Source organism: Thunnus maccoyii, chromosome 1, assembly GCF_910596095.1.
Source record: "Thunnus maccoyii chromosome 1, fThuMac1.1, whole genome shotgun sequence".
In the NCBI taxonomy this organism is placed as follows: domain Eukaryota; kingdom Metazoa; phylum Chordata; class Actinopteri; order Scombriformes; family Scombridae; genus Thunnus; species Thunnus maccoyii.
In genome coordinates, this window is record NC_056533.1 from 38,648,399 (window position 1) to 38,720,487 (window position 72,089).

The 72,089-nt window shown below is 39.3% G+C and overlaps 2 long non-coding RNA genes and 4 other non-coding genes across 13 annotated transcripts; 5 read left to right on the forward strand and 1 right to left on the reverse strand.

Annotated features, from left to right (window-relative positions):
* Window positions 1-1,450: 1,450 nt before the first annotated feature.
* LOC121903860 lies at window positions 1,451-6,206 on the forward strand. The gene is made up of 3 exons (XR_006098112.1): window positions 1,451-2,004; window positions 3,950-4,030; window positions 5,907-6,206. It is a non-coding gene; the product is annotated as an uncharacterized LOC121903860 (long non-coding RNA).
* A 12,417-nt stretch (window positions 6,207-18,623) lies between these two features.
* LOC121903806 lies at window positions 18,624-37,355 on the reverse strand. Of its 8 annotated transcripts, none has more exons than XR_006098098.1 (5): window positions 36,287-37,355; window positions 35,620-35,810; window positions 29,103-29,148; window positions 19,960-20,021; window positions 18,624-19,129 (listed from the first exon to the last, which is right to left on the reverse strand). It is a non-coding gene; the product is annotated as an uncharacterized LOC121903806 (long non-coding RNA). The 8 variants fall into 8 exon arrangements; XR_006098102.1 differs by adding an exon at window positions 26,864-27,141 and having other exon boundaries at window positions 19,960-20,018; window positions 35,620-37,355; XR_006098103.1 differs by adding an exon at window positions 26,864-27,124 and having other exon boundaries at window positions 19,960-20,018; window positions 29,037-29,148; window positions 35,620-37,355.
* A 25,156-nt stretch (window positions 37,356-62,511) lies between these two features.
* trnav-uac lies at window positions 62,512-62,584 on the forward strand. Its single transcript has one exon. It is a non-coding gene; the product is annotated as a tRNA-Val (tRNA).
* A 558-nt stretch (window positions 62,585-63,142) lies between these two features.
* Window positions 63,143-63,215, forward strand: trnav-uac. The gene has a single exon. It is a non-coding gene; the product is annotated as a tRNA-Val (tRNA).
* Window positions 63,216-63,523: 308 nt separating this feature from the next.
* On the forward strand, window positions 63,524-63,596 carry trnav-uac. Its single transcript has one exon. It is a non-coding gene; the product is annotated as a tRNA-Val (tRNA).
* A 313-nt stretch (window positions 63,597-63,909) lies between these two features.
* On the forward strand, window positions 63,910-63,982 carry trnav-uac. The gene has a single exon. It is a non-coding gene; the product is annotated as a tRNA-Val (tRNA).
* The last annotated feature ends 8,107 nt before the right edge of the window (window positions 63,983-72,089 follow it).

Here is a 72,089-nt window from a genome sequence, read left to right on the forward strand (position 1 = left end):
ACTTCCTTGGTTTTTGTTGTTCTCCTTCTGATGCCATCAGACTTCTTCTGTTTTTAGTTGGACTTTTTGAGGGACTCTTTCATTTGTGTTGCTATTATGTTTCCTGCTTTTGGTTTTCTCTGTGTATTCCTCCTGTGTTTTTTGTGTCACTTGTTTGTTTATTTTAGTTCCTGTTTTATGTTGAAATATTTCCTCCTTGTGTCTGGTGACTTTACTTCCTGTGTTTGATTATTTCATGTGTCTCACCTGTGATTCATTTGCAATCACTCCCTGTGTATTTATAGTCCAGTTTTTAGTTCGGTCTTTGTCGAGTTGTCTGCTTTTGTTCGATGTTCCTGGTTAGTGTTCCTGTGTCTCCTGCGTTCTGGTTTGTTCCTGTGACTTTTTGCATTTTCATTAAATATTTCTGCATCGGATTTTCCCTGCCTACCGTCTCTGCACTGGGGTCTACCTGCTCCACTCACCCAGCTCTTTGACAAAATAATGAAATATTTACTGACAAGACAAAGACGTCGATCTGTAAGATGTCATAACATCAGCTAACGACATGAACGCTCATCTTCACCACTTCCAGACAGACGTGATGAATAAGAAAACACTGACAGAGAACCAAATAACACCGCTGACATGTGCGAGCTAAAGAAATAACAAAAACAATGAGAAACGTCATTGTGACCGAGTTACGGACGTTTTCTGCAGCTGAAGGAAGTCTTTAGAAAGTTGGTTCAGAAACAAAATCTGCTGTTTAGTGATTTTATTGGACAGAAGTGAGAGAACTGTTAATGTTCAACAGTTGTTTGCATATTTAAAGTGGAGGACTTTGATTTTAATTTTAGGTTTCTATTCTGAATTACAGATTATTTCTTTAACCTCACTTTTTCTTATTTTACTATTTATTTGTTTTATTTTGGGGAAATATTATTCTCCCTTAGCCGTATATAGAGTTGTTCTTTTGATTTTAACACTTGTCATTTAACCTTTAATTGTATTGAATCGTCCCATCTATAGTACACAGTATATGCTGTATACACACACACACACCTGAACGCGGGTTGAAGCGTCTCTGAGGCCTCTGCAGTAACTCGACAGTGACGGAGCTGTCGCGCCCGTCAGCGCAGGTCTTATCTGGACTGGTGGTTTCCAGGCCAACAGTGTGGGAGCTGCTGGCCAGAAACTGTGGCGTTTGAAATTGATTAACTCATTTATATTCATGCTGCTGCTTCTTTGAGCCAAGACAAAGAGGAAGTCCCTTCAGCAGAACAAGGAGGACAGCAGAAGAATAAATCACTGACAATGGCTTCTTTTAACACACCGATGCATGTGCAATGAAGTTCATTTTGTCAGCCTGTTATTACTTTTACAAAACCTGTAAAAATTTGGAAAAGAACAATGTGTCAGAGCCCACCTGGACTCATCAAATCCTGTTAGTGGCAACCGGAAATGACACAGCGGCACCGTCGTCTGCACTGAAGATCTCAGAGACAACAGCTAAGTGTTTCTGTTGTTCAAAATTAAAAGAATATAATTTAATAATTAACTTAACAGGTTCAATAACAGGATAAAAGCTGAGATAGTCGTGTTTTTAGCTTATTTGCATTGCAAACCTCGAAGTGAACATGGGAACGTTTGTAATATTCAAGCTTCAAAGCAAACAACGCAGTAATTAAACTAACACCTTTAAAAGCCGTATAGAAGCCAAAATAGTGTTGTAATTAATTTACACTCCCAACCTGAGGAGAGAACAAGTACACGTTAGTAATAATCAAACTTCAAAGCAAACAACAGAATAATTAAAGAAACAGCTTGTAAAACGGTATAAAAACCGACATAGTGATAGTCTGTAGTTTTACTTTTCAAAGTTAAAAGAAGAAACATAAAAATTGAAGAAAGTTGAAAAGTTTTAAAGCAGAGATTGTCTTTTATTTTCAGAGAAAAGTTCACAGTTCAGCATTCAAGATGGAGGAGAACGGAGGTGGAGGAGATGATACATCACCAGTATACAAGGTGGGTGAGTTCCTCCATGATGTGTTCATCCTGTTCCACTCCTCATGCATTGAAGACCTTCAGGTATTCTTCAACTTGGAGTACGACCTGGATGTCATCAATTTGTGATCCAAATTGATGACATCAAAGGGTTATGAAAGGGTTGCTCTACCTGCACCTGCCATTCCAGCAACTACAAGACGCTTAAAAAGCATTTCAGTCACATCAGTGCACAGGAAGAGTCAAATCTGCATCATATCCATGGAACTACGTTCTGGACATAATCACAATTCCCAGCCAGACCCCAGGATGAGTTTACAGCAGGGGTGTTACGTCCCCAGTCTAGGGGAAACCTGGACATAACATGTTTAGAGCCCCCGCTCTTCCCAGGTCCAAGAATGGTCAGCCCGACAACCATCAAAGTTCACTGTAGCAGTTTATTTTGCAGAACTGAGCGATGCCCAAAACAACAAACAAAACTAAACTAAACCCCCACCCTAAAACGTCCCTATCAAAAAACAAAATAGAAACAAAAGACAAAGCATAACCTAACTCCTAATGAAGAAAAACAGGAGAAAAAAGTTCACATACACAAAAAAAGGGCTTCTCGCTCCTACAAATTGAACTGCTACCTAAGTTTGTGCAAATATTTACAATGTACAAGAACTATCATCTAATGGAGAAGAGCATGCCTCGCAGACCTGGCTGACATTAAATCTGTAGCACTTTACCACTCCTGTACATGACTAACACCCACACACTACGACTAGCAGGATGGGCCTCCATTGTTGGACATGGGAGAGAGAGAGGGTGGGAGCCGGCATCAGCTGGTGTTTAAATCATCCGAGAGAGAGCAGTTATTGTAAAAATAGAAATACAGATGGCCCGCAGGAGCAAAAAAACACAAGGGTCATAACAGGAGGCAAAACCAAACTGCACCAACTGCCACCAGAAGATCGAAGAAGGGGGACGATGCCAAAAAAAAAACAATCCTCCACAGTGTCTCCAACATTAATGTCCCTGAACAGGACAAACTCTTCATCCTCAACATGCTAGACAGCTGCATGAAAGAGGTGAGTGTGACTCTACATGAAGAGCAAGGAGGACAATAAGCACAGTTGGTGCTCCCGCGGGCTGTCCGGAGGGTTCACGTGTACCTGAAGGACTCTGACATGCAGCTGCTGTGGGCGACAGTTGGGCTGCAGGAGTCGGTCGGCCTCCGTGGTTCAGTGTTCAGTGAGCTCGAGCTGGCAGGACGTTGTAGACTCACTGCAGGCTTGGATACAAAGCTTAAGGCTCAAGTTTTTCCCTGACATCAAGTACCTGGACATCAGGAAGAGGACTATGTGGAGATCCAGCAGCCTGACAGACTTATTTTATGTGTGTGTGTGGAAGAAAAGATGCAGGACGGTTCTGCAGAGCTCACTGAGAGCTGAAACTTTGGATGATCGATCTGGAGGTATCATTATGATAATTAAACCTTCGGATGCTCTTATTAAACGCTTTGTGATTTGACACAATGTGATGAAGTGGCGGCCGAACCATCCCCGGCTCTGTGTTGTGACATCACACCGACTCTCCTCGTTAGACTAATTGAGCAGCGCCGTCGAGCCAAAGGCGCCTCAGATCAGAAAAATGGTGAACAGCTTAGTGAGCAGTGTGGAGCATCAATAACATCCAGGCTGCTGATACACACTGCAGCTGCTGCCTGTGTGTGTGTGTGTGTGTGTGTGAATGTGTGTGTTGTGGCCAAACTTTTTGTTTATGAAGCTGATGTGTGCTTTAGTATTAAACTCGTGTTTACTGGTTAAAGTAGATTTTGTGTGTTTTTTCCAAAGTTTTAGTGACCTGAGGGCCTCCAACAGCTCGAGGGACATATGAGAAAACAAGACAAGTTTTATAGTGAGACTGTAACAAGTGCTGAATCCAGGATTCATTTAATTCTGTTTATCTGTTATTTTAATAGGAAGGAAACATTATTTGAAGAGGAACAGACTTTAACTTCAATACAAAGACAGAGAGGAAAGGAAACAAGTCTTCAAATCAGGTGAAACACTTCAGATATCTGAAATATGGTCAATTTTATTTATATCACCCAATATCACAGATCACACATGAGCCTCAGGGGGCTTTACAATCTGTACAGCAACACGACATCATCTATCTAAATAAGGAAAAACTATATGGACAGACAGGAAATAGATGTCGTGAGTGCAGAATAGATTGAGAAAGAAAAATGACAGAAATCGCTGCTAACAGCTGTTATTCACTGACTGAGTGATTAGCGACAGCTAAGGGTCCGATACAGTAACTTAGCTGTGATGCTAACAAGCAACCAGGATGCATCTGGTAATGTGTTTGGTTGCTATTAGTGGTAATTATGATAAAAATCAACCCAGTTATGTGAGACTGTAACAGGTAGTTTGTTGACTGGTAACTGAGAGGCTAAACTATAGTAGCAGGATTTCACTTCTTTTTCTCCTTCTTTACTCCAAATGTCAACTTCTCAAATCCATCCATACATGTTGGAGAGTGAACAACCCGACGTCATCACGAGGAGGAAGTAGAGGTTCAAGCCCTGACTTTTGACTTTCAGGGAGCATTTTAACACAAGTTTTTCACCCTGTTTAAACATCCGTCATCAGAACAGGATATAAATAACAGAAAATCACAAAAAGCAGAATACGTCGCCTTTAATCTTCCTGCCAGAACCTGAAACTTTCATGCTCACACTGTACAGATTCAACTGAGCATCCACAACATGGAGCACACACTGAATGTCAGCATGAAACTCCCTGTCAGTTTATTCAGTGACAATCCTAATAAAGTTTATTCAAACAAGACAATGTAGACGAAAAGAGAAAGAGAGGCAGCGTTACTTTTTGTGATTCTGCTATGAAAAAATATGAAGCTTCAGATGTTTGGAAGATGCAGAAATACGATCAGTTTAATATCACAGCGTTTCAGTCAGACAACCAATAATATTAAAACAAGTCGAACTGAGCTTTTGACAGCTGCATGTTGGGAAATCAGACTGTGAAACTGCTCAAACTGCAGACAAACACCCAACTAACCCTCATGACCTCAAACTGACCTCAAACTGCACATCATATGACTCAAGAGGCGACTAATTCAGAAGCTTTTTAGATCTGTGTGAAAGTTGCTGCAGTGAAAAACGCCTTCATCGACACTCATCACTGTTAAGTAGATCTAATAAAGTCTCCTCTGCTAACTACTGACAAACTAGATTTGCAGTCCAGTGAAACTAGACTTCCTCGTCCTCTTGTTCACAACAACTAAATCAGATTTGGTGAGCTTGTGTCGCCTCGGGTCTGCAGCAGTTACACTTCCCTCCCACTGACTTCTAAAGCATCAATACAACTTCCTGTTTCCTCCCTCCCCCCGCATCACTGTCCCTGACAGCCTAAACAAGGACTCATATGGAAAACATTTATAGATTTGAACACTCTTCATCGCTTATTCATATACTGAGCGAACATGACAGGGAGCGAGGTGACGATAGTGCCGATATCTCAGGAAAATAAATGTCACCGCCTCTTTCAGTCACAGCCGTCACCGCACACACGCCACCTCTCGCCTCCACGTCTTCTGCGTGTCATCTCAGATTAATGGCCCGTGGAGAGCTGCAGAGGAGGAACGTTTTCCACCGCGTTTCACAGAGTTAATCTCGGCGGCGGCGGCGGCGGCGGCGTGTTGTCAACACAGCAGATGTGGGGCGATTTCCCCCGGGGGCCGTCGTGTTTCTCTCTCTCTCTCTCTCAGTTTCTAGGAGGAAGGAAAAATGATAATAATTGTCATAAAATTGTTACTAAGCAGAGGTGATTTATACTATTTCTATTGATTTCTATGAAACCAATAAAAGCAAACAAATAGACGCAAACAAGAAGCTTTTTGTTTTGCAGAGGAAGTCTCATCAGTAATCTCAGGAGTCCCGTTAGATTCCTGCAGGACAACAAACAGAAGACAATTAAACTGTGTCATTAGGATCAAACAGCCTCAGCAGGGAGTGTGTGTGTGTGTGTGTGTGTGTGTGTGTGTGTGTGTGTGTGTGTGTGTGTGTGTGTGTGTGTGCGTGCGTGCGTGCAGGTTGTAATGTTTCATCATATTCACCAAAAACAAACCTAACTGATGGATGAACTTTTCTTTTTTAATGAGGTTAAATTTAAAGATCCCCTCCAGACATGTTTTAAGATGTATATAAAATGAAGTTTAATTATATAAAATGGTGTAATTCTTGTAACTTTGTGTAACATTAATCATGTCATGTTTTTTTGTAAGATGTATATTTTCATTGTCGTACCCTTTGTAAAATGTTCACTTTGAGAAAATGAAGACTGTGATAATTAGTCATGTGACTCGGATGTATTTATCACAGCTGTGAGTATTCAGCAGTCGTACTGAGCGAACCTGAAGAAGTTACTGGCGAAACGCGTTGTTCGTTCTTAATAAAGTCACAATAAAGTCGTTACAGTGTGCGGTGGTTCATTTTGATTTTCACCTTATATGTTCGTGCAAAAGACTGGCTGTGCATGAGGAGTTCTGTCCTATGTATATAAAATACTAATAATTTGTGTTTGATACGGTTTATTCACAAAAAAGTCCTTTAAAAACCCTTAAAATGACGTCATCTCCTGCTTCCTCATTGAAAAATCCAGAATATGTGAATCAGATGTTTCCTCCTTCGCTGTAAAGTTCATTCTCAGTGTTTGTTTCCACATCACACTTGTGTTAATTTCATACTGGACCACGACTGGCTTCAAACCAGTTCTGATGTCACAAATCAGCAGATGGATGTGAAAACAAACTCTGCAAAGAGACGAACAAACATCCAACCAAAGAAACAAGAAGAAAAAACACATCTTTGGATGGAGAGGGACTTTAAAGATCGTCCTGTTTGGAAACTAGGAAATGCATAAAGTTGTCAAATGAGTGAAACCAGTGAGACCAATAAGACCATTTCCTTTGTTTTGGTCCCCACCTGCTGTTTTCACATCTGTCCAAACTCATCTTGCCAAGGAGAGAAAAACAAGTCCAATTCAACCGGATTAAACAAAACAGAACAAACTGCCATTTTTTTTAATGACTCACAAAATACAAACAGAAAAAGACAAAAAAAATCCACAATTCTGACAAATAATCAACAAACAAGCCCCTTACGAAAAAAACACGTGAGTCATCACATGTGAAGTGCTGTTTCACATGTGATAACTCACATGTGTTTTAACATGTGAAATGTTCAGGGGCACATGTGGTTGTCGGACGTTTCACATGTGATGCATTCAAGGGCACATGTGGTTTTCGGACATTTCACATGTGAAACTTCAGGGGCACATGTGATACATTCAAGGGCTCATGTGGTTTTCGGACGTTTCACATGTGATGCATTCAAGGGCACATGTGATGCATTCAAGGGCACATGTGGTTTTCGGACATTTCACATGTGAAACTTCAGGGGCACATGTGATGCATTCAAGGGCACATGTGGTTTTCAGACATTTCACATGTGAAACTTCAGGGGCACAAATGTTTCACTTTACATGTGATATCCTTTTCACATGTAAAGTTTGTATTCACATGTAAAGCTAAAAACATGTCTTTTTTCACATGTGAATTTTAAGATACTTGTACATGTGAACTGAGACATTTCACATGTGAAAGACTGAGTTTCACATGTGCTTTTTTCGTAAGGGGTGAGTCCGTCCATTTCTAACGTCCTCCGAACCAATTTATAAATCTAAACCAACCTTTTAGCCACGCAGCCTTTAAACAGTATCAGTTATAAAAACTGTTACTATCCTTTAATTTTCTCTGTACTTTCATCTTACAGCTCAGGTCACATGCGGTATAAATACCACAGAAGAAGAAGAAAGTTATTAGCTTAAGTGAGAGAAGAGAAAATAAATAATTAAATGAGGCTCTTGGATTTTTCTTCCTTTCTTCCCCTGTAGTGACATTAAGTACTCTTCCGCTGGCGTCCATGTTTCAGCGTATTCTGTCTCATTATTTTGCAGTTTGAAAGCTTCTTTTTTCCAACTTAATCATTTCTGTAGCTTCAGTTGCTTCCACTCTGTCTGAGCTGCTGGTGTGTGTGTGTTTTAAAACCATCCAGTTATTCATGATTTCCTCTTTTTTTTTGTGACTGTACATAATGAGAGAAAAAGATATTTTTTATTCTTTGAAGATACTCTGCTGAAGTTATGCAAATCTTCCCAGTATACATACTGGTGGTGTGAATGGAGGTTTTTATGTGTTGCACCAAACCAAAGATTTTTAATTTTATTTACTCTCATCTCTTATGTCCGTTTCATCCTTAGTTTATTTTTTGTACAACAGAAAGACTATCTGGTGTTTTTCTTCATATCATTCGAGGAAATATCATCCTCTAGTTTATGAAGGTTCCCTGATATTTTATATATTTGACTTCCAACAACCTTGTTTAATACCTGAATGTAAAATGAGAGGTTTTGAAATGAGGTCGTTGGTTCTTATTGAAGCCAAAGGCATCGAATCCATCATCCTGATCCACAGCATGACGTTGTTACTAAACCCGTTTTTCTGCAGGGTATTAAGCAGAAAAGGCCGTTCAGGTCGATCAAAGGCTTTTTTAAGTACACAGTGCTGCCGGATGATACTGAATAATTTCATAGTGTTATCAGATGAATGTTTGGTGTCTGTCAGCTAATGAACTAATCTTACTGCAAGAATTTTATTATCTAAATTTGCTAAAGCTATTGGAAGATAGTTATTACACATTAAATAGTTTTTATCTTTTTTATGAATTAAAATAACATGAGAATAGTGAAACACAGGTGAAAAACTTCCAAATAATGTTCGATACGTCTGCAACTGTAGAGACAGATCTTCACTAAACACTTGGAGATTTATTTTTAGAAAATGTGTTAATAGTTTTATTTATTTCAAATATAGTTATTGGCTGTTCCAATGCATTTTTCTTCCTCTGATAAGCAGAGAAGATTAATATTATTAATCTTATTATTATGATCTTCATAAAAGTCTCATAAAAAGGTTTTATTTATTTGATCTGGATCAGTGGTAATTAAGTTATTTGGTAATATAATGCAAGCTATAATAGACTTATTAATTACATACTTCAGTCCATATTTCATCTTTATATTCATTTGACATTGAACTTTGTAACAACTTGATTTCTTCTTGTTGCTGCTTTTTATTCTTTATGCATCTGATCCTGATTAATTCCCCTCTAAAGCATTTTGAGGTTTCTCGTATCAGTGGAACGTCTGGAATAGAATTCTGGTTTTATGTCCATAAAAGTATGAAAGTATTCACTTATTTGCTTTTTAATTTCTGGATCTTCAAATAGGGAATTATTGACCTTCCTGTGGGCCATTGGTCCCCCGTTACCATCAAACTCTGTTGTGCAGAGGCAAAGAGTCATATTCAACTAATGCAGTAAAAACCAGTTCATCATTACTTTAAGACATGAAGAGTGAAGGAAGAGCCGCCAACAAGCATAAACTCCTTCGAGACGGTTGGAAAATCATCCAGGTGACGACATCATGAAGCTGGTTGAGATACGCCACCAGTCCGCAACGCCGTCATCAAACCTTTGACTGGTACTGATCTTTAAAAGCCACCGTCATCTGAATACAGAACATATAATCTTAAATATATATTTCAGCTTCACTGCATAACTGCCCAGTGTCCAGAGGAGAAAGGTTTACATGTAAAGCTCCGTGGCAATTGATGGAAAGTGCAGTAAAGTAAAAATTAAGTTTTTGTACATTTTACAGGTAATTTTAGGGATATTTCTTCATTTTGCAGGATTTGCATGGTAAATGTTGTCCAGGTGGGAACTTGGGAGTTTTACAAAAAAGGCAAAGCAGCTGCAGAAATAATCACCTACAATTAATTCACTTCAGACATTTTTATAGGACCTGATCAGACCTCCGGCTGTGATGCATTTCCTGGTAAATGAAACCAGCTGGAAAACAAAGGAGTTGAATTAAATGCAATGACTTGAAATTGAAGCACTCGAACACCTGAATACATATTATGAGACCCCTTGAAAGCTGATTGCTGTAAAATTATCGCTCACTGCCTGCGGTTCGCTCACCAGCAGGCGAAGGAGCCGCGACCCACTGGGTTTTCATGGGAACACAGGTGAAGGAAATCACAGGCTGCACTTCAATAAAAATGATGCTTAAAGTGTTTTATCACCTGTTGTGTTGAGACAATATTCTCTCCTTTTTTTTTTAAACAAATTTCATCGGTTATTCAACAGAATAACTGGTGAGAAGCAGGAACGGACACAAACGCAGGGACAGAAAGCAAAGTAGGTCTGAAGGACAACTCTTTATTAGACGTCAACAGCAAACTGGAGAGTAGCGTTATTCGGCAAAACACAAATGGTGGGTTTTTTTTTACAAATATTTGTTTCATACAAATATTTCAAAAATTATTTGTTTTCAGGAAGAAAAATAAACCATGTCAAACACCAGCATGCAGGTCGGTTACCTCAGTTATCTCAGTGTCTCTCCTCTCCTCCACTGTGACGTCTATCAGCAGGTCTCAGTGAGGGGAGTCACATCCACCTGCTACATGACGCACATTTCCTAATTTGGACATCACTCTCAGAGTTGGGAGTGTTCCCCAGAGATAAAGCTGAGCTCTACTGACACAAGCTTCATGAATACTTATTGTAACACTTCAAAAATTTCTAAAATTAAAAGTGTAATAAAAACAAAAACAGGATTTTTAAGCCTCTGTCCACTTTTATTCGAATACAAATACAAATAATTTTGCTGCCCCAACAAATACAGATACAAATACAAATACTGGGGTCTCTGCACATCTCTAGTCACTACAGTGGACAGCTGTTCCAAAGCTGTTTTCTTATATATGCATGGGGTTTTAATGGTATAGTTGCACATCAGCCAACACAGTGGACTCTAGTGTGTCTTCCCATATGCTGCCATCCACTGGCCGGCCTTTGTAAGTGCAATACAAATTTCTCAAAACCAAGATGGCCGCTTGCCAACCGGAAATGCTCAACAGCTCAGGAACATCTTGCCAATCCTTCTATAGTAACAGACCCTTGCAGGTAAATAAAATTTTGTAACATCAAGTAACAACTAAGGAGTAATACAATTGTTAAAATTTCCAAGTATTGATTTTATATTTGGAGAAAATGACGATTAATCATCTGTCCACTAAGTTGGACAAAGTCCTGGAAAAATGCGTGTTTAAAAAAAAAAAAGTTCAAAATGTTCAGATTTTTTTTTTCATGCCTAAAGAGGAATAAAAACACTGACTGATCATAATTCATGCATGAAAGGGTTAAATACAAACTAATAAAGGAATGGTTAACAGGTGACTGGACACAAGGGCAGGCTGTGAGTGATTGGCCGAGGGGAAACGCAGGAAAACCAGAAAAATCCAAATCCAGGCAACATAAGTGCAACACAGAAAACCCCAAAGAACAAAAACACAAAGAGTCAAATAAACAAACGAAGTCCAGGCAGGATGTGATGATATCTGAACGCTATATTCTAAGATTCAACAGGCTTTGAACATAGATGACTGGATGAATGAGTGTCATCCAGTGCATAAACACTCCATTGCTGCTTCACATTAAATATGCGCTCAACTGTCTTCCTCTACTATGAAATTCACAGGTGTAGATATTTGAAATCCAACTGAAATGAATAACGTACATATCTGCTCACTTGTCCCGTGTTCTCTCTGAGAAAAAAATCAGACACCAAAAGGGGAGAAATTATATTCCAGATTCTTTGATTTCATGATGACGCCCTCCAGTTTTACATTATGTTGATTAAATAACGTTCCATCATCAGCATCACGTAGCCGGAGTCTTTATTTACATACAGCAAATCAAATCTTTACATAAAGTGAGAACAGACGGTCACACTGAGACTGCAAACATGATTAAATCAGTCGGACTATAAGACAAAATTAAAATTCTGCACAAGACTTAAATAAAATTCAAAATAAATAAGATAAAGAGCTTATTGTTAGACCACATGGCAGGTGGCAGAAATACATCATCATCAGTCAACAAGATACATCTGGCAAAAATGTTTATATTAATATTACAAATTATAATTTTTCTTGCTTCAGTTCAGGTCTGGAAGTCGGTTTATATACAGATGAACTGGAGGAGGATTATTCATATTATTGGCTTATAAATGATTTATAAAATATTTATTAACTATGAATAAAACCATTAATCAATGTTTATAAAGGGTGACTCTCTATCTTATTATCTTGATCTTAATAAAACTGAAAAAGTCGACGTTGTGTGTCCATGTGCTGCTCTGAACGCATTAACTGCTGTTTCCTTTGTTATGGAAATTCACTGTTTTTCTCCTTTAAAGATAAAAATTGTTTTCTGCCACACGCACACACTCCTTGATGAATCTGAGACGATGACATCTCATGAGTGGATTGGGCGGATTGGAAGGATTTAGCAGTCGTTCTGTATCCGAGCCATGACTGGTAGATTACAAGATCATTTAACCCTGTAATCACCACCAATCCTGTTATCTGAGGATGAAAAGGAGGGATGTGATGCTGTTGTCTGAAACCTGCTGCTGCTGCTGCTGCTGCTGCTGCTGTGTTGGTGTCGTTTCACAAAGACTCAAAGACAACAAAGGCGACTTCAAACATCTCTGGCAGCTCGAATCAGTTTACATCAGAGCTTACATCACACATACATGTGCACTGTAGCATCTCCCGCTCTTTTCTTATCAGCAACAAATCTCATGTTCAGACCCAAACCAACAATGAACTGATCTACTAACAAGTATCATCTGATACATCAAGTCAAATCAATTTTATTTGTATAGCCCAGCATCACTAATCTCAGATTTGGCTCAGGGAGCTTTATGATCTGTACACCCTCGATTTGAATCAAGAAAAACTCCATAAAAAGCCCCTTAAATGGGGGAAAATATGGAAGAAACCTCAGGAAGAGCAACAGAGGAAGGATCTCTCTCCCAAGACGGACAGACAGGAAATAGATGTGCGTAGAGAATAGAACACAAATTACAGAAATACAACACGGACAAACTTATAATGGATTTAACATATATATGTATGTGATCAAGAGGACGCCGAGCAGCTTCCAAGTGCCGCCAAACGGAATAAGACCTGAGCAACGTGAGCTCCATCACCATATCTTACTCCTCTGTGCTGTAGACCTCCGTTTTTGTCCAAAAACTATTAAAAACCCGTCAGTGAGCCGCAACGCTGCACTGGATGAAATGTTCCTTCATCACCATGAACACACATCCCACACACACACACACACACACACACACACACACACACACACACACTTCTGCTGCCAAAAATACTCACCAGAGCACCGAATGTAGATTCATCCACCGCTGAAAATAGTCCCCAACAATCACACCATTTCCTCCTGTTTGTTGGAAATAATAATGTATATGTGAGGCTTTTTTATAAACGGGAAATCATGCACATGTTCAGGTCTATATTTATATTCTGGGGCTCTACTGGAATATCTTTGCATGATTTCCAGTTTGGTTTGTAGACTGCTGCCTCTCAGTCTGGGTTTATATTTTTAGTGTTTCTGTCGTCGTTTGACTGTTGTTTATGTAAGCGGTGGTTTCTTGCGTTGTGTTATAAGCAAGAGGCTCAGACCAGGTTTGTCTTTGGAGGCGATCATTTATTCCAGCAACTGAGGACAGAAGTAAATAAAAGAAATCCTCGGGTCAATTGTGATGCTAACTCAGGCTCCTACACAAATTAAATAACACAGAGATGTGTTAGCATACTGTACAAGAAGTCCGTCCAAGCTAATAAACAAACTTACACCCGTAATTCAAAGGAGGGGGGGGGGGGGCACACTTTTGTGGGTGCAATGAACTCAGTCTTAAATGTTCCACCTGTTGACCCTGGAGGATTAGCAAATCAAGATTTAACTATTTACAAATTTTGTGTAATTATAATACATATGCTGCACAGTTTACAGACTTTATTTAGTGTCTTGGTTGTTTTGGATGTCTTTATGTTAGATCTCATGGTTTGGGTATTTTTAAGTTTGTTAGAGTTTAACTTTCACTAAATGGTGTGTTGTTGTTTTCCCCACAGAGCCGACAAAGGGTGAGGCTTAACAAAATGGGACAACCTCCTGATGAGCCTGATTGGTCAGCTTCAGGAAGCTTCCTCCGGCTCCGGAGGCGACGTAAACAAACTATAGTAGCAGGATTTCACTTCTTTTTGTCAACTTCTCAAATACATCCTCCTTGTCGGAGCTGAATCAGATCCAAAATATGTGAATCTTTGGTCATGTGTGAACAGTCTGACGTCATCACGAGGAGGAAGTAGAGGTAACAGAGCAGGCTCAAGCCCTGACTTTCAAATTGAAGTTGGCATTTCTACATACATTCACCGCAAGTTTTGGAACTTTAATCATGTTTAACTCAGATATCTCACTTTAAAACAGTATATAACTAACAGGAAACCACAGTAGGAACCAATGAGTTTGGAGCTGAGAGCTGCAAACGGAGTGAATTTGAGCGACGGAAAAGAAATTGTTTGTCTTGGTTTTTTCATGACATTTGTCGACAACAACAAAAATACAAAATAAGACCAGATTTAAAAGAACACACCACAGATTTAACACTGCACTCCGATAACACTGTCAGACTCACAATATGCAGCAGAAGCAGAGACGTCGTCTTTTTTATTCCAAAAAATCTTCTTCCTTGACAAAACCTGATATATTAATACATCGGTAATGTTGCTTAAAATGAGGTGCAACAAAACAGAATGACACCACTTATTTGAATTTTAATTAAAACGTCAGTTAAGTATTTTGTTAACAGAGTTTGAACCAGTTTAACAAAAATAACTGAATGCAGCCTCTCTGGGATACATTCTGCATGTAGGACAGCGACTGAAAAAAGAAATTGAATTACTGCGAGACAGGAGGTGGAAAAAAAAATAAAACAAAACAAAACAAAAAGAAAACAGTGTAATAATAAAAGCGGAGACAATCATTGTCGGGTTGGAAAATGGATTCCATTTGTGTCGGCGGCACATTTCATTGTATCTCAGACAATGAGTGACACAGTTCATGGTACCGAATTCATCAATTAATCTGCATCCACCTCCATCCATTCACTCCCTCCCTCCTCTCTCTCTCCCTCCTTTCTATTCTCTTCTTCTTCTATTGTATCCAAGGCGGATCTCATTTTTTTCATGTTACCGCTGAGTGGCACCTTTCCATTTTTAATCAAGGACTTCAGACCTAAAGATAGCACAGCTCTGTTATTGAATCATTCTATCCGTTTTCTGTCTTCATCATAAAGAATACATCCCATTGTTAAAAAATAGGTTCTCATTTGGAGGATCTAAATTGTAGTGCGGGAGAAGAATGGCTCTGTCATGTTACCACCACCCTCATCTCCTGTGTTCATTGTTGCTTCGCCTGCGCTGAGATTGACTTTCAATAGACGCCGAGGATAACATCAGTGTCAGAGCCAAAGCAATTCAATTTAAGAGCTCTGTCAGGTTGAAATATGATGAACTGCATTTGTCCCCGAGATTAAAACTAAATGAGTTGCTATTAGTCCAAAGAAAGGCGCCATTATTATGATCTGAGGTGACCTGAAGTGAAACGACAAGAAGAAGCAAAGGGTCAGGACATGTGAGAACTCAACAGAGAGAGAAGATTATCTCCAAGAAAATTAAAATTCCACTTTGTGTTCAAGGAATGATGTAAAGACTGTGTACACACATTACATACACACACACACACACATATATATACACTGTATATACACTACCAGTCAAACGTTTTTCAAGTCCAGTGAATAACCTTAAATGGTACAAAGGTAAGTAATAAAAACTCCAACATCTACCATCTTTCAACATCTAACATCTTTTCTGCAGCAATGGAAATGAAGTCTTGAAAGTTGATGCAAAGAATTCCTACAGGTGTCCCAACTTCAGCTGAATACTTCCAAACCTTCTGTATTGGTCATCCTGGACCATTAAAGGTACCTCAGCATCCTGAGGAGCCATGCAGCATCGTCTGGTCTACGCCTAGTTGGTCATGAGTTCATCCTGCAGCGAGATAATGATCCAAAACAAACCTCAGGCTGTCAGAACTACCTTTGAAGAAAAGAACATGACCGTAGGCTTCAGATCATGGAACCACCACAGTGATCGAGCTGGTTTTGGGATGAACTGGACAGAAACATGAAAAGCAAAGCAGCCCGCGAGTTCCAAACAGCGTTGGAAGAACTTTCCAAACAGTATTTATCCTCCATTGTAGTAAGAATGTGTGTTCGTCGGCTGTTCTACAGAAGGTGTCACTTGATGAGTCAAAAACTTAGATTAAAGGGTCCATATCACGCTTTTTGTGATTCTCTGTCATTTATATACTATTATGATGTTAAACGTGGTCAAAGTTGAAAAACTTGAGGTTAATGTATGTAGAAACACGACCAGGATCTTCCCCCAACCTGAACCAGGTCCTGCTAGTGCCTAAACATAATCATAAAACTGTTGCCTAATACATTTATTAACATTTTCTCATTGTGTTGACAGAAAACAGCATCGTGTTTCCATCAAGACGTATTTGTTGTTGCAGTTCAGTCGTATCTATATCTGTAATTGCAGGGTTAGTGGTGTTGTGTCAGACATGTTGGTTAAGACTTTCATGTTGAAGATGCTGTTTTCTCGTCTTCTGAGTTAACGATCGAGATGTTTGACCCGAGTGATCTGAATATATGTTTAATTGCATCACTCATGTAAACACTGTCAGTTAAAGTAAAGAAACATCGGAGTCTTTAACCTCTGTGATTAACATCATTTGGTGGTTTGTTGTCAGTGTCGACACTCAGCAAGACTCACTGCAGGCTGTAGTTTATACACACTATATGGCCAAAAGTATATAGACACCCCTGTGCACATGTGCCCTTTATGATTTGAGCCCCTCATTGTTCCAGACTGACCAAAACTATCTTTAACTGGGACAGAGCACATGATTATCTTTGGTCAAGAGAGGTTGCTGCAATATTTTCTCTTTCTGATGTACATTATATTTTCAGGAATAAATTGTAGTATAATATAAATATAGTAAAACAAAACCTACTAAAGATCCATTAGGCACTATGGAAGGAGGAGATTTGGAAAATATTTAGAAACTTTGTTAAAATCAAAGATGACAACACAAAACCAAACAAAAATGTTATTTTCAGAGAGGACAGAGGTCCCTGTGAGCTCAATTTAAAAAAGAGGACGAATTATCTGATTATAAAAAAAATCATTAATTTTCATATTTTTGATTTCTTCTCTTCTAATTGGAAATATTAAAATACTGAGCAGATCTGCATTTCCCTTTACCAAGGTGATGTCACTGGAGCAATATTTTTTGACCTACGTAAGGCTTTCAATTACTCAGTAAATTAAACTCTTCGGTTTTCTCCCCGTTTTGAAATTGTTTTCTTCCTACTAATCAAACAGACCTCAAGTAGTTAAAATTGGTCAAGAAACTTCTTCCCCCTCTTTGTGTGATATCGGGGTACCTCAGGGTAGTATTCTTGGTCCTTTACTCTTTGTCCTGCACATTAATGACTTCTGTCTCTGTCTCTTTGTATGCAGACGATACTGTAATATTCGTTTCCAATTTCTGATTTTAATTCCTTAAATATAACTGATCCAAGGAACATAAAACAACTGAATGTATGTATTTCCATTCCTCTAGGAGACGTTTGTCTATGTCTCATCCCATAGTTCTGGCCAACCAGAGCTTTACTATAATGCAGAATTTTAAATACCTTGGTGTTTATCTCGACACCTACCTGACATTTGTAGATCATATCCAGAAACTAATAAAAGAGTTGAAACAGAAAATGTATGTTTACAGCCAGATCAGGCCACATCTTACACTTTCTGTTTCTAATACACAACTTAATGCTGTCATACTTTCAAAAATATTGTCTCCCAGTTTGGTCTCTTATTACCTCAAAACTTATTGAACCAATAGCCAGCTTATAAAATTCATTCATAAATGTTGTCCTTGGACACATCATTGTGTAGTATTTTTACAATCTAAATCATTAAATTATCATAATTATACAGAACTTAACGGTATACATTTGTACTACCAATTTATCACCCCCTCCCTTCTCCACTTTGTTCTATTTTGCCAAGATATATCTTCATAAGACTTGAAAGAATAACCAGAATTATTACAAATGAACTGAAATCTATATCTGCTTTTAATAACAGTTATGGTTTAAGATTATTTTTCTGCACATACACTAAAATTTGGAACAAAATCCCACATCACATTAGAAATTCTCCCTCCTATTCACAATTTAAATATTTACACAAATATTTCCTCCTTATGAATCTAAACTTTAACTCAATAATCGACCTTACAGTTCCCTCTGAATTCTAACTGGTCTGTAAACATGTAACATTTGTCTACTGTTGTTATTTGTGCTAAATGCTTTATTCTGTTTTAGCCCATATACATACACACACACACACACACATATATATATATATATATATATACACACACACACACATACATATATATATATATATATATATATATATATATATATATATATATATATATATGAAGGAAACCTGCTGGAAAACAGTTTCTAAACTGAGTCAGGCCCACAGCTGGTAATGGTTTCACATTACTTTGCTGTTTTTTTCATCCTGCTACAAGTAAAAATAAAAAATGCAAATGCAACAATAATAATAATTGCTGGCAGCACATCAGGGAGCTCCAGAACAGGTCAGCAGTATCGTTGTTACTTTATTATTTGACCTATTAATTAGTTACATCACTGCCTTGTTTCCAATACTGTTTTTGTTTATTGTGACTGATATTGATCCATTAGCACAGCACAAAACCCAGCCAGATGTTGGCAGCTCCTCATCATCGCTTCTCATCTCAGAGAGTTTTTCAGCAGCGATGTTTCGTTCCAGGTTTGGCTCGACTCTCCAGCAGCTCGTCTTCCTCCGAGTGATGAAACTGCTTCTTTTTCCTTTTAACTTCTTCCCAAGAAAGAAAAACAAGAGCCACCAGACAGCCGGAGGTGCAGATTTCATCAAGCTGGGATCACTGATCAATCAGAGAGCAACACAGAGCAAAAAACATTTGGACGTGAAATGTTGTAGATTATTTATTTTAACCTGTTTGAGTCTTTTCAGTTTACTGGATCAATCAATCGACAGAAAATCAATCTGACATTTGGTTTTTATTGGTTGTGTTTCATCTGGTAACAAACATGTGCTTGTTACATCATCATAAACTACAGCAGCATTATTCTGCCATCATGACAAAAACAGTGTTTGCTCAGTTTTTTCTCCTTATAAGGAGAAAATATCACGTTACAATAAAAAGGTGTTTCTCGTTATGAGAGTTTAATCATTATAACGAGACTCTTTTTCTAATAAAACAACTTGTTACAGTGAGATGCTTATTCAAAAGGAGAAATGTTTAAATTAATTGATCTTTCTTTTCTTTTGTTGGACTGAATATTTAATGAAATTCTGCTCTTACTAAGCAGCCTGGAACACGCAGACAATAAAAGCAAATACAATTATAAGAAAACTTCATCATGAGAAAAGCATTCTCATTAAAACAAAGATGTTTTCTGGTTATATCCAGATAGTTTTTTGTTATAAAGGAGAATGTTTTCTTGATAAAATGCGATATTTTACAAGTTTGTCTTAGACGTCACTTTGAGCTACTGTAACTTTTTCAGTATATTTGTCTTTAGTGAGACTCAGATACACTGGAAAATTGATTATTGGGGGAAAAATCTGTCCTACAGGAATAACACAGATACAGCTCCTCTCATCTCTGCGCTCTGTTATGTTTGTGTTTGTGTGTGTGTGTGTGTGTGTGTGTGTGTGTGTGTGTGTGTGTGTGTGTGTAAAACTGCTTACCTGGAGAAAATTGTCAGGTTGATGAGCCCACTGTGACCCCCATCTCCTCACTCTGTCACCTGCTGACATGCACAGGAAAGTGGGATGGGATTCAATGTGTATGTGTGTGTCTTTGTGTGTGTGTGTGTGTGTGTGTGTGTGTGTGTGTGTGTGTGTGTGTGTGTGTGTCTTTGTGTGTGTGTGTGTGTGTGTGTGTCTTTGTGTGTCTTTGTGTGTGTGTGTGCGCTGTCTCAGGTTTATCTTGTTGTGATTTCCTGAATGTTATGGCCTGATTTTGATGATAGCAGCCCTCTGTCAGCAGTCTGCAGAAAAACCTCCTATAAGCACTTCTGCCCCGTTAGTACCAGCAGAGCTTCAGTACTCCCCCAACACACACACACGTATATATAAACAGTGTGGGGGGGGGTATCAGACTTCCTACAGCTCTTCATTAGTTTGTTGTTCTCTGCATTTAAGCTTTTTTAAATGAAACTAAATTAAAAACGGATTTATTGCAGCTCCACAGCTGAACTCAATAAACTGTTGTTGTGAAATGTTATTCAGAGTTTGGAGGAAACACACACTCCTTTATGAAAAAAAAGGAGAATTAACAACAGTCAGGTGTCCATAGTAACAGTGAAAGAGGTTTTCCTCGCTGTAATCATTCCTCCTGTTCATACTGGATATTAAAAGATCCTTCAAATGTGCTTTCAATGGAAGTGATGGAGGATAAAATCCACAGTGTGTCCACACAGTCATTTAAAAGTTGATGTGAAGCTTCTATTCAGCTTCATCAGTCTGAGTTAGTCTTATCAAGTGGATATCTGACACATTTACAGTCTTTTGAGCATCAAATTCCCTCTTTGTGTTTCCTCGGACAGTGTTTCCCTGTTGAGCTGCAGGTGGAAGTATAGTAACAAAAAGAGGAACTTTGGCACTAAAAAGACTGTAACGTTGAAAGATATCTACTTGATTTGACTCATTTGGACGCTGAAGCTTCATATTAGCTTCAGATAAACTTTGAAATACATTTTTTAGCACAGAAGGAGGACTGTGGATTTTGTCCTCCATCACTTCCATTGTAAGGTCATTATGAAGGGATCTTCTAATGGTCAGTATGAACAGGAGGAATGATTACAGCAAGAAAAACAGCTTTCATGTTGATTTGGGCTCCTGACTGTTATGAAAAAGTGTGAACTCGTCCTTTAACACCTAGATGTACCTGCAGGATTTATGACATCAAAACCAGTTTGGAGCCAATCGTGGTCCAGTGTGCAACCTACACAAGTTGTTCACACCTGGTATTAACATGAGTGACCATCTCTGATCGGATCTCACTTCCCTCCTCTATGTGCAAATAAACACGTACGTCATGTCCATTGAGAGAAGTTGTGCGCATTTACTTACGAGGCACAGCAGCGTAACTTTATTGATTATTTAAATCTCCAACACGCCGACAGCAGCGGTCAGGATCTAATGTTTTAATTAATGTTCTGTGTTCTTCTACACATCCAAAAGGTCAGTTAGTCCAGGTTCATATTGTTTGGAGTAAAGCAGACGTCCTCCTGATAAATCCTGAGCTCATCATGTCGAGCAGCGCAGCAAAACTACAAACTGTAGTCATCACCTAGACACGTGGGAGGAAACTATCCAGCAACATTTAGCTTCTGAGATATTTTTTTTAGACAGACAGAAATGGAAAAACAAAATAATGCATTTCTTTATCCTGTTATCAGACAAGTTGAACAGCTTTGATGTGGCCCAGGATGCATTGTGTTTACTCTGCTAAATGAATGTGGTCACATGTGGCCCAGACCACCTCCCAATGTGGTCTGAGTGAGGAGGAGGAGATGTTGTTTTAAGGGTTTTAAGGCAGTACATCACATATAGTAAACCCCAAGGACTGCAGACTCTCCCACTTATCCCACCAACGTACCAGAATAACAGTAAACATAATATAGAGATAATCAATCTTCTAGTATCTAAACAAGCGCAGCAATGCATTCATAGTAATCAATACATGCACTCACACACACACAGCAGAGGCTCGTCTATTAGATAACAGAATAAGCTCCTTTAAGTCTGGACTGTGGACGAGAAGCTCAAACATTTTACTGCTCAGAATCAGGTTTGTTGTGTTGAATCTGATAATGTTAATAAAATCATCACTCCAGTGAATAATGATGTATTTTGACATTATTATCAGACCAACAGAAAACTCTGTTAACTCCAAGTTAGCGTCGTCTACTCACAGGATTAGAGCCTCGTAAAAATAGATTTTTAAGACAAACAGAGTTGAGACGTATTTGACATGTTTGTCATCATGTTGTGTTTTTTTTTATATGTGACAGCCTGTCAGCCTAATAAAGATCAAAATTATACATTTTGAGAACTAAACATGCTTGTTTTTTCCCCTTTTTTTGCCTCATCAGTAAGCAGCAGAAGCATTCAGATGTCTTTTTTTATTTTAAGATGAATATTTATCCGCATCAGCGTGTGTGTGTGTCATGTTGTCTGGACTTGCATCTCTTGTGGGGACAAGTCTATGTAACGTCCTCTGAAGTGATGGAAACATGATTGTGTGTGTGTGTGTGTGTGTGTTTGCTGTAGTAGCGCCCTGCTGCGCTGGCACACAGCTATTGATCTGGCAATCTGAGGAGCAGCAGTAAGTGGAAGGTAAACAAGCTGCTCGAGGCCTGATGGAAGTCTTGTTATCCAGATTGGAGGGTGAACAAGGCAACTCCGCCTCGAATTTTTTTTGTAAGTGTTTATGGTATCCCCTGTGTCTCATACCTCTTCAATCAATGCTCATGTATAATACTCAGCACCAGGTCTGATCAAAGAACAACTTGGCCCCCATACTCCTTTTTTTTTTCCCCTCCTCGCTCTCTCTCTCTCTCTCCTGCTGCCTCATTTGTTCTGGAGCTGCCTCAGTCACTCACTCAGCTGAACGTTCAATCCACCGAGGAAGCAGAAAATTGAAGGGAGTGAGGGAGAAATGATGGTGTGGAAAAAAACGCTTTGCAAACCAGAGAAACAGCTGAATGGATACGGAGCTGATTTGTTCCCACAGGCGGTCGAGATCCATAAGAAGACTGAGAAAGATAAGAGAAGGAGAAATAAGTAGAGGGATTGATTTTCACTTAACATTTAACCTCCGATAAGTGAGGCACATAAAAGGTTTTGATTTTTGAATGTGAAAACTCATCACGGATGCTTTTGAATGAAATATCGGATCATTTGAACATTTTATTGTGATTTATATGTTGTAACAAGCTAATCATCAATCCATCCAACACCTATTAGTGCCATGAAAAATCCTACTGCAGTAAAAGTACATAAGTATTATGAGCTTGATGTAGTTAAAGTATTGCAGTAAAAGTACATAAGTATTATGAGCTTGATGTAGTTAAAGTATTGCAGTAAAAGTACATAAGTATTATGAGCTTGATGTAGTTAAAGTATTGCAGTAAAAGTACATAAGTATTATGAGCTTGATGTAGTTAAAGTATTGCAGTAAAAGTAGTGGTTTGGTCCCTCTGACTGATATATTATTATATATGACATCATTAGATTATTAATAGTGAAGCATCAGTGTTAGAGCAGCATGTTACTGTTGTAGCTGCTGGAGGTGGAGCTAGTTTACACTACTTTATATACAGTTAGCTAGTTTAGTCCAGTGGTTCCCAACCTAGGGGTCGGGCCCCTCCAAAGGGTCAGCAGGTAAATCTGAGGGGTGGTGAGATGATTAATGGGAGAGGAAAGAAGAAAAAACAAAGTTCTGATACACAAATCTGTTTTCAGTTTTTGGACTTTTTCTCTAATCTTTGATTTTTGCTGAAATATTGGATCATTTGAACATTTATTGAAATGAAAGCATGTGAGAAGTTTAGAGGGAAAAATCACTATTTGGTGGAGCTGTTAACAACTCATAGACATGTGAAATGTGACCCCGACTACACACTGCTTTTTGTAAGACGTCAAAAGCCAAAAAGGTTGGAAACCACTGGTTTCATCTTTAACAATGTGTTGTATTTTAAAAGCTTGTTATATTATCCATTGTGTCAAATCTTCATCTGAAAAGTAACTAAAGCTGTCAAATAAATGTAGTGGAGTAGAAAGTACAATATTTCCCTCTGAAATGTAGAAAGTAGCATCACATGGAAATATTCAATAAAGTACAAGTACCTCAATATCAGCTACAAACATAAACTGCTTTCTGAACGACTGGCGGGGCGTCGAGTTTATGAAGCCTCGTTTCTTTGAGGTTTATTTCTCAGTGATGTTTGTTTGTTCATTTATCGGCTGTGTGTTTGTTTGTTTGTTTGTTTGTTGAGGGCCGTTAAGTCGTGTCCTCTCTCTACGAGCGGCTTCGTGCAGCGTGACATCATCCGTGCAGAGAGTCTGGACCAGTTGTATTTATAGATCAGCCTGTCTGAGGACGAGCCGGGAGCCGGAGAGTAATGATGCGCTACAAATGGGACTCATCCAAAACTCGTTCTCCTCTTGCCCCCACACACACACGGCCCTATTAACCTTCACACACACACACACACACACACACACACACACACACACACACACACACACACACACATATATATATATAAAACAGACAACACACTGGATGCATTTCTTATAGATTGAAAAGCTTCAAGCAACAATTTGCCAAGTTCTGCATTAAATCACTAGGAGCATAAAATAATCATATTATATTATACAACATTAAAAGTTTCACATTAAAACTCTTTACAGCTTCTGTAAGTGTTTTTAATTTCTCCAAATGCTGCAGGTTGCAGGATGATTTCACCACAACTCAGTGCTGGAAAGTAAATTCTTTACTGAAGTGTCGTTTTGAGATACTTCACTCGACTGTTGGAACGTTTTATGCAACTTTTTACTTCTACTTCATTACACTCGCTTAACAACTGTAATGACTTTACAGATTCAGATTTCAGAGACTCTGACTGAATCTAAATGTTCAGACTTTGCAGACTTGCCTGATAAAGCATGCAGGACATTCAGAGGCTTAAAATGACAATTCATGGTGATTTTTTGATGTTTTTCTTTCTCAGACACACATGATACTTGTTTGATCAGTTCATTGTTGGTTCGGCTCTGCACATGAGATTTGTTGACAGTAAGAAAAATATAGAAAACTAAAATAAACGCAGAATAAACACAGACGACTCGACAAAGACCAAACTGAAGACTGGACTATAAATACACAGAGTGTGATTGCAAACGAGACACAGGTGAAACACGAGATAATCAAACACAGGAAGTAAAGGTGAACCAGACACAAGGAGAAAATATTTCAAAATAAAACAGGAACTGAAGTAAACAGACAACAGGTGACACAACACACAGGCAGACTGGGAGCAGATAAACTGGGGAAGACACTGGGAGCAGGGCTGAGCGAACCAGCACATAAACACAGGAGGAATCAAGGAACACACAAGGGAAACACAGAAAAAACCAGGCAACATAAATGCAACACTGAAAACTCAAGAGAATAAAATAAAGTCCAGGCAGGACGTGACACTATACAGGCGAAGGTTTCTGTTGAGGGTTTAATGTGAGTGTGATGTTCGCCGTGTTTATCACTTCCTGTAAAGGGAAAATCTCACTGAGCTTTCTGACCAGATGTGCTGCAGCTGTGGTGTAAAGCGACAGATCCGCACTTATCAAAACCATTAAGAACCGTTCAGAAAAAACCCCTTTGAAACCAGTTACAGGATCAGTAGTTTCAGTTCATCTCCATGGAAACACTTAAGCTCCGTCTCACGGCGTATTTTATCCTCTGCGCCCTCGCTGACTTGATGTGTTGACGGCTGAACACATCAGCGTACGTACGGCTGTCCGGAGGCTGAGCGTTTAGATTCGGCCTTTGATGCTTTCTGCGACTGAAAGCACCGAGAGGAGCTAAAATGCGTTTGTTTGTTGTGAGGAGGAGGAGGAGGAGGAAGACGGCTCCTTCATCCTCACAGGTGGTCATGTGATGGATCCCAGACAGTCATTCATCTCCTTAATGGGATGTATCTGTGATGTCCTGAGGGCTCCCATCAGTGCCAGTTAGAGAGCAGAAAATTAGAGGCCCAATAACCGTCTTCTGCTTCCCTCCTCCTCCTCCTCCTCCTCCTCCTCCTCTCAACTTCAAATTCAAATGTGCTTCACTGGCATGACAGTAATTATGTAGAATAGGTCCTCATCCGGTGTGTGCAGGGTCCTCGATGTAAACACAGAGTAAACGAGAGAAGGGGACGCTCCCACACAGCCGTGAATCATCCGACAACTGCAGGATGCAACGTTTCCTTAACGTACACGACATCCTGGTGCGTTATGTTCTCCAGCAGTCACACAGAAGTTGCCACATTTCTAATATAGTTCAGAGTTGTTTTGCAGCTCATTTTGATAACTTCCTGTGTGATCACTCATTTTAAATGTCAACACAGCTGATCTCACAGCTCAGCTGATGTCATAATAAAATAATGATTTTACCTGCAGCGCACTATTTTGGCACTACGTTCAGCGTCTGACACAAGAAAGTGAGAAATATGTAAATAAGAACTATAATGTGAATTTGCTGCGTGTGTGATCACAGGCTGATCCCGTCATTCTCACCTTCTCTCTCTAGTTTTGCTGAATATATATGTAGACAAAGAAAGAAACAAATGAAAAGCATCATTAAAAAATAACTGTAAGATGACTGTCTATAAATACAGCTGATGTGTTGCCCATATGTGAAGCAACTACCTGTGTGCATATGTAACTTATTTCATGATAACTTGGCAAAAATAACATTATACTGTACTAAAAGGATTGAGGAGTATGGATGAGAGTGTCCTTAACATGCAGGAAGTCAGTGAGTGATGCAGGAGCAGAAGAGGAGTCACACTCTTCATATAAAACTACATTACATCACCTCATCGTCAGCAGCAGCAGCAGCAGTAGAGGATCCGCGGCTGGAGTTTGCTTTTAAACGCTGCCATCAAAGGCTGCAGTGCCTGTAGGAACGAGCGCCTGCTGCATCTCTGAGCTCATCATTAATGCAGCTGTTAATGTGTTTCACATTCACGCCGCTCTTCGTGTCCAACCCGCCGCGAGCTTCAGGCTCTCTCTCTCTCTCTCTCTGCCGTCCTCAGCTGGTCTTAACAGACTCTTTCTGAAGCTTCAGTTCAGCTTCCTGCAGCGAAGTAAACCCTGTTCAATATATGAGATGTTTTTCCCCCTCAATAAAATAACAAATCTTGTGTGTTCATGCTTTGCCTAAACTCTCCTCATATCAATCTATCTGCACATGATCGCCGCCTGAAGCCCTGGACGTTGGTTTAAACCTTATCTGATCACCTGCTGATCCCTCGAGGTGCATCATCGATTACAGCCGACTGAGAAGCTTAAAGGACGATTTAAACCAACAGTCAGGAGCCCAAATCAACATTAAACCTGTTTTTCTTGCTGTAATCATTCCTCCTGTTCATACTGACCATTAGAAGATCCCTTCATAATGACCTTACAATGGAAGTGATGGAGGACAAAATGTATTTCAAAGTTTATCTGAAGCTAATATGAAGCTTCAGCGTCCAAATGAGTCAAATCAAGTAGATATCTTTCAACGTTACAGTCTTTTTAGTGCCAAAGTTCCTCTTTTTGTTACTATACTTCCACCTGCAGCTCAACAGGGAAACACTGTCCGAGGAAACACAAAGAGGGAATTTGATGCTAAAAAGACTGTAAATGTGTCAGATATCCACTTGATATGACTAACTCAGACTGATGAAGACTCATAAACGCTTCACATCAACTTTTAAATGACTGTTTGGACACACTGTGGATTTTATCCTCCATCACTTCCATTGAAAACACATTTGAAGGATCTTTTAATATCCAGTATGAACAGGAGGAATGATTACAGCGAGGAAAACCTCTTTCACTGCTCATATGGACACCTGACTGTTGTTTTAAGATACACTAGAAGAATTGTGAAACTGTCTAATCTAGTAAATAATTGACAGATTAATCAATAATTAAAATAAATTGAAGCCCTAGTCGTCTCACACATATTTAAATCCTGAGAAATGAAACAAAAAGAAGCCAAAACTCACTGGGAAGCTCGTGTCACTATTCGCAATTATAACTTGTGCTTTTCCTACAAATGTCTGCTGTGAAAAAGGTGTATTAGATGGTTTCATGGTCTCATTCAGTCCTGTCTGCAGAAGTTGTCCACACATTTCCATCTCTGGTACAAGGAGCTCCAATATATCTAGAATAAACAGCAGAAACATGATATCTGTATTGTCTGTAAAAACTACTGTAGTTCCTTCACTTCCATTGAAAACACATCTGAAGGATCTTTTAATATCCAGTATGAACAGGAGGAATGATTCATGGAAATGAAAAGAAATGTATTATAAAACTGGGCTTAATTTAGTTTTAAAAAGTACAGCTTGTATGTATTTAGATTCCCTCCTTACAGAAACGTGTCTGAACTGTGATAAATACATAAACTTTCCTTTTTTGTTACTTTTGAAAAGACGGCAGCCAGCGTGACAGTGACTCATTGATTTAATCCACCGAAGAAAGATTTTACTGTCAGTTTGCGTTCTCGTAGGTGGTGGGCTGCGTTTGATTTGTATCATATGTTAAACTTTGAAACCTTCACAATTTATCACAGTACGGATTTCAAACTTCAGCAAAATCCAAGGATGTCAGCAGGTAAACAAACGAGGAACAGATTCTGTTGAATAAATACATCTGCTGACTGAAACGTTGCAGGTTTAGCAACATACATACAGCTCTTAACAGATTTTATATTCTAACAGTTTCACTTTTAAACAGGATATGGCTGGTTATTCAGTGAAAAGCATTAAAGTAGTTTAAAGTGATGCAAATGACAGGAAACGTCCCTTTATAGCTTTTGTCACTTGCTGAAATAATAGCAAATATATTTTGCCAGATGTGTGGATGACTGGTAATTTCCCCACTGGGCTGCGGAGAAAATAATGTAGCCAAACAACAACAAATATCATATTTTATCCCAACAGAACAGCAAAACATCAATAAAAAAAAAAAAGAGAGAGAGACAGAAGTTTGCATACAAACACAGTGAAGCGTGTCGACACCTTGTGAGCCAGATGGTCTGAGAGATGCTCATCAATACTCACTCATCTGCAGTGTCTCCCCGCCTCTTCCACACGATCAGTTTTAAATCTGTCAGAGAAAGAGAAAAAGCAGCAACAATCTTAGAATTAAATGCATAAGACAAAATACTTTAAAACAAAGATGTGAGAGGAGCTCCCCCGAGTTCTCGCGCACAGTCACGTCAGAATAAAACACCTCTGACAGCATCAACACTTCAAATACGTCCCTGGAGTCACGGTGTGTAACTACACCGCACATTTCAACACACAAAAAAAAAAACCCCCACACACACAGGCTGCAGATGGATATGTGTAAGTACTTCACCCACAGGCGCTCTCACACAAATACATACACATAAGCGTAGAGACGTACAGGCGCTGGGTGATGGAGGAGGCTGCTGGATTAGCTGAATTATTTCAGGCTCCTCGAGGGAAATCAGCAGCCGAGCACAAAATACACCTTCGGTATCTGCCGGCTATTAACATCAGACATGATGGAGTCTGTCGCCTGATTCCACGTTAATGCGACTCTCATTGTTATTCTAACTCTGGTACATCCACTAAAGTACATCACAGATCTCTAAACATTAACGTGTTTTACTGCTGCGGGCTGATGATGAAGGCGAGCGAGAGGCTTTAATTTGACACCGTTTATTACGCATTTTTATCACAGCCGGTGGAATGATGATGATGGTGATGATGATGGCGGTGATGATGATGGCGATGATGACGGCCGGTTGTAATGGCGCATCACTCCGAGTGACGGTTAAAGACGGTGAGAAGCTGTGACTTGTGGGTTATCGACGATGCGGATAAAGAGCCTGTATTCTCAGCGGAGGAGATAATACGACTTATTGACCGTGAGACGAGAGCCTGATTTAAAAAGGTTGTCATGGGGACGTTTCTGCGCCAAGGACCCGTGAAGGTCGATGTCTAACAAGGCCGGCCGATGAGCGTCATGTGGCGGCGAGGTGATCACACACACACACACACACGACTGGTGGCATGACAAAGCTCTGTGATGAATGGAGGGCCTTATTGTGAGTGATGTGATGATTACCATGATGTCCTCAGAGGCTTCAATCAACCTTTATTTACACAGAGCTGGGTGACACAAACAATGGGCCTCGAAAACAGTTTCCTTCATGAGTCAAGTAAAATTTATCTGTGTAGCCCGATATCACAAATCTTAAACTTGCCTCAGGGGGCTTTACAGTCGGTACAGCAATACAACATCCTGTCCTCAGACCCTTGATTCATTAAAAATGGAAGAAACCTCAGGAAGAGCGACAGAGGAGAGATCTCTCTCCCAGTACGGACAGACATAAAAATAGATGTGTGTAAAGTCGTGTGTGTATTTATGACATTCAACTATTTTCTTGTACTTTTCTGAGTCAAAGGTGATGTCCTCAAATGTCTTGTTTTGACAGTCCGAAATCCACAGATAATAGGTTTACTATCATTTATAACACATAAATGCTTCAAATCCTCACATTCAACAAGCTGCAACCAGCAAATATTTAGCATTTTCCCTTAAACAATAACCAAAATTCACTTATCAAAACAGTAAATTTGCTGTAGATTGATTAATTGTTTGACCTGAAATGATAATGTTTTAACCTGAATTTAAATATGATACAGAAATCATACAAAAACCCAAAACAAACTTGATGCAAAGTGAATATTATGTTCAACTGATCAGTGCTGCCAAGTTTTGACTCCAGCTTGGCGTGAGATTTGTTCCTGTGCTGCTCTCAGTCAGCAGGAGAGACGATGTGCTGCTGCCAGAAGAGCTGCTGACTGAGATTACTCTGAGCAGCATGCATGGGAATACATAACTATATAATAGATTTGTGTATATTTCTGGCTTTTCCCCCCTGACGGTCTGAATAACTCGCTGCTGCTGCTGCTGCTGTTGCGCTGTGCTGCTCTGTCTTGTCTGTCTGTGCGCTGTCAGTCCTCTTCTCGTGCCGTCATGTTATGAGTTATGAATTTGTTTTTCATTGTGTGGCATGAGAGCGTGTGAAATGTGTCAATTACGTGAGATTTGGCAGCACTGAACATATCATCATCATCATGGCTGCCAGTTTACTGAAAGGTTTTTTTTTTTAGATGTGATTATTATCATTGTCATATTTCAGCGCAGCAGCTTCTACGTTTCAGTAGTTGTTGTAAACTTATGTCTGCTGATTTCTAACTGGAAGCAGGACTTGAAATTCTTCTTTTAACTTTTTGGGAACATTTTTGTGAATGAAACTCACCCACCAATGGAGCAGAACACGTCGCCTTATATGGACATTTTCAGAGGTGTCAATAATCCTAATGATTAAACTTCAGGAACATTCACGTCAGGCTGAAACTAGAGATTTACATAGAGTTTGTCATGTTTAGGGAGTTTGTTGGATCACTCGAGAGGTTTAGGAGAAGAAAATGAAAATTAAAGCATTTCATCAGACTTGCAGGAGGAGATGCCTTGCTCAAGTGCACTGACAGTTTGAGATATCGTACTATCTAAAAGACGAGCTTCCTGCATGTGCTTCACAATAAATGCCTTTTAATGTGGAAGCAGTAGTAGGCCTTTACTGTGAAACTAAGTTTTGACAGTAACAGTAACATAAAATGACTGATAATATAGTTTTTAAGTTGTTTACTGGACAAAGTTAACATTAGATTTTACTACATAAAAGCAAGTTTATTTGTACAACACCTCTCAAGAAGGCAATTCAAACTTCTTTACATAAAATGTAAAATGTACTAAGAATCAAGATAATAAAAAATAGATAATAAGATTTAAAAGGAGTAAAATATGTGTATATATATGTATGTATATATATATATATATATGCGATATTAGTACATAGTCCAAATTGTAATGTGGTATAAAAGGCAGTGGCATGTAGACAGTGAAAAGAAGAGGCTCGAGAACGGAGCCTTGGGGAACTCCGCATCATGTTTGTACCCTCAGATGCGATCGATACAAAGTAGTTCTTGTCCTTTAAACCAGGTTGGCACTGTGCCCGACAGTCCGACCCAGTTTCTGGTCTAATATGTTGTGGTCGGCCGAGTCGAATGCAGCACTGAGATCCAATAATACCAAGACTGGAAACAAGGACTGACGTTACATATTTCCTGCTGTTTTTTTTATTCCAGCTGCCAAAATTTTGATGTAACGCTTAACTGGTATCTAAAGTGAAATAAAGGTGAAAGTTTCTGTCATCAGCACAACCCACAGACCATGTAATTATAAAGATTTAAATACCAGACAGCAAGTGGGATGAAAAAGGTGTCAGCTGTGCAGTCTTTTTCATCTTCAACCCCGGTAATGAATTAATCTTTTTAGTTATTTATTCAGAAAAAATGTCAAACATGTTCTGGATTCTTAAATATCAAGACTTTCTCTTTATATTATTAAATTATAGAATTAAATGTCTTTGGGTTTTAGACTGACAAAACGAGTTGTTTGAGGACGTCACCTTGGGCTCTGAAACCATAACTTTTATAGATTAAAGATTAATCTAAAACATTTTACCACATCATGACAATTTGAAAAAAAAGATAGTTTCAACTGCTTTCTTTTTAGTCCTTATTACCTCCTGTCAATGTTAATCTTTTCTTCTTGTCAGTGCTCTGGTTGGTGGTGGCTGTTTTTCCCTGATATGTTGTAATCACCTTCCTTCTTGTTCTTTTTGTTTTATGGTGGCTGGTAAACTATTAAGAGACGCACTATCACCAGCGACTATTATTAAGTCTATAATTGGTGTCTTTGCTTTTATGACAGAACCTTTGTTCACACCTTGTTGCTTGTGGACACGGATACGACGTACCACTTTGGAAAAAGTAGGATTTAGTGGCCAAAGTGAAAGTAATGGTGGGTTTGGTACATTATTTTTATTGTTTAGAAATCTAATGTTTTGTTTTGTATTTACTTTTTGGATATTAAAAAGTTACATACTTTTACTTTAAGACATTAAAAGAAACACAAAATCACTCCTATGTTGAGTTTTCATATAAAGAATCTACTTACATTCTGATAAATAGTCTTTGATTCACATCACGACCTTTATGTCGTTTATCTGTTGATGACACAAAACTAGTGTGCTGATAATGAAAGAAACTAATTTTAAGTACACAAGAAAAAGTTTTTCTGTAATTTTCTGTCTTTGAGGGTAATATTGATTTCATCCAGACTTCAGTCAGCTCTGACTCCAAAAGACCTTTCATGGTCCATTGTTTACTTCTGATTGACAGGAGGAGACGGCGGGCGAGTGCTGGTGAAAATAAATCATCAAGGTCTTTCAATGAGAACCTCAAAAGTTTCAGTCTGACGGAGAAGCACCTGTTCTGCTTATTATCTGGTTGAGCGCTGAAGAGTTCCGGCTTCTGTGATGTGAAAAGAGAATAATGATGAAGTTCTGCCTTCTTGTTGTACAGCTGATTCGCTGCATTTTGAAAAGGACATAACTTCATGGTTCTTGAAAAAAAAAAAAGAAAGGATCCTTTCATCTCTGTGGTGGAAACTCTTCAGCCCGCCCCGGCCTTCGCCTGTCTGATAACCACCTGAACCTCGACTCTGGTGTTTGCTTTCCACACAGTAAAATCAACTGCAACTTAATAGTATGAGCTGTTTAAATGAAAACGTCCTCTGAAGCTGCAGCCACGTCACGTTTTCTTCTCTCAGTCACCAATTCCGTACGTCAACATATCTCACCGATCGACTTGTGAAATCAAACCGTCATCCTCAGATTTTCAGAGGAGGTATGAGGAGGTAATAATGTCTCTTCACCATTATGAGCTTCAGGGCTCCTGTCTCCTACTCTGTTTTTTTTTGGTGAAGCAGTAGTGGTTAATGACTCAGGTGCAGTTAGAGGCAAGGGACTGTCGTTACACCAAGGAAGAGTTTAATTATCTTGCCAAAACGAAAAAATCCACTACAGCCAGCAAAACTAGTTGACTTGGACAAGAATCTACTGGGGTGGCAGCTGCCATCCATAAAAAATGCCTTGCCACCCCAAGCTGCTATGTCAGTTTTGGACACTCTAATTAAAAATTATATGTATGAAAAGTTGTGGCTGGCCAGAACTTTACAAGAGCGAAACTCCAATGTCTGAGTGAATGCAGCGAGAGATGCTGCTCCCCGTAGTCTCTTAGGTTCTAACCCTCCCCCGACAGGAGCAGTACGCGACTTTGCATGCATTCAGAGCAACTTCAACTTCGTCAACAGTAACAGCAGTCACAGAGGAAGAAGAACATAACAGCAGACCATACAGTGAAGGAATGAGGGAACACTTACTGTTCATCTATGAAGAAATTGGAATAATCAGAGCATGCAAAGCTAGTGGAGCCCACATACAGTGTTTGTGGTGTTTGCTAGCAAGAAAACATAGTTTGTCAGTTTGTCATGCATGCTCAAATATCTTATATTCAGCCATATATTATATGCATGATGTATATGACTGATGCAAATACTGTGAATTTAAGGCAAAGGCAGATTTGTGTTCACTTCGGAGAGATAGTAAGCAAACTAATTAACACAGTCTAGGCGAGAAGTTGTGAGGATGGCAGATAGATGTGAGATAGACAGAAGGTCAAAAACAGATTTTTATCCCCAGAAAATAAGAAACAAACAAACAGACTTGCCACAGTGTGGTGCCAGGAGCTGTGAGAAGACGCTGGGTTGGTAACAGACTGATCACCCACCAGCTCCGTTTTCTCCTGGTCCCACCATCACACGACGAATGCTGATGGGCTTTTTTTTTTCCTTAGCAGGGTTGCCAACTTCCACTAATAGAAATGCAGAACGGCCGCACATGGATAGCGGCGGGGCTGATTTGTTGAAGTCTGTGTTGTTTAATAACAGCAACTTATGTTTGATTCTGTGAGGGACGGAAATATTCAGTATCGCTTACGAGTGTCTCCGGATTGAATAAACACGTCCAAATTTCAGATCAGTTATACAAGTGCAACATACAAAAACACCCAGTTTAAAAAGCACTAAAAAACAACAAAAGCCTCATTAGTCAGCAATGCAGTGACAGCTCATTCCAAGCTTAGTACCTGCTGAGTTTGCACTTTCACCACATTTTCAAATTGAAGCTCAGAGAAAAGGACTTTTGCCGTTTAGTCGGCGTTACTGGATAAACACTGGATAAACTGGATCATTGGCAGCACCATTTTCTGTGGCTTCAAAAACTATAAGTGACACAGTTGGTGAATATTGTCTTTATATGTAGATCTCTACCTAGGAGCCAGTTTAAACCCTTGTGGAAGTTTGACTGTGGGGTCATTTGTCTTTATTCGTGAAACACAAACCACAAACACAACCCTTGAATAGTCGCCCTTCTCTTCTGGAAAAGCAGAGAGGAGGGGCTTACCTCATATAAATACCAACTTTTCTTTCCACCATTTCTTTCCGTCTTAATCCGTGACCGAAATAACCACCACTGCTGCCTTGTACCTGTAACGGAAGTCCCAAATAACGTCGGAAAACCAAACACCGCCGTGTCTGGGTTCATAACATCACACACAGCTTGGTGAATCTCACCTCCTTCTCCAGGAACTGCGTCTGGATCACTGCCACTTCCAGCGCTACTTAAAGCCGACCAGGGTCCAGTTCGATGACCTGTTAGTTAGGATCGGTGCCAGGATTTCTCGGATGGACACCAACCGTGTCGTCTCAGCTGCAGCTCGCCTGTCCATCTGTCTCTATGTCGTCTATGAGGGGCGGTTTCATAACTGGTGTGTCAAAATCAATAAATATTCACTGTATCTAGCAAGTCAAACGTTGGCTGAATTAATCTGGTTTATTACAGCAGTATGAGAAATTGTGTATAGATAAAGACGCGTTGTTTCCTGTGAACAACGTTACATTAACATGGCTAATTTACTGTTAAGTTGGTCTATTGCCAATTTTTTTTATCCACACATAACAAGTTAGTACATTCCTTCTAAGTTACTACACATTAAGTTAAAACCAGTATAACCAGTACAGAAGAAACTGTATTGTCTTTACTCTTGGTGTATTTTATGAATAATGGATTTATAAGTATTGAACTTTTCAAAGTGAAAGTAGCTCTTCTTTTATCTACCACAATAATGTAAACAGATTTCATGTAGAGTACCACCTACAAAATCTACAACTCAGTTAAATTAATTGTTTTCTATGCTACAGATACGTAACCACTGGTGACTCATTCAGGACCGTCACTAACAGCTTTCATATCGGGGTCTCCACTGTCTCCAAGATCGTCCCTGATGTTGGCAGTTGTGGATGCCCAGTATTGTTTCTGCGTGACTGGTGTCGTTACGGAAGAGCAAGCGATAGTAGGATTCTCGCCAACTCAGCTTTTGGTCAAGCGCTTCAATCTGGTACCTTCCAACTGCCTGCTGACCTGCCACCATCAGGAGCTGACCACCGACGACTCCACCCACATGTCTTTGTTGCTGATGAGGGCTTTGCACTCCGGAAAAAACCTCATGAAGCCGTTCTCCTGGCGCGTCCTTCTAAGAGAGTGTCAGGTTTTCAATTACCATCTGTCCCGAGCTCAGCTAGTTGTGGAGAATGTCTCTGGGATCCTTTACTCCCAGTGGAGGATGTACAGAGGTGCCATTGAGGTCCATCCAGAACTTGTGGAGAAATGTGTGAAGGCGACCTGTGTTCTCCATAACCTCCTGTGGAGGACAACCCAACAACTCAGTAAAAGAGGCCATCAGGTTTAGAAAGGTTCGCATCCTACTTCTCTACAGAGGAAAGTGTCCCATAGCAAGACACCGTTTAGTGCACAAGTCCAAACAAAACGGCTCATTTAAGAGTCACTCACACATGACGATGAAGCAAACTGCAATATTACTTTATTGTATATCAGCACCAAAATGAACATACCTGTGTTCATGCATGCTAGCTCATCAATTCATATTCATATCATAGAACAGAGAACAATGTCTGCTTTTATTTTTATCCATGATATATTATTGTTAGGTAATACAGCTTTAACCCTTTCATGCATGGTGTCCACTACAGTGGACAGATATTTGGAAGCCATTTTGAACCATTTAAGTTGTAGTACCATGTCCCAACTACCAGGTGGTGAACCCCCAAAGTGTCGTCTACAATTCCATCTGAATGTCATTTTTGACTCTCTCTGTCATTTTGAGATATTGAATCATAAATTCAAAACGGCATAAGGTGGAGGAAATGCACCAAGTAGCTCAGGAATATCTGTTAAATACTTTTATTCTCAAAATAGAAAAAAAAACAGGGGAAAAGTGTATTTTTCAACTAAATAAGATGTTTGAAATACTTTTATCAAGTTTTTAATACTATTTTTCTTGTACATTTTTTTCTGTGACTGAAAATACATCCGTCTGCTCCAGTGGACGTCATGCAACAAAAGGTACATTCTGCCTATTGGACCTATGACATGTCTTCCAAATATCCTCTCTATTGTCGTTATTTAAGGTTCCTATGTGTATTCATACCATTTGCTCTTAGTAATAAAATAATATATATAAAAACATATATATACATATATATATATTTTGCATATATTGATTTCCATGAATCACTTTTTACTCCGTTGATGCATGGTGTCTACTACAGCGCACATATGTCAAAATACAATATATTAAAAAAAAAAAGTTATTGGCATGATTTTTCACTTGTTTAAGAGTAAAAATAAACAATAAAAAAAAATTATTACTCTGTGATTTAATAATTCATGCATGAAAGAGTTAATTTGGAACGTCTACCCTGCATTACAACACAATAACAAAACAACAATAAACAACAATAGAAGCAGACATTGTCATATGCTGACTTTATCAAGCAAGTCTGTGTTACATTCAACAACAATACGTAATTATTAAATAACAAATGGCTAAAACATGAAAATAAAAATACCAACGTTTGGACATTTGGTTTGTTCTTATGTCACCTTCAGTCATAAAACCACCTGTGCTTCCTGTTTTTACAATGTGCATAAAGGGTCAGTTTTTAATCAGATAGGTTGACTCCTTGCGGCCATGATGTACCAACACGTTGAGACCTCCTCATTCAAACACAGCAGGATGTTTATCTCTGTATTTAGAAAATCTGTTTGAGATGTTTATTTATTTTGGATAAATGCAATGCTCATTATTCAGTCCTCCTCCTCTTCTTCCTCCTCTGTAGCTCACTGTTTGAGCTCTCAATTAAGGGCAGTGATCTTCCTGGGGTTATGTTTCCAAAACACGACTCCTACAGGAAAGATAATGGAACAAAAATTGATTGATATTTGGTTTCCAAGAGACGACTTAAGCCCACTGCTGGCGCCTGTAGAGAGTCTGTGCTCGGTTTATTTACCAGTAGAACAACCTTGTTACATCTCTCAACCTGTCGTATCCCAAAATATGAGACTGTTTCAGTTTTTCTCAAATAAAAACATTTGCTTAAAGTTTTTAATTGTTGTATGAATGTCATGGGCTGTCAGTCCTTGCACTCTGTAATTATAACTAATGAAAGTACACTAGTTTAGTCAGGCTATAAATGTGCCCAATGTCACTAGCTGTTTAATTAATATTAGGACTATCAGTGTATTTATTTTTCTGTATGATTTTGGTGGATTTGTACAGTGAACCTTCTTTTATCATCGGCAACATACAGAAATACTGATGAGTTTGATTCATAGTCTGTTTACAAAGGTCATTCATTACAGAAAACAAGTCATTCAACAGAGAGACAGAACCCTGAGATTCAGTCATCTGTCAACAGTTCGGAGTGAGCGCTCCGTACCTAGATTAGATTAGATTATTTTTTATTTCAAATATGTTAAAACAACAAAATAAAATATATATGGACAGCAAAACAAAACAAAACAAACAGAAATAACAGCAAACTTTCAGTAAGCAACACAAATAATAACCTTTCAATGTTTGAAAAGGGCGTCGGATGAAGTAAAGAACTTTTCTAGTCCTACTCCTTTATTATTTATACTTTATTGATCAAATCAAAACCAAAAAACATCCAAAACACCGTCCTCAGTCTTTCAAGTCCTCAGTCTCAGTCCAAGCGTTGGTCAAATCTGAGATATATCAATCAAGTAATCCAAGATCCGAAATCCAAAAAACTGTTTTATGTGAAACAAAAAAGCCGAAGTTCAGACACACAGTAACACAGCGACAGCTGGCAGGTTACTAACGACCTCATCTGTTAATTGACCTGTTTCCCAATAACGTGTTGCATCTTTGAAGCTGTTCAGATGTTCAGACATTTCACATCTTTGCACGGCACGTAACAAACTTTAAACTTTAAATCTGCATATTCAACAGCTCGGTGCAGAAATTCAAATACTTCGCTGTTACAGAGAGGAACTAAATCTGACCAGAGGTGCATTAATACCAAAAGAGAAAATTTCTAGACCAAACTGTGATAAACTTAGTTTCATTTGAATTGTCTGAAATGTCTGGATTCAAAGACGCAGCATTAGAAAAGTAAATTAACCCTTCTTGAATAAATAATACGTTTCTGCTGCAGCTATAAGACGTAACCTCGTCTTAGCTGCTTGCAACAAATGAAGTACATGTGGAGCTGAATAGTCAGTAAGGGACATTTACTGTTGTAGTCCAGCCCAGGAGACCAAACATCTTTACATTATTAATTACCATTTAACTAAAAAAAGATTCAAATCCCTCGACATGTCATGGACTCATGGTGTTTGGACACTGTGTGTCTCTTTAATTCCATTTCTTCTTCATGGTTATTGAGCCTGTTAAGTTTTCTGTCACAGTCTGGCTCGGTGTCCCTCGGTTGCTCTTCTCCTCCGTTCCACCAGAGACTTCGGCCTTTTCTCTGTTATTTTAAGACTGGACTGTGTTCCTGACTAGAGAAAGCTGTACTCACACATCTTACTCAGTCTGAGTTATTAAGAGGATTGTGTTTTCTGGGTTTTTATTTTGTTTGTTTCCCCTCTGAGTTCCTTCACTCCTCCCCAGCCTGTTTCACCCTCCACACCTGCCCTCCATCAGCCTCGTTAGCCCTGCTCCCCTCGTCAGTTTACTTTGTTTTTAAGTCCTTGTTTTCGGTTCAGTTTTGTTGGATCCTCTGTCAGTTTGCTCTGGTTTGTTTGGTTTGATCTGCTCATCCTGTATTGTGTTTTGCTCTGATCAGTCAGCGTTTTGTTTTTGCCTGCGCTGACTCAGAATAAAGAAGTTTCTTCAGATTTGTTCTGCCTGCTGTCCTGCATTTGGGTCGATTTCCTGCTTTTCCACTTGACACAACAAACAAAGGTTCTGAGCTACAAGCATCGAGCCCAGTCAGAGTAATTCACCAACTCTGTAAATACTATGTACCATTTGATGTCCCGCTGACGTTTTCCTCCATCCTGAGTCCACTTTTGACCTCTTCAGCCATAGTGGGACCAGTTGCCTCCTGATGGGGTTGCACCATCCTCTCTCCACCCTTCCTGTTATTATGTTCCTTTCCAGACACAGAGATAGAGTTCCAAGTGTTGAGTTTGAACAAAACAAAACAAATCCTCTCTTATTTATTTAAGCAACAAATGCTAATACTTGTGAATTAGGTTTCATTTATCACTTGTAAATTCCCTGTGTTGATGATAATGCTTATGTTATTCGCCTGACTGCACAGCCAGACAGATTTTGCAACTACAAACACTGTTTCTCTGCATGACATCAGTCTTGAAAGGCTTTTATTCAAACTGGAAAGGTTTGTATTGAAACCATTTTAAATGGGGGCAGCACCAACGGGCATTTAAACGACTTTATCGTTTGTATTTACTGGTTGGTGTAACTTATGGTAAATTGGTGATGTTACCACCATTAGGGGGTTCTCCAAACGCATCATTAGTCCAACCTAAGCTCATATAACCATGACCTCCAGCCATGGTTGGAAATGGCCCAGCTGGGAGACATTTCTCAGTGATTTTTTTGGGGGGCCATATAAGAAGCCATATATAGTTCACAGCTTTGCAATAAATCTTTTTCAGCCATTATTCTTTGGTTTTATACCTCGTAAAAAATCTTCCTGTGCGTTGGAGCGGAGGTCCAGCACGGCCAGATGAAGCTGCAGACCTTGTTCGAAAATGAAACGTCATCATCTGTCGGGGCTGTCTTACAGATGGAGCTGCAATGATTAATCCATAAATCAATTAGTTGTCAATCATTAAAGTCCAAATTCTCTGATTCCAGCTTCTTGAATGTGAATATTTTCCAGTTTCTTTAGTCGCTATGACGGTAAACTGAATATCTTTTGGTTGTGGACAAGGTTGAGGACGTCATCTTGGGCTTTTCACCATTTTCTGACATTTTATAGATCAAACAACTAATCAATTGGGAAATAATCATCAGATTAATCAACAATGAAAATAATTTAGTTGCAGACCTTCTTGCAGGTGGTTGAGCAGTAGGGCCATCCTCATCTCCACAGACCTCACATCTGTAGCCTACACCTACATCATCAATATAGCCAGTGGAGCCGAGCAGCACGACGTCCCTGCTGTCCAACCAAATAAATGGTGGATGGAATCAGCTGAAAGTGCAGGGATGACAACATTTTTTAAGATTATTTTGCTGATATTTCTTTGTGTGACTCACTCACTCACACACACGGTGCCTAACTAACTTACCTCTCCTTCACTCCTGTACACACACAACCCTCTTAAAAGTATCTTCACCAGAGAATTGAGGAGTCAAATTGTGTAGCATCAGTAATTCAAAGCTAGCTAAACGGATTTACAGTATATAATACAGACAACAGTATAAGGATTTGGACTCAGCTGGCAGCAGGTGAATTTGGGGGTTTAATCTGAACACTGGTACTAAACATTTCCTGTGAGCTGCCTTGACTTGTCATTAACTTGGCATTAAGTGGGGCTAGTATTATAACGAGTACAGTACAGCGATGTTATACTGAAAGGGTACTGCATTATACAGTATTCTCTGCTGAAACTGCTTTATATGTCCTAAAAAATATTGCATAATGTATTTAGTAAATTCAGTCACAGACTCACTCCTCTATGTTGTAAAGATAACAGAGCAGGAGGTCGTGTTATCACATTTTATCTGGTCTACAGCAAAAACCAGGATCTCTACCCACCCATGCAGCACCCCTACACCGCTATATGTGATGGGGTTGAATTCTGGCACAATACCATCATTAACTAAAGTCATCTTGGTGTCTGTCATCAGTTTATGTTTTCGTGATAGACTAAACTAGTAGACTAGACCTTATTAGACCTTATTCACTGGTGGTTTAACCATGTTATTGGCAAAACGCCAAAAATACAGACAACACAGACCAACCTTAAAATTTAATGTAACCTATGAATGCAAATATCAGGAAAATATAAAAATTACATTCAATTTAACTTTTTTTCCCTCAATAAATCTAGTAGGTCCTAAAGTGATTGTCATTGATTAATTATATAGTTGGACCATTTTCATATTTAAGTGATTGTCATATAATTAAGTAAAGTTAGTAAAAAAAAAAAAATTAGTACAAACCTTAAATATTTTTGCTACAATAGCGATTGTGAGATTCACATCCTGCATGTTGACTGAAGACCTGCAGCACAGTGAACCTGAACGCTGATGGAGTGATGGTGGGAAAGGCAGACATCTAGTTTTAGACCAAAACAATTAACCTTTAAACAATAATACTAAATGACTACTTATTATATACTTATTTATACTTATTATTGCTGAATATACTATACTTATACTTATTAAATACTTATTTTGATTTTACTATTGAATATAAGTATTCTGTTAAGTTTATAAATAATTATGTTTATTTTTGTATATGAATTCTGTTCCAGACGCAGGGCTGCAACTGATTATTTTCATTATTGAGTAAGCTGGTGATTATTTCCTTGATTAACCCTTTCATGCATAGTGGTCACTACAGTGGACAAGCTATTCCAAAGCCGTTTTCTTATATATGCTAAAGAGGAATAAAAACACTGACTGAGGTTATCATAACTGATGCATGAAAGGGTTAATCGATTTGTCTATAAAATAGTGAAGGTGAAGTTATAATTTCCCAGTCAGTGGTTACATCTTTAAACAGTCTAAAACCCAAAGATATTCAGTTTACTATCATATATGACAGTAAATCATCAAATATGAGAAATTAAAAGCAACAAACAAGTTTGGCATATTTGCTTAAAAAATTAGTTGTTGCTTAATTTTCTGTCTGTTGACTAAAGTCAAATTTCCATTTTTGAATTTTCAAATTTCCAAATTGACATTTGTAGTGATGTAAATAAGTAAACCTCCAGCTGTGGGACGTGACCTGACAGCTGCAGGATCGAAAGACAAAAACTACCAGTAAGGTTTTAATTATCCTTCATCGAACATCATAATGCTTAACCGTGTAAGAAGCTCTGAATGTGGTTCTCATTTGAGAATCATTTTACTAAAACGCTGCTTTTGTTTTACACTATTTGACCTGCAGATATTAAATGATGATTAACACAGATGCCTCCTTTTCACTGGGCCTCTACTGCAGGATGAACTAACTGGCTATCGATTGCTGAGAGCCTGTAACTGGGCCCTTTTCAGTTCTTTGAGGTAACGGTGTCATGGTAAATGTCAGAGAAATGTCAAAGCCTTCTGGGCTCAGATTAAAAGCGAGACTCAGGGGTCAGACAGGAGTCAACCATTACTGTGGCACGCTGTCCATTGTGTGAACGTCTCTCTGCTGAGTCGGAAAAGGCCAGTGTCTGGATATTTAGTGAGAACTTGGCAGATCTCTCCTGAGGCCAGCTAGCAAAGACTCAACCATGGATTAATTTATGAGTTCATACCATGTCACAGCAGTAAATATAACCCCATAAATGACAAATATGAACAGGAGGATACGAGGAAATAAGAGGAAAATATGAGGGAACGACGTAAAGGAAGGAAAGAAAATGAACAAGCTGTTGATTGTATGGTTGCACGAATTCAAGTGCATCGTTATTCAGAGTCTCAAGAGAAACTTGTTGAAGAAGAAATCTCATTTAAAACTCTATTAGATTTTTAAGTTATAATAAATTCTTCTTCTGTTACATGGGTCTTAGAAAGTATTTTCTTCATGCATGTGCATTAATTTGGATTTTCCTTTGCTGATATTCTTGAAATTTGGTCATAATTTGTGCTCAATTTGATGGAAACCTAGTTACAGTCTTTTATCTATTTTATCTAGTTTTTATTTTAAATTTCAAATTGTTTTACTGTTTTACATTCACACTGTCCTCACCTGTAAAGCACTTTGAATTGCACTAACCTGTATGAAAGGTGCCATACGTGATTGCGTAGTTCCATGGATGTATAATAAGAGCTGAATACAGGCGCCGTCAGGCTGCATTCACACCAAATCAGACAGTGCGGTGAAAACGCCAGTTGTCCCATTCACTGCACCGCACCGGACTGCGGCCGGAAAGTTGAGCCAGAGTCAACTTTTGGAGAAATGCAACCCGACGTCACTGCGGCTGAAGGCTGCGGTGGCCAATCACAGCGGGAGATGAGACTGACAAGAGTTGTAAACTCTGCCATGAGGGAGGACAAAGAGGTTACTAGGACGAGGGGAGGACATTTCTCTTCGCTTGATGACGTTAGTAAAGTTAGACTTTGCTGTCGACTTCTCGACTCACTTTAAAAAAGACGAGAGAAAAAGAGAGAGAGAGAGAGAGAGCAGCTGTGGTCGAGTGAGCTAGAGAGTGAATGAAGAGAGGGAGCGCTGGTAGCAAGAAAGCCGGTGAATCAGATCAATAAAACATTATTTTCTGATTGTTTCACAGCGGTTACGTTGTAGAGCACAAATAAACACGCCCACACCCCCCCAGCACACCTCCGCTCAACCCGCCTGATTTGGTGTGAATGCAGCTATTTTCTCCTGGTGGCCACTCGTGGTACTGCAGCAAAAAATCCCCCTGCAGCCCAAAAAGCATTTTCCCCAAAGACCACCATGTCAAAGAGACGTCTGTAAAACTGTTGACAGGACACCTTGAACTGCAAACAAGGTCAATTATGACTCTTTCTATTATGAACTTTTGATCCACAGAGGTTTTATATCTGTGAAACTTCCCTCCATAAGAGAAAAGCGATTTTAATAACCTGTGATGTCATCACAATGTAAAGCCTATGGGCCTAGCAGGAACTGGTGGGCGGGGCCTGCGGGGGAAACACCACTGCACACATTCAGCGGAAGCTAAACTTTTTTTGGCGTATCACCAGCCGAGCGATTCCTATGGGACTGAATGAGCGCCAGTATCCATCTTTTATAATACATCCATGCATCTGTTGATCTCTCGGGTATGAAATTTGAATCCCAGTCAAGAAAGCATATTCCAGCGAGGAAAGTAACAACGTAAACGGTACAATAAAGGATTGTAACTTTAAACCTGCATTAACTGATTTTGTCCACTTGTTTTCAGCCGAGTCGTGTGAATGTGAGTCCAATATTCACTCTCTTTTAGCTCTGTTTTTACTCTCTACCAACTCCTGAGGGAAATATCTGGCTCTTTAGCTGCTAAATGCTCCACTATGTTCACCAGCTAGTCTACAGCTAACTGTGTCTGTTTGGTGCTGAACAGGTAGTGTACAGCGGCTTTTTACAGCTTTTTCTCTGAAAATGACGCTATGAGACGCTGAGAGTGAAGCAGAACAGTAAAGTTGCAGCCGGACAAATAAAACATGAGCTGAAACTCACTATAAAGCTCCGTAATAAAGCCGTTGGCTCCACCAGGTGGCTTCACTACCAGGTTCCAAGGGTTTGTACTGAGCTGGGCTACTTTGCTCCCTGGACTTGGAATAATCTGCATTCTATATTTTAATAATAAAACTCCCTTGGAAAGATTTAAATCCTTGTTATTTGAGCTGGATTTAGTCTTTTTCCTTGTTACCTGTTGTGTATTTATTTCTATTTAAACTGTAACTGCTGTGGTCTCCCTCGGAAAAGAGATCTCAATCTCAAGGGTCTTCCTGGTTAAATACAGGTTAAGAAAAAAAAAAGCCGAGGGGAGCTGCAGAGTCACTGATAATTCTCTGTAGGTTCATCGCTACGAGCCACAGCACACATATTACACACTGACATTTCATACAGTGGGATTATGAAAAATATAGATGATTTTTTATGGCTTGAAGGTTCAGGTTAAGGTCTTGGGAAAGTTACGTCAGTGTGGCTCCACAAGAATAGAAGAATAAATGTGTGTGTGTGATAGAGAGAAGTCAGACGGAGAAAAAGTTTTTTTTTTAAAAAGTGTTTGTATAAGTGTGCAGCGAAGTTATGTTGTGCCAGCAGGTTGCAGCTTCCCCTTTCACCCCTCAGTGTCCGCAGCTCTGGGTGATGTATGGAAGACATTTTTAAAGAAGTTCACCCACATGCAGTGATAACAGCCCAGTATCTGATCCTGGTGGTGCTGGCGAGGCGTGAAAACCGCTCCGTCCTTCGTCTCTGCCGCTCAGAGGAGTTTAGTGAAAACCGGAGGACATAAATCACCTCGGCGGTGAGACCCCCGCCAACTGTGACTGAGAGCAGAGCTGTATATCTGAGCAGAAACCTGCCCCCCCACGCCGACCACCGCTCTGTGTCATCTCGTTAGTTTCATACTGAGAATATTCCTGAGGAGAGGCGTTAGTCGTCGGTGTCGGATGATTCATGACGGTCGGTAAGATGTAGAGCACTCGGGGAGTCTCGGGAGGTCATGCATCCTGCCTGGCCCTTCTCTGACCTGTGGACTTCAGCCGCCTCTGCTCTCTCCATCTTCAGCCGAGGAACCGCTGTTTCTGTTCACAGCTTGAAGCTGATAACATGCAGACGGACAGGAACTCAGGAGAGGCTGCAGCCTCTAGGAAGGAATGTTAAAGATGCTCTCATCAGGACATGACTCTAGCTCTGTCAAAACAACAGAAACTGGATTATTTTGTAACAAGAACTCAAGATCGTTGTGGCGAATGATAAAATAGTTTCCGGCGTGATAACTTTCCAGAATTGTATAATCCTGTCTCAGAGTCTTGTGACAAAGATTCAGTGATTTTCAGCCGTTCCCATCTTCAGACTCCCAGTTGCCAAAGTAATAGAGCGAAGAATTCCTTTATCCCATCAGCCATCACACTCTGCAACACACATGCATGAGTTGCAGGACACATACAACTCTCAGCACTCAGCAGTATTATAGTCAGTGCTGCATAGTGGGAAGTATTGTGTATATTTTTGTGTTGCGTTGCATTTTGAACGACCAGCAGTCGTCTCTTTCTCATATTGAATCTTTGTACATTATGAGCTCACATGCTCTCCTCTGTCCTTCATCCTCTTAAACTGCTCCTGTGGTACCGAGGATGCTGAGTTGGTGGGATGGAGGGAGAGCAGTGCTGCTCGTGGATTATGGGTAATATATTAACTACATGCCAAATTACGGAGACAAATTTGTATTCTTACATTAAAGTGTCTGTGTTAATAATAACTGATGTGTAACACGAGGTTCTCAGTAGAACCCCGTTCTTACTGCCTGCAGTGGTTTGACTGGCCACTTCCTGCAAGAGCTGGGAGTCAGGGAGGGTCGTTCAGGTGATGCTGGGACACCTGGACAGGCCTCCACCAAGGATAATACCACTCTGATCCCATTGTCCCCATCTCTCTCTCTCAGGCTCCACATCTCGTCAGGTTCTGGGTTTGTTTTGGTATCTTTCTTTTGCATTCAACAGAAGCACACACACATTACATTCACTACTGATGCACTTAGTCTCCTCATGCCTTCTTTTATATCATTATGTTGTTTTAGTTTCAAATAAAACTAATAATTGGAACTTGACTTGCTTCCCCTGTTTGTCACACGCTTTGAGCCGGTTTGTGACAACATTCATAATCCTCGTTTCATACAAATATATATATTACAAAGTTTCTCTGAGGGTTCAACAGTCTGAGTTAATAAAACTAAAATGGGTTTGATGCTTTAAATTGGATCTATTCAGTTAAATCTCATTGAGATGAATATCTCCTTGAGAACAAAAGAGAAGAAAAAAAAAGTCTTAAAAGAAGAAATAAGAGGTGTGAAGTGTGTTTGATGGACAGCTGAGATAAAGGAACGGCTTGTTGAAACCGTCTAATAACACACGTCCTTCCAGACGAACCCTCAGTGTGAGTCAGTGTTACAGCTGCTCACCTGGTGCATTATGAGCCATCTGATCTAAATGTAGAATCTTTTTATACTTCTGTGGTGGTAAACATTGTGATGTAAACCCCATTCAGACACACATCTATTTCCTGTCTTGGGAGAGGGATCCTCCTCCTGTTATTCTTCCTGAGGCTTCTTCCATTTTTTTCCCCCATTAAAGGGTTTTTTAGGAAGTTTTTCCTTATTTGAATTGAGGGTCTGAGGACAGAGGATGTACAAATGAAATTGACTTGACCTGAAATAAACTCTGTGCTCCAGTGAATTAACACATGGTCCTGGACGACACTGTAACCATGGGGACGTCTCAAGGATCTGGTCTGTAACGGACGTGGACGTTCAGCAGGACAGCCAGAGAGTTAAAGGTGAGGAGGAGGTGAAGAGGAGTCAAAAATCATCCTCTTCTAGGAGTCGTAACTCAGTCAAATCTAAACACACAGACATGAAACACACATTGATATCATTCAGTGTGACTTACACTTCATGAAGACATCATCTTCAACAATAAACCTCCATAAATCCACCTAAAAATGTGACAACATTTTTCTGTTTTCTTCAGTATCACAGTAATCCAGTGATGTTTGTCTGTACGTCCATGTTACACTACAAACAGAAGCTACTAACAGCTGATTCACATGACTTTTAATGGAGACAATTTGCCAAAATATAAACAAATATGGTGTAAAAACAGGTCTGAAAGAGACATTACAACAGCACATTTCCTCTCCTGATATTTTTTATTTCTTCTGTCATCAGATAAACATTTTTGACCTTGTCATTTTCATAGTTGTCATATTAAATTTCACAGTTGGTGTTTGCAGCTGTAATTATTACTGGGGTTCGGCTCTCTGGACTGGATTTAAACAGGTAATGTTAAAATCACCACACTTCCTCTAGAGAGATAAATCCAGTGTGAATGGAGCTGTAGTTGAAACTGTTAACTTTAATATTTATTTTGATACTGTTTTGAAATGATTAAATGATACTGAATGCACTTACGTGATTAAGCTGTTGTTATTCTTCTTTTAGATGTGAATGCTCTAAGCATTCAGTTTTTTCCCCCTGCTCATAAATTCTTTATATTAGTATTAATGTTTCTTTTAAAGTTGATATTATACAGTACAACCACATCATCCACTCCTGAATCTTTAATGGCCGATCAGTTATTAATTTTTCATTGGTCTTTGCCCAGTTGACTTATGGCCCGTTCAGCTTCCATAAATCATCTGGTCGGATACTTTAATGACCTGTGTGTATCTGCCAAAGATGCTGCTGCTATAAAAAAAACCAGGACAGTTCCCAAACTTTATCCTCTTGGCTTTATAATGACACAGGGGCCTGAAACAAGAGGAAAAATACAACCTGCAAATATTTTATGATGCAATGAAAGACCAAATGTGCAGGTATCAGAACGCTGTTAAAAAGTGTAGAGAGATGTTTCTCCTCTCTTCAGTGGACAGTTCAAGGTGGTAAAATCTTAAGTAATGCAGAGGTTAACTAAAAAGTTTTTTAATTACTTCTCCTGCTGCAGGAATGTTTTCACCACTCTTATCAGGACAGAAACTCAAGCCTCCAGAACCTCCCATCATGACAGTGACTTATTCATTATATCAACTCATTTGGTGGTTTTTCAGGTATTTTCTTTGAAGCATCAGAGCTAGAAATTACCTGATGTTAGTCCACTGCAGATATATTGGTACTGGTGTATGTATGGAGGTAACTGCTGGTAAGGAAACTGCAGTACAGAAGTGCCAAACAAATATTTAGAAACAGTCAAAGTTGGTCCAGCAGAGAGTATTGCCGAGTTTTTAGTCTGTAAACCTCTGTCGTCAAATATAATGCCAGTCTTTCTTCAGTCAGTCCATTTTTTATCAATATTAACAAATTTGCACTGTATCTACATATCATGGACCATGTTTCTAACATGGGTTTTGAAGAGCAACAACCGAACCAGCATGTAACGTGTCCAAAGTGACATTTGCAGCCATGTTTACTGCTGTTTAATGTGCTGCAGCTGAGCAGCTAATTAGCTATCTAGCTAGCCAACTGAGGGTATCGTTAGCGGTGCGCTTTTCTCCAGTGGTGGCTCATTCAACGAGCTAAACTGCAGGACAAGACTTGTGTTAATGTTTGTAAGTTAGATGAGAAGGAGACTTTAGCAGGAAAACTAATGTGGGTTGTTATTGAGAGTTTGTGGCTCTTTCTAAGTAGCCAGCGGACTCGGGCCGATCCGGCTAAGTAACGGCCGCCAGATTTGGCTACGTTTTGGGTTTGTGGACTTCGGCTGATTCCGGCTGAGAATCAGCACATGTGGCTGCATGTGGACCAAATGGCCATTAAGACCTGGACCAGTTTAGGTTGAGAGTTGGGAGTGGAGGTTGGGGGGTTGGATCATGTGGGGAAGGTGGAGCTACTTTTTCAAGGTGGGTCAACTCTGGACCATGCCAATTGGAATTTTTCAGAAAATGGTGCAGGAATTTACCCCATAACTTATGGACCTATGACTGCATGTCATATCTTTTAAAATAACACACACACACACACACACAATTTGGCCTATAAGCTAACAAAATTATTAATAATTACTAACAATGACACATAATAAATAATGAAACGTTTAATATAATTTCTTTATGAAGCTAGAATGTGCCACTCATTCAATTTTAAAATTAATAATAATATAACAAAATAAATTAAAACATTAATGATAATAACATAATAATATTACCTTCTGTTTTTATGCCTCTAAACTGTGCAACACACTACATATGGAAATTAAAAGGAAATTAAAGACATCTTTGTAATCTGATTTTTAATTTGGAGTAATGTTATAGCCTTAGTTTTCAAGTTCTAATCGTTGGGTTTTTTTTATTATTTTGCATCCCTGATTTTAAGCACTTTGGGTTAGATATGTGTATGAAAGGTGCTACATAAATAAAGTTGAGTGGTACTGAGTTTAGGACATGCGTAGTGCGACATCTAGTGACCAGACTTGGCAGGTTTTTCTTTGTTCAAGGATCACAAATGCCGACTGCTCCTGCTCAGTGAGTATATCTGTCTATTTGATTATCTAATGTGTGAAGGTCTTTTAATAAACAGCCCTTCTCATTTAATATCGATGTAACTTTTTAAATAAAAAAGTTAAAATCATGTGCAGACTGATCTAGTGCCAAATATGAACTCAGCCTGTTACAACTTTGTGAATGTTTTAGCTAACGTTAGCTAGTGCAAATCAACGTTATTGACATACTGTTGCACTGAACTTCATACAGCTCCTCCCGAAATTGAGGCAGCATAAATAGTTATAGTTTAAACACAAAACTTTTGTGGAACTTTACAATATGCCTATCTTTTTGTTGTTTTCCCAATAATACAAACATACAAACCTTAATAGATATGAAACTCATCATTAATAACATGATTACTGTAAAGCCTTCTGAACTCTGTGGGCGCCACGTTTAACCACAACCGTTGTTTCTTTTTCTGAACTTTTCTTCTCCACTAACTTTCTACTGATATCCATAGATCTCTGTGATATTTGCTTTATATGGTGAAATTGGTTTGTCACGTCTGTTTTGCATTTTTCTTTTACATGACATGTCATCATGGAATTTTTCTCTGATAAGACAAGTTCAAGTGAAATCAGCTACCTCAGCAGTCAGTAGGCTACTAATGCATTTACATACTTGCAGCCCTGAGAATAGCATGTTTTCTGCCTCCTCAAATGTAAACTGCAGAATCTCAACAGAAACTAGTACTGAATGAAATGGAACAGAGCTTTAGAGCAAGATTGCATCTAACAAAACTGTTTGGTGTATAAAAGGAAATACCTGTGTAAAAATATCCAGAGATCAAGGTGACGGCATCAAATGTCTTGTTTTGTACAAGCAGCAACCCAAAGAACCACAAAATATTTAATTTACAATAATGTACGACAAGAAAAAGCACCCAGTTATTTGAATCATTGGAATATTTGGCATTTCTGCTTGAAAAATGTTTGTGAAATGGTTATCAAAATGTTACTGATGAATTTTCTGTTGATTAACGACTAATTGTTGCAGCTATACTTTAAAATAGTCAAGTAACAATACATTTTTAAACTTAGTTTTGTAAACCTGCTATAATTTTCATACGATTGTCATTTTTAATCTTTGTTTTTTTCTAATTCAATTCCATGGTTCACATTTATATATTCTTCTTCACTGTCTTCTCACTGTTTTTTTAATTCTTTCTGTGAATCATTTATTGCTTTTACTGACTGTATCTATATTCATGAAACTCAGTGATTCAAAGTGTCCCGATAGAGAATAAACTACATCCTTTTCACAGCTTTATTTAACAACCTGAAGGCATTATTGATTTTAAAAAAAGTGAAGCCAGTTTATAAAATACTGCTGTGATTTCTACAATTTGTTAAATAATCACTCTGTCAACAGTATTTCCCTGGTGCCTTTCCATTGGTCCGACAGCCCGTTATTCTAAAATCCCAGTAGTCCGAAAAACTTACCATTAGTCCGATAGCCCGTTATCCCGAAGACCATTCTGCGAATACTCACTCTCCCTGGAGTTTTATTGCCATTAATATCTAAGTGTATTTTGAACCCAAACCATGATCTTTCCCTAAACCTAACCAGACCTTAACCACAGTGTTGTCATCATACAATATCACTGTATTTTAACAAGCACATCAAAATACGCTAAGATATATTAAGTACAAAAGATGACAGACACTAATAATGTTTATTACCTGATGAAACAGACTTTTTATATATAACTGAGGTCTCTCTAATTTTTGCCATTGTCATGTTTCACTCAGTACAACTCCGATGTAATGAATCATAATAAAATTATAAAAGGCAGATGAGTGATGAGTATTATCTTACAATGAGTTTAGTGTCTGTTTATGAGTCATAAGAAATCATAAATGATCTTCTGTTTATCAGTAAACTCAGCTATATTTTACAGTATGTTAACAAAGGTTTTCTTCCTACAGCAGGAAACAGTTGAAGACTTTCTGCTGTTATTTGACTACATTTAACCGGTGAAAATGTTTAGTGTTACATACATTTTGAATGCAGGACTCTTAGTTTAATAAAGTTATTTCACAACATCACAAAGATAATTACATTTTTCCAATCAATCGTTAGTACACAGGTGACTGTCGGCCAAACTACGTTTGTGTTACTGCGTCGTCGTCAGCCATTTATCAAACAGACTTTTCACAATTCACTCAGTTCTTCTAATAAATTCGGCGTCATGTTTCACAAAGCAGGACACTGATTTAATGAAATCATGGTATAAAAATTGCATGAACTGGCCATGTTTCAGAATGTCAAACAGTAATGTTACACATCTTACTTAAGTTTACTTAACTTTAAGCAAATAAACTAAAGTAAGATGTGTAACATGAACTAATAGTTCACAGAAGAGCTGTTAAAGTTAAATATAGCTGAAACATCAGTATCTGTGTGTTGGGGAACCCAGATCTGTTAAATTGAGCAATATGTTAATGGAGTCTGGAAAGTATCACGGCCGGCAGTCACTGAACTACAGCAACTCCAGTGTGTGTATGTTCAGGAGCACTGGGTCTTTAGAGCAATGGGAGTTTGCTTTCAGGATAACGGACCGTTGAACTAATGGGTTTTCGATCCAACGGGACATTTTTCAAACTATTGGGGTTTCACAATAACTGGCAGCCCCCCCCCCCCCCCCGTTTCCCTCCGTTTGTCCTCTTCTCTCAAAACTTCACTGAACAATTTCTGGTAAATTATTTCTTGAAAACTCTGTCCTCAGTGTCATCTATTGTTTGAGCTCTGCTGCTGCTGATTTTCTCTGCGTGTCCCCGGGGGTTCAGTGCCAGGTCAGGTGATGTTCGTCACGTCAGCGGAGGGACAAGGTCTTTAATAACAATCCAGGTAGGTGAAGCCACAGCTGCTAACCTTGACCCTGATCTTTTCAAACTGAGCAGCGGGGCAGCCATCAGGGGAGCGGTTACTAAGCAACAAGAAGATGTCACTGTTAACTACAACATTCCTGTGGAAAATCTCCTGGAAGCTTTTATCATACAGCACAGTTAAGCAAACTGACTCAGAGTCCTGGTTTTTATGTCTTTTCGATTCACAGCATCCAGAATATTCGGTATGTTTTTTTTCCTTCATGACATGAGTTCAAGTGTCCAGACAAACCAGAAAGTGGCATGGTGAAATTCAATCATGCATCCTGGTGAAATACAGGGACGACCAGTGTTTAACTATCAGAGTAATCCATTGATAGTAAACTGGAACTGCTAATAGCTAGTTCAGCAGACTTTTAATGAGAGACTGTTTGCCATTTGCCAAGTCATTTAAAGCTTTTTAATAAGACAATTGAGCTTATTTGAAGGGGAAAAAACCCCATAACAGACACACATTATTATTCCAAGCAGAGATTCTTATACATCTTTGAACACGTCTCACATTCAAAGTTATTAAATCTCCTAAAATCTCAGGAACATCAAACACTTTGATGGGGTGCATTTTCATCAGAGATCATAGTTCTAACAGCGATTCCCAGTATGATAAAAATGCTTCTACATGACAATAATGCTTCATCATTAGAGGAAGACGTGATATCAGAATAACAGATGGAGTGAACCCATTCAGACTGATGTTAATGCCGTTCTATAGCAGCAGTCAAGTCTGGCTAAATCTCAGAACGGCTGCTGAACATCATTGTGTCGGGTTCCCATTATGTTACAGGGATTTTACTGTGGGATGAGTGACGTTTGTGAAAAGTCCTCTAGACGTACGTTATTATTATTAATATTATTATTGTTATTATTGTTACAAGCTGTATAAAGTGTCGGCTCTCATGAGCAGAGCATGGTGCAAAATGGACAGAGGGGGACCAGGGCGGGTTGCTAATCTTCAGGGTCCTCTGATATGACTTCCTCCGATACTACTTCCTCCTCCTCCTCTTCACCATGCCGACCATGCTCACCACCAGACACACATGTTGGCATCTACACAAATGAAAAAGACTGCACCCTCAAATCAGAATCCATATAAAAGATTATAATTATAGAATTAAGGAAAGGAGTATTGTTTACGTGAACGTAGATTAACGTTAACCTGCTAACGTTAGCTAACGCTGATTAGCTAGATTACTTAGCTGACTGGAAAAACCTTTTGAGTCCAACAAAAGTCATCCTCATATTATATTATAGGTTACGCCCTCTTAAAGTGTGTCTGTATACAGATGGGTAATGCACCTGTAAGTCAGAATACTGAGTCGTAGATTAGACATATGTAGGCACATTATAAGTAGTGCTTTTTAAGAAGGTATAATGTGCAAGATTTGGTCAGAATTCTAGTTTAAAACATTTCAAAATTAACTAAAATTATCAACAGAACGTGAAGTCAACTGTCATAGACCTATATGTATTGTGTTGCACAGATATCTATTGACGTTAGCATGCTAACCAGCTAGCTTCGGCCTGTACTGTCTCGTTATATGTTGTACCTTACGGGTGATAGTGAATCATTGTAGTGTCCAGTCTGCCGTCAGTCCAACATGAGAGGAAGAAGTAGCACCAGAAGTAATGGTGGAGCCAGTCTGAAAGCCATTTATCATTAAGATCAGACACAAATGGTAAGAAACAACCCAGGACCTCTTCTCTCTGTTTGAAGCTGGGCCTTGGCAGTTCTGCTCTTTTATTGTGTAGTTTGCAGTGAATGTGGTGACATTGTCCTTTGTCCAGAATGACAAGTAGTTGAAATTGTCCATCTTATATTTCATTATAAAGTAAATTGTGATGGTACCATTATGCTGCAATTCCTACTGAAGTGGCTTGTGGCCATTATCTTCAGCAGCACCGAGACAAATTAAGGGTTATGGTTGGATTTAGGATAGGATGGAATTGGAATTGAAGAAAAGACAACCTGGCTGTTGGAACGTACCAAGTAAAAGGTTAAATGGCCTCAGATGACCACAGGAACCATTTCAACCAGTGGAGCCTCTGAAAAACTGTGACTTTGACCAAGTGAAAACTATTTTATGGTACCATAGCCTTCGTCATTGCTATTCTACAATGTGAAAATGTTTTACAAGCAGACACTGATATTCTTATATAAAAGGGCTTCATTTATTGACAGTTAATAAAATGGCCTTTTTTCCCTTTCTCCCCTTAAAGCTGTATTTCCCCCCAGACTGAGATGCTCCCTCCTCACACCATCAACCAGACTCACTCCAGCTCGCAGACTGTGGTACTGAATCTGTAGAAATCAAAAGTTGTGTTACTGTGCTGTGTCATTTGTCAAAATACCAGGAAAGAAATGTCACTGCACTCACTGTTCTCTTCTTGAAAGAACAGCGACTGAATCTGGAGGCACAAGCTCTCCGAGTCAAACTCCACAGTTTGGCACGGCTCCTGCAGCATGTCACCAGTGTCCTCCTGGGACGCCAGTTGTCTGGCCTCCAGCAAGTCCACCGCCCTCCTAATGGCATTACTGAAGTTGGCTTGCATCATTTCCAACTTAGGCAGCATCCACTGCCCAAAGGCTTCAAACAACTTAATGACCTCTATGTAAAATAAAGGTGTAATTACAGCGTGGTGATGTAAAAATGGATGTGTACAAACAACCATTCAATCAGGCATTAATAATTAAATTGAAACAAACTGTAAAGTGTTTATACAGGGTCCCTGTGGGGGTGGTGGGTGGATTATTCTGCTATAAATTGCTGCAAATGTACCTTCTCTAATCTGATGGCTTTTCTCAACACTGCTGCATGTACTGATTACAAATATATTTACAGAAGGAATCATAGTAAATATAAATTGAAAAGTAAATACTCTACTGTTTGATGCTGTTGGAACAGCTAGAATTCCATCTGTCCATCCATAGTCAGCAGGAAACAATGAAATCACATGAGATGCATATAAAAATGTTTTACCTTTTTGGGGGGGGGTTGTTTTCATCGGACATTGGACAAAAAAAAAATCCACATGACCATCATCTGTCACCACTGGATGCATTACTTTTCAAACTACAGCCTGGTCGCCAGAATAAAACGTACAATGTACGTTTCTGCAAACCACAGAAACGTTGAATATCTATATGTGATCTATATAGGAGGAGGGAGACCACCTCGAAACTGAGACCAATGTAGGCTCCCTGTTTCAACAGACTAAAGCGGGTTTTTTTAGCGAGACGTCAGGACATTTGCAGCCATTTTTCTGGTGAGAAAGATGGCTTTTTTTTTAGTGAGACATTGGCTGTTTTTATTGTATTTTTCATTTTATTTTAACCCAAACCATAATCTCCCCCCTAACCGTAACCAAGTGGTCTTTGTGTCTAAACCTAACCAGACCTTAACCACAGCGTTGTGACACCATAAAACATCATTATTCAATGGGTAGAAATGTTAATATGCTACGTTTGTAGAAATGTTGATATGATACGTAAAGCACGTGTTGAAACGTATATATTCAACGTTTCTGTGGTTTGCAGAAACGTACAATGCCAACGTTTTGTTCTGGGTTGAAAACTAACACACTGAGATGAAGTCCTTTCATTAACTGGACTATGTTGATTGTTGTCCAGTCAGCTGGAAGTGAAAATGCACTTTGGTGTCAAACTGATGGAGCACAGAATTGTCCAGAGTGATTTGTTTGACCTGAAAAGAGGTAAGCCATCGATATTAAGGGAAATATTAATTGATTGTAGGTCTTGTATTGATTACGAGGATATTTATTAAGGTGCAGAGAGAATTGGTCGGCCATGCTTGTAAGTTATGGTCTCCACATCTTCTACTGCTTTGATCTTGAATTTTCTGCTTGTGTCAAAGAAGGTTCTGGCGGTGGAGGGAGATCCTCATGGCACTGTCGTTGCAGCACTTCAAGTAGAACATCCAGTGGGTTACGTGTTACACAAAAGATAGAGAACGCTTCTCTCAGTGTTGGCCCAACGTCTTGTGGTGGAAAACTGCCTTTCCATGATCAAACGAATATGCCAGTGAGAGTGAAAAGATAACATTATGCCAATAAGAGACAGTTCCCGAGGGAATTTGGAAGGTGATGATCAGTAATGTCACATTTTGATTTTCTGTGTGTTATGAGTGAAGGCCGCTAGGTCATGTGTATTGTGAGAAATGTGAAAACTGCCAGGTACAATTGATACATGTTAGAGAAGTTTGAGACTTTTTTTAGATGAATCATGTCTGGATTATTACCAAAGTGTCAAGGTCAAGCGAGGTGGAGTTTAGAAAATAAGCTCCGCATTAGGAGGAGTTATGAGAGGTATATAATTTAATGTTTTATGATTCTACAGTAGGTTCTTTATCCCGGGATCGAGGCCTTGGTTTGCTTTGTATTGCTCTTTATGCAGAGTAAACCTATTCATGTAGAACTCTACCAGCTCCCAGTGTATTTCTTTGAGTCTTTCTCTTATAAGTTTTGAGTTTAACACTAAGTTGTGGGTGACCTGAAGATTTATTGGCCCATCTGAAGATTTTCCCACAACAGTCTTCTTCATTGACGTCTGTTTCTGTTTCTGATACCATTTCTTGTCCGTCCTCATAAAATGTGCTGTTTGGTTCACTGGAAGCTTTCTCTCTTCAGAGGTTTGGGATTCTATATCTTCACCCTTTCTTTTTTGTGCTCTTGACTGTCTTGCCCACATCTTATAGTAATGCTTCTTTCTTTCAGTTCATGTGGTCACTTTAAAGGGTATTGTACTGTTGTCTCTACAAAAACGTCATATTAAATATTAAAATGTAAGAATTGAGTTACAGTCTAAGTAACAATCGTTATGATGATAAGTTGTTGTGGACTTTCATGTCTTGATGACATCTTTGATTTGATTGAGTTATGAGGAATCTGCTTATTGGCACAAATTGCATTCATCTGGGTGTAAATGGTTAAAAGAGACGATTACACAAACGTCTGTCCTTTAAACCGTCTTCCCTTCTTGTGTCAAGATGTGAACTGTTGACCTGTCAAAAGCCCACTTTTCTGACATTTAGTCTCCTGCATCCCTGAAGGCCACAGGGGATGTAAAACAAGAGAAGAAGAAGAAGAAGAAGAAGAAAGCTGTGTGTGTTTGTTGGGGGAGGAGGAGGAGGCGGAGGCGGAGGGGGGGTTGGGTGATAAAAGATGGCGTGGTTCGTATCAGTCAGATAAGACGCTGTATATGAATCTGACCTTTCTCTGACCTTTGGTTGGTTGGACGGCCGTTGCTCTGCCTCAGTCAGGTTAATGATCTGTCAGACTGACTGATCCCTGAGAGCACTCAACTGTGACAGGCATAATACCCAGCGCACACACGCACACACACACACACACACGAGACCAAGTTACATCCACACTTCACGCTTCAGCTGCTGAATGTCATTGTGAGATCGTCAAAAGCCAAAATTCAGTCTACTTTTGCAAAAATTTAGTTGCAAAAAACTTGTATATCTTTTGGTCCTCAGTATCCCAGAATCCCTTGTTGCCTGACAACTAATCCTGGATTCAGGTGCTCTTGTTTCTGTTCAGGTGGTCATCACATTACATCAACTGGAGCAATCGAAACTCATCTGCAGGATGGAGGTAATGGAGGCCAGTCAGAGAGTCGGCATGTGTTTGGTTTGGTTGGTCACTCGTCATCTCGCGGAACAAATATGCTTCGATTTATGACTTCTAGAGACCACGGTACCCCCTCAAGTGTTTTTATGCTCCAAGTCTGTTTTTCTAATGCAGATTTCATCTTCAGCAGCAGCTGGTCAGCGTAACCCAGTATGTAAATGACAACAACTAAAATCTGAATTCAGTTGCATTAAAACAAAGTTAAGTTGATCACAGAGAGCAGGACAGTTTTAATAGTCTCAGCCGTCAAACTGCCTGGTTTATTAATGTAACCGGTTGACTCTCACGTTGTGTAGTGAGGAAGAGGCTCAGACGAGGGTTTCGTTGGAGGCCACCATTTATTCCGACAACTGACAGAAATAAATGAACAGAAACTATCCTGAGAATCTTTCCATCATCCATCACATATGATATGAAAGCAGCATCGACTCAACACACATTTACTGACAGCTGTTGAAACCAAATGTCATTTCACTTTATTACAACCGAGTTGAAACATTTTTCCTGTTCCAGTCATTCTGCTGTCAGAATCTTGTGATTGAACACTCGTAACATCTGTTCGTATGAGGGGAAATCTTTAAAGGACATACTCTGCACTTTTCCCAGGCTATATTTATATTCTGGGGCTCTACTGGAATATCTTTGCATGATTTACAGATAAAAACTCCTTATTTATCTTGTACTGACGACTAAAATAGACCCAAAAATGGGTTCATATTTATGTCAGTTGTTTGGGATCCAGGTTTTGATTAGACGACTTTATATCAGTCCCATCAGGCAACACTGCACTTATGTGACTTCATGCACCTGCAGCCTCGTGCTGGTGGATTGTCCCTCATTTATATGTCAAATGAATCAATGAAAATATAAACTTGTATCATATTAACATCATCTGTTAAACTGAATTATCACAGCTCAGTGGTCTAAAAGTCTCCTCTACTGTGCTCTTAGTTCTCAGTGAGGCTTGAGGATGATGATGTTACGGTAAATCCTCTGTAGACTGTCTGTCATTCAGTCCTTGAAATAAGGCGACCCCTGAATTTGGGTCACAGCTACAGTCATCCTCTCCTCACCCAAACATTGAGACATGAAATGTCTTCAAACAAAAGAAATGCGGCAGCTCCTCGGCTGAGTCAGCAGCCTCCTCTCCCTGAAGAAGAAGAAGAGGAGGAGGAGGAGGAGGAGGGAGGCAGAAGAGGGTGAAAGAGGCAGAAGAGAGGAAACTGCTGTGTCTTGGTTTTGATAACCAGCCAACAAAATCGCTGAACCTTTCATCTGGGGACCTTGGCAGGGTGGAGTAATGTGTTTCCGCTGCGAGTGTCGGCGCTTCTCCGTCCCGTTTCTGCTTCCCTAAGACAGTCAGACAGAGACGCTAATCCATCTTCATCTGTTACGGCTGCAGCGCTGCGTGCAAACCTCGGCTCCTGTAGGGAAATACATGGAGTGCACAACACAAACTCTCTTTTTTCCCTCCAACACACACACACACACACACACACACACACACACACACACACACACACACACACGGAGTTGTTCCTGTGGGTTTGCTGAGCCGGTGCAATTTTATTAAAAACGTCCCCTTGCATTTTGAGACGCAGAGTGACCACCACTACTAATCCTCAGTCTTATCATACGATAACTCAGTGCAGCACTATCATCAGATTTCAGGCTCAGATATGATCGCTGTTTAAGCTACAAGGTAAAAAAAAAATAAAATGAATATGAATCAAGCTGAAGATGATCTGGACGCTTTGAGACATCACAGACTTTACAGAATCTGATTATTACAGCTGCTGATTAGTTGTTTAAATGCTAATTAAATACCAGATTGGCCAGAATATAAGACAATATTTTATTCTGGAAATTGCATTTGAAAAATATAATTATATGTTCACAACATCAGATCTTTTTGAATGGAGAGAGTGGCGCTCTAACAGCAGCTCCTACAGGGTGTGATGCATTATGGGTGTTTGTAGCCTTAATGTTGCTAGGTTAGCAAGTTTCTTCCAGAGTGTTTAATAGTGATTCTGTTAGAGTCAGTGAGCACCAATCAGCAGCTCCCACGTCTTGTGGCTGAAGTACTTTAATGTGCCACCGATCATTGCCATTTTGGTCTCAATCTCTAAATTCAGGCCCTCTAATAAGTGTGCTGGTGGTCATTGTGGAAATTATTGCCCCGTTAATAAGATTTAAAGACTTATAGTAGCTTTGAGATCTGCCGTGTGGGCGTTGATTGACAGCTGTGATTGACAGTTGGCTCCGGGACTCACACTGAGTCGGACTGTTGTCGCAATATTTCACTAAGTTTAATGTTACTTGATTATGATACCTGCCCTGTTAGCACAATTTAGCTAAAGTAGCTAACGTTATCCCAAGTGTGCGGCGCTTGATGGTCCCAGTAAGCTAACGTTAGCTTGGTTCCGTGGTAGCGGAAGGTGTGAAAGGCAACACCTCCTCCTTATTTGAAGGTCCTGACTCCAAACTGAAAAGATGGCGTCGACCAAAAGCTGCAATTCTGGACTTCAAACCGGCTCCAATGAAACCAAGAGGTGACGTCACACCTCGCAAACGTCCAGCCATATATACCTATAAACTAAAAGAAAAACTCTACCTAAACCACTTTTTACCACTAGGAAGCACTTTTATACCCAGATTAGATTATAAAAGGATACAGGACAGAGGTTCCATAGTGTAGTGGTCATCACGTCTGCTTTACACGCAGAAGGTCCTGGGTTCAATCCCCAGTGGAACCAGAACTCTTTTATACTGTCACATGACTACAGTTGACAGACTGCTCTATTCAATAGTTGACAATAGATGTATGTTGTTATGGTCATCAGAAGAAAACTGTGACAAAAATCTAAAGCTAGCTGTAACTAAAATGCTGCAACTCAACCAACATGTAGAGTTCTTCTCTCTCACAGTCTTCCCTGATGATACTTTTTTTATTTCTTTTTTATAAGCTAAAATAAATTGACCCAAACCACTTTTGACTTCTGGACTGGACACTTCTATATCAAGTGAAAATCAAAATTAACCACCGCACACTGTGATGACTTTTCTGTGACTTTATTAGGAGTGAACAACGCGTTTCACCTGCAGCTTCTTCATGTTCGCTCAGTACAACTGCTGAGTACTCACAGGTGTGATAAATACATCTGAGTCACATGACTCATTATCACAGTCTTCATTTTCTCAAAGTGAACATTTTACAAAAGGTACGAAAATGACAATACTGGCTGTGCATGGGGAGTTCTGTCCTTAGATATACTTCTATATCAAGATTAAACCTGAAAACATCACAGTACAGCGGTTCCATAGTGTAGTAGTCATCACGTCTGCTTTACACGCAGAAGGTCCTGGGTTCAATCCCCAGTGGAACCAGAACTGTCATATTGCTGCATGAATAAAGTCAGCCGTGGAATCCACTAATATTGAGTTTGACAATTACCTTAAGAAAAACTTGATGTAACCTCAGCTCAAACAAAAGGTACAATATCCTACTTAATACGTTACCTAAACTCTACTACAGAAATTTATGCTTGAGCTAAATACACATTGTTCTGTTATTTGGTAAATATAGATTTCTATACATACACATTTATAGTGTCATTTCAAAAAGGAGGCCTGTCACGTTTCACAAGAAGTGGCATAAAAATGTGTGATTTTAGTAAAAAACTACTCATGTCAGAGGTTCCATAGTGTAGTGGTCATCACGTCTGCTTTACACGCAGAAGGTCCTGGGTTCAATCCCCAGTGGAACCAGAACTCTGTCATGTTGTCAGATTGCTAAGGTCAACTGTAGAGTCATCTAATCAAAGCTTTGACCTAACTTAAAATGCTTTAACCTCAATTCAACCAGCAATGTCATTGTTCCCTATGTTTTCTTATAATTTCTTTACTGCAATTTGGGGTTCTGTAATCACAACCATTAATCACCTTAACTTGGTTGAAGTCAATTCTGGAACCAACAAATATAATCCTGTTTCATAAACTAAGAAAACCTGATGTAAATATAACCTTAACCACCATATATAGTGGAAATTAAATGGTTTTGGTATAAAAAACCAAATGGCCTGGTTCCATAGTGTAGCGGTCATCACGTCTGCTTTACACGCAGAAGGTCCTGGGTTCAAACCCCAGTGGAACCAGAACTCTGTCATCAGCACTAACAGTGTTTGATTAGCTCAGTTTAACCTGCAGGAGTTTCTGAAGGCTTGTGTCTGTTTTTCTGCTTAGGAGGAAATAAATTCATGACAAAAGAAAACAACATGTTAACTGTAGAAACACAGCGAGGAGTGAATCATCTGTCAAACAGTTGAGTTTACTGCTGTCACAGCTGATGAGCATAAAAAAGATAAAAGGACAGTCTGAAAAATACTGAAGAAAATAATATTGACCACAGAGAGTGTGAGGATGTGATGTTTATTGTATTTACATTCTGCTTTAGTGGTATTATTTTATGTTTTAATTTTACGAGGGAAAAGAATGAGGACTCTCTTCTTCTTCGTGGATTAAAAGTATTTCAGGGAAACGTTCACAACAGGACAAGTATGAAAGTGTTGTATCTTTGTATCTTTTTCTCCAAAAAATAAGTGTTGGAAAAGAGGTTGTCATCTTCTAATCAGGGACGTCTGATATTTGGGACAATATAGTTGTTAGTTTTCAAGCAAAAATGCCACCGGCTGGGTCCAGGTCTGACGTGATATTAAATTAAAATTTTCTGGGGTTTTGGATTGTTAGTCAGACAAAACAAGACGTTTGAAGATGGTGGTTTGCGATTATGACGATATTAGATCATGAACGATTAAAATGTCTCCACAATCTGCCTTTACAGAAGGATTGTTAGTGTCGCGCTACTGTGCACGTTCTATCAGTTGTGGTTCTACGGCTCATTCATGCAGCCGATAACATCGTGGATTTCTTATCTTTGCCCTTTATATTTGGCAACGTAGCAGCATGGCCGACAACACAAAGGTGTTGGTCCCTAGAAAAAAATTCAAAATAAAACATTGGTAATATGGAACTGATTTGGATTCCCCAAAACCGACCGAGTTCAAACATCAGTTATTTGCAAAGTTTGCAAAGAGTTGCATGTCAGATGGCAACAGCAGCTACACTCACACAGCCAGACGCCACACGGCTAAAACAAACCACTCTAACGAAGAAAGTCACTCTGTATGACAGGACAACTGATGCAGTGATATTCTACCTGGCCATGGATATGATTCCCATGAAAAACACGGAAAACTAGGATTTTAAATGACTGTTCAAAATAGATGATCCAGAGTATGAGATACCCAGCCGCACACATTTTTCCAACATTCCTCATTCACAGCTGTTCTCCCAACACCACGACAAGATTCAACTCAAAATTCAAAATATCTAGTTTTTTTGTGATTAAACAAAGTGATTTATGGTCTAGTTGCACTTCAGAGTCAGCCTACTATCATCTGAAGAATATATCAAGAATTAAAGGACTTCTGTCTCAGCAGGGTTTGGAAAAACTTGTCCTGCATTTATCTTCAGTAGACTTGACTACTGTAACGCCGTCTTCACAGGTCGATCAGATGCTGCAGCTGATCCAGATGCTGCTGCTCGAGCCTTCACTAAGACCAAGAAAGTGGATCATATCACTCCAGTTCTCAGATCTTTACACTGGCTTCCTGTCTGTCAAAGAATAGATATTAAAATACTGCTGTTGGTTTATAAAGCACTGAATGGTTTCTGATCTGCTGCTACGTTATGAACCATCCAGACCTCTCAGGTGGTCTGGGATCAGGTCTGCTTTCTGTCTCCAGAGTCAAAACTAAACCTGGAGAAACAGCGTTCAGTTTTTATGCTCCACATATCTGAACAAACTCCCAGAAAACTGCAGATCTGCTGCAACTCTCAGTTCTTTTAAATCACAGCTGAAGACTTTTCTGTTTGCTGTCTTTCATTAAACCACATTAAGGGTTAATATTTTACACTGCACTGTTACTTTTATTCTCTTGTTTTATCTGACTTATTCCCTTTTAGCTTCTTTTTTATTTCCAAATTTATTTCCAAATGTCTTTTTACTTGTGTTGCTTTTATATTCTGTCTTGATGCCTTTTATGTTCTATGTAAAGCACTTTGAATTGCCTTGTTGTTGAAATGTGCTACACAAATAAACTTGCCTTGCCTTATTTGTGTCTGAGCATTTATTGCATTCATGACTGGAAGCTGCGTGTCTTCAAACAACACACTTCCCACAAGACCACACAGCGGAGCTCATAACACAAAGCCTGAGGAGGCGTTTGAACGTCGGCGACTGAAAGAGGACAACATGACCTGCGTGACCACGGAGAGCGGGGGCCGACATGGTGACGACCTCGGAGCTCAACAGCTGGACTCATCTGCAGCGCTTTGGGCACAGACATGACCTCGCCACCGGTGAGTCAAACTGAAATATAACATTGCCACCGGCAGTCAGATAAAGAGTTGGTTCATAATAACAATATTGTTATATATTAATAAAATAACTGAAAATTACAGTAGGAACACAGAACAGAGTCAAATGATGAGATTAATCTACAATATCATTTACATTTTATTATATTAAAATGTTTTGTATATGAAAAACTGTATTGTAGAACAGTCAGTTTCCAATAAAATAGTACAATTTAAAGATTTAAAAAAAAAAAAAAAAGAGGAAAAAGTGCCAATGACCTTCATATTGATCGCACAACATCTATCTGCAAGAAGTTAATTCTCCTTCAGCTGGAAGAAACAGACTCTTCACCGCGTCACCAACTCGACGGGGTTCCAGACTCAGGTTGACAGAGAGTGTTGAACCAGGAAAAGACCAGAGCTGTGTCTCCAGTCACACACTTCTGTTAGTACACTTTCATGTAGTACACTGTGTACATTATATACTTACTGGCGTAGTGTGTGAATTTTGACAGGGTAGTGTCGTCTCAAATCAAACACAGCCGTTGTGCACTTACCGGAGATGACGATCGCAAATTAGCATTAGCTAGCGTTAGCATTCGTGTCATCGTTCACGCTACCAGATCATTACAGACTCATTGCTAAATTAACCCAAAAACATACTGATGGCTTATATCCGACAACAGTTTAGTGGTGCTTAGTGCTAAAAAAAACACATGTATAACTTACATTTGTATAATGTGGCGATGTTCACCGTAGTTACAATGTACTTGGCCGCCATCTCCAGTTTGAAAAGTGGTCCCTCCCCTTCCGCTACGTAGCCAAGATGGCGACCAGTAAGGGCGAGAAGCGTCCATAGTTCCACACTCAACTTTTTGACCGTTTTGTGTGAACGCACTTACGCACTCAAAATGTTAAGTGTAAGTACAGAAGTATACGATTTGAGACGCAGCATATTTATCAGGTCCTGAAGGCAGATAAGAAGACGAGGCATTTGGTGCCATCATGGCAAGAAACTGATGTGATGGAGTCTGAAGAAGGCTTTGAGTCCACACATCTTATATTTTATAGTATTTTAGTTCATTTGTGTTTTTATCATGTGCTTAGTTTTTATGGCTTTCAGTTTGTTTTTGCATTTTAAATGTGTTCTGTTCATTGTAAAGCACTTTGTATCTGTGTTTTGAAAAGTGCTACATAAACAAAATTACTATTAATAATAATAAGAAGAATAACCTGAATGACAACAACACTGAACTAACAAAAACAATGAAAACAAGCATTCTGTCAAACATGGATCTCACCACTGATGACCTGCTTCACTTGTTGATCCGAGGTTCAAAACCCGAAACATCAACAGCGACCAGTCAGTCAGAGTGAATCCAACGTCTGAGTCCCTGCTGACTGTACAAGCACAACATCCAGCAGCGTCGGCTCAGCCTCCATCCGCCTCCACATCACACAACCCTGAAGCAGAACAAACACCAGCAGAGAAAAGGGAAGAAAACACTCGTCAGCTTTTGAAAACCTCAGGTGCTGAAACTGCAGCCGCGGCCGCCACATCCACTCCCCCATCTCTAGACGAGGTGATAGATTGAAGACGGTGAGATGGATCCTCAGGAATGTTGGAAAGTGTCAGCCAACTAGCTAGAAAGTATTTGTGTTTTCCAGCAGAAAGAGTCTTTAGCACTGGTGGTAATATTGTCATGTCAAAGATTAAAGCTTTACAGCTTTCTGGATTTGCTGAGGATCAGTGTCTAATGACTGTTATGTTATGTACAACGTTACACTTTACTTGAGTGTTGTTGTTTATCAGCTCTCTGCTTTCGTCCACTTTCCAGTCGAGGTGAACTTCATCTCGGACGAGTCCACTGCGAGGTCAGCCGGGAGCACTTCCTGTTTATCATTTCTTTTTGTAGAGTCTATCTTTTTGTTTGGCGTTTTTCTGTTTCGCAGCCGTTTGAAGCACCTTTCCCACCGGTCCTGTTTACACCTGACATTAACATGCGTCTCAAGTGATCACATGTGATCAGATCTCACCTCCCAGCTCTAGATATCAATAAACACGTACATTATTACATTATTATCTGTTTGAAAAGACCAAATTCATTGTTGTTTTTAACCAGCGGGAGGACCAGGCGTCTGTGTTCAACTTGTTTGATAACAGGATAAACAAATATATAATGCATCAATGTGTCCCCTCATGAAAACCAAATGCCGTCCTATTGATTCGCTCTAGAGTCTGAACATATATATATATATGACATATATATATATATATATATATATAACAAATAAAGGAGTGTAATAAGAGAGAATAAAGAGTTTCCCCGTTGACAGACGCTGTGTACGTTTACACACGAGGCAGAGCAGCATAACTTCATTGATTATTTAAACCTGCAGACACACCGACAGGATCGGTAAAGATCTAATGTTGATTAATGTTCTGTGTTCTTCTACACATCCAAAAGGTCAGACAGACACACACACACACACACACACACACACACACACACACACACACAATGCATTTCTTTATCCTGTTATAAAACAAGTTGAACTCAGCTGTGGACGGAGGGTTCATGGAGGCAGAGGTGTTTTAGCATTCTGGATTTGAAGCATGTGTTCATTCAGTGTTTTGTTATGTGTTCTCCTCTTAAAGCGACTGTAACTGATCGTCTTACACTCAGTACTGCGCCTGAACGCATCGTCTTCATCCAGGTAGTTTGTTTCTTTGTTGTTTGCTTTGCTGAGTCACAACTTGGGAAACAGGTTAAACATATTTTTTTATCATTGAGCAGGATGAATATTTTTACTCTTAGAGGAGTTTTCAACAGAACAGCTGTGAGTGTTGTTAAACATCGACGGTTAATTATTGAACCAGTTTTACTCCAACTTTCCTCTGTGACTTGATGTTTACTGGTCTTGGTTCTCCTGTAATAAGCATAAACACAAACAGACCACAGGATCCTTTTTATTTGATCTGGACCAAATGAGCTGAACAACACACATCACCTGTTACCATGACGTCCATGTGTGAGTGTAGCTTTGTCACGTCGTCCCGTCGTATTTCTTCTGCTTCTGTCACCAAAAGAAAACTAAAATTTTAAATCTATTGGAAAAGAGACATTAAATAAATAAAATGGAGTCATGTAAAACAACTTAAAGAGGGAACATCGGCCAATCAGAGCGGAGCGTTGAACAAAGCTGTGTAATAACTGTAATCAGACGCATGTTTTCTTCTTATTTCAGCTCCTCTCTGCTCTTCCTGATTTCTCTAAATTGGGACAATTATTTGTCATTTTCTTCATCTCCTGTCTGCTCAGATGCCAGATTTCACAGAGCTGAACTGTAATGATCAGCTTTCCTTCTGACCCAGTAAATATTGTAACACAAACACAGAAACTGAACAACAGATTTCTTTTCTTTTTGTCCACATCATGCAGCATCCTACAACACAAAACAGATGGAGACGTGAATGTGCTGCTTTTTGGCAAAATACAGTCTGGATGTGTGACGTTCTCCAATAAAACAATGGAGGCAGTTGTGCCAAATCTGTTGCAACGCAGAGAAAGAGAGAGAGTAAAAAGACTTTAAAGGACAGGTTCACAAATTTTGAAGTGTGTCTTAATAATAATATTAATAACAACAACAACAGTCAGGTGTTCATAAGTGATGGAGGCCAAAATCCACACAGTCATTTAAAAGTTGATGTGAAGTTTATATGAGGCTTCAGCAGTCTGAGTTAAGTGCATATCTGTCACATTTACATTGTTTTAAGACAGACTTGAAGAGTTATGAACCCGTCCTTTCATCTATAATTGACTGAAATATAAAACCGACTCACACAACTTTTGCAAGACTATATTTAAAGCCCCTGGAAAGGCAAATCCATGATTGGCTATTAATTATGTAAAAAGTATAAGAACATAGCCTTTTGACATAGTTTATGTAATTCTTTAGGAAGTTTCTCTCTCTTCCCTTGTTACCGGGTTGCAGTTAGGCGGGGCTAAACTAGGGAATTTATTACGTAATAAATACCTGCCCAATCATATTTAAAAGAAAGATGATTGACGTGGCTATCACAACACTTACTCTCATCTCCTGCATGAGAAAACAATGCAGTGCACTTTGCTTTTAGCTAGAATCAAATTAGCCTGACATGGTTTGAAAGTTACTGTGTGAAGCTAACTAGCAGACCTGGGTTCACCATCCAAATCTGTATTAATCACGGAGTAGATAAGTAGCTCAAAAGTGTAGCATAGTAATGCTAATGCTAACCGTTTCATGTAAGTGAATGGAAGATGCTAAAACGATTAGCACCATACTCCGGGGTTTATAGTTAAATAAAGCCACAGTTTCAGGTGGTTCTAACCTAGTTTGTTAGTTAGTGGATTATTCAAGCTTTCAACCAAGTAGGGTCCATTTGATAGATTTGGTAATTAATAGTTAAACGTTCAAACTATGCTAACCGTTTCATGGTAGTTTAACCTGTTTTGCTAGTTAGTTGATTAGTCAAGCTTTCAACCAAGTAGGGTCCATTTGATAGATTTGGTAGTTAATAGTTAAACATTTCAGCTATGCTAACTGTTACATGTATGTAAATGGAAGATGCTAAAACGATCATACTCTGGGAGGTATAGTTAAATAAAAACAATTGTTTGCATTTTTATGATTTCAAGCCACATTTCCAGAGGCTTTAATACTGTATTTAACATTTTAACTTTATTGTGATTTAAATAAAATAAAACAACAGTCATTAAAAAAAATCCAACAACTTATGATTTAAATGTTAAAATAATTTCACAAACATGAATCCTCTCGTATTAGACTCGCCTTGTTTCCGACAGCTTTAGGAAAGCGTTTAGGCGGGAAAGTTAACCTGAGATAGATTTGACAAACGTGTCAGTTAGTCCTCATCCTTAAAGCTTTCTAAGGCTAAAAAAAAAAAAACTATTAGAGGATTATTTCCACCTCGTATCCAAGTATGTTTTCATGTGAAGCTTCATTCTGTTTTTCAGTCCTGTGCTCTCAGACTCTTCTGGTTGTTTGGCGCTTTTCACTGACTTACATCCTCTGACATGATGTTCTCTCAGACCATCTCAGACCATTTTTAAGTACGTGACAGATAACTGTCCGATCTATTTTGTGGTGAAGAAGTGAAACATAAGACTAGCCGTTAGAAAACTCCTGCAGGTTAAACTTTATTCAACCCAAAGCGGCTCTGCTCACTTCAGTCTGCACTTTGTCAGTGTGGATATCTTCATTCTGCCGGCTGATGTGTATTTCTTCATGCCTCACTCGCTTGCAGCTGAATGTTTAGAAAGAATTTGGAGCAAACTGTCATCTGAACATTTCCTGTGGCTGTCAAGGCTCAACACTGAGGGGAACTGAGAGATGTGACAGGAAATTCAAAGGATATTCAGCTCCTTTTATTCACAGCTGTCTGGGCTCGCCTCTTTTTTATTGAAGACGTCTAACTGGATCACACCCCGGCTGACGTCTGGGACCAGGACAGGACTGTGGCAGCTCTGTTGTACCTGGGTCAGATGTGGGGTGATGGGATGGTGCAATGGAAAGGAAAAATGAGAGGAAATGTGAGCTCATTCCGGTCGCCTGAATATGTATTGATTTATTCCTTCAAAACACATCCTGCTTCACAACAACTGAGGTGAAAATGAGGAGAAGACCTCCTGAGAGCTGGACGGGGGGGGGGGGAGTCATTCCTGGCGTTAGAGCAGCGAACTCAAAGAAAAACATCTTTTAGCTACTATTTAAGAAGTGGTCACATGAAATATGTGGCGCCAGGAGTTTGGGGTGACATATAGAATGAATTAGCTTAATTTT